This window comes from Pelecanus crispus, chromosome 6, assembly GCF_030463565.1.
Source record: "Pelecanus crispus isolate bPelCri1 chromosome 6, bPelCri1.pri, whole genome shotgun sequence".
NCBI classification, from domain to species: Eukaryota; Metazoa; Chordata; class Aves; order Pelecaniformes; family Pelecanidae; genus Pelecanus; species Pelecanus crispus.
This window is the reverse complement of record NC_134648.1, coordinates 44714294-44785980: the sequence shown is the minus strand read 5'-3', so window position 1 is coordinate 44785980 and position 71687 is coordinate 44714294. Positions and strand designations below refer to the sequence as shown.

At 45.0% G+C, this 71687-nt stretch overlaps 1 protein-coding gene across 1 annotated transcript; it reads left to right on the top strand.

Moving 5' to 3' along the window:
- The first annotated feature begins 18645 nt into the window (after positions 1 to 18645).
- On the top strand, positions 18646 to 47662 carry EGLN3 (egl-9 family hypoxia inducible factor 3). Its single transcript, XM_075712927.1, has 5 exons — positions 18646 to 19002; positions 43329 to 43448; positions 45344 to 45480; positions 46165 to 46238; positions 47625 to 47662. The coding sequence occupies exons 1-5, from the start codon at positions 18646 to 18648 to the stop codon at positions 47660 to 47662; spliced, it is 726 nt and encodes a 241-aa protein (XP_075569042.1).
- The last annotated feature ends 24025 nt before the right edge of the window (positions 47663 to 71687 follow it).

The following is a 71687-nucleotide window of genomic DNA, read 5'->3' as shown; positions in this document are numbered from 1 at the left end:
ATTCTGGTGAGTTTACCAAGGTTGGGTAAAAGAAAGCAGGTGGAGATATGGGTTTATATCTTCTGCTGATGTTACACTATTTGTTGATAAACTTATTTCATTATTGGAATCTGGCACACGTCATAGAAGACTGTATTTGAGTAATCTTTTTTCTTTATTATTGATTTAACTGTCTTTTGCCCTGGTTGCATAAATACAGATAAAAAGAATTATTTTTATGTTCTGTTTCCCAGTGGTGGCCAGCTATTTCCAGTGACCGTAATTACTTTTTAAAAAGTCTAGCAGACTGTACAACTCTGGTTTTACTTCACAGTCTTTCTAGGCATAGCTGTAGCCATTAACAGCAGATTTCAGCTCTTGTATTCTAAAGGCACAGAATTCTGGCCAAACTCATCAGTCACTTCAGTGATGTGGGAATATGACCAAAAGGCAATTTCTTATCCATTGAAAATAAGTCAGGAGATTAAAAAGGGTTGAACAAAGGCAGAGAGCCATTAACATGGGTTGGAAAGTAAATTCTAGATATAGCAATTTATAAAACTAAATTAAAGTGGGTCATCTTTGATTTTATGGAACTACAGTGATCTAGATCCTTTGCACCTTTTGATTTATATAAGCCAGTTTACATAAGCTGGCTCCTTTGAAGATGTGGGAATTAAATTTATACGTAAGATCTGTTTTTTCTGAAGAATCCAATGAATGTACTTTTCCTTAAAGCCAGTGGTCCTTTTTAACACTGCTCCTTCTTCTGGTGACAGCTGATATTTTAGTGATTGGAGAATTAGAAATTAAAATCTGAGTTAATGCCTTTTTCTTTCTTACCCAAGCTACTGTTCTGCTAAACAAATTGTTCTGCACTTTCCAGGGTCCTGCCTCCAGGGTCCAATGCAGGGCAGCCAAAAATGGAACTTGCATACCCTAACTGTACTTAGGCTCATTTTCCAGAAAAGAAACCGAGTCTGATCTCTGAATTTAACCTCACATCTAAACAATACAACATACTGAAGCCATTAGCTCTTTAGCGCTAAACTTAGCGATGAGGAATTCCCCAGATGATTTTTGCATTCCAGGGCTGCTACCACACAAGATTCATGTGAGGGATGTGAGGAAGATTCAAGATGCTTAACAAACATACATATATGTATATATATAAAATTACATTATTCCCCAAACTGCCTGGTGAACTAACTTTCTCTTCTAACATCACTAATTAGGTCTTGAAAAATTCTGTGGTGTTACAGATGTTACTGCAGAGGAAACCACACTGGCAAGCAAGGAGGAAATAGTAACAGAACATTTGTTAATGTAACAGAATAGACGGCTTAACCTTTTTAGTGTTAGAACAGGGTCTGATGTTTTACATTAAATGTTTTCATCTGTTTCAAGGTGTTAGTACGTTTCCCCTGGAAAGAGGTTTGCCAGAGACTGGCTGGACATTTCACATAGGCTCCATTTCATTCTGTCCCCAGGGCCAAATGCCACCATATCAAAAGGTGGATCTTTGATTAACGGAAGGACACCAGATCACAGATTCTTTGGAGTGATCTGGCTTCAGATTCTACTGATAAAACTCAGAGCAAAGTCTAGCTCCACAGACCAGAGGGAAAAAAACCATCTGTGATACAAGTAAAAAACGGTCATGCAATATCATTTTCAAAAATATATGCAAGCAACGCTGGTGGCTACCACAAGTTTGTTTCATCGCTTCATGACCCACTCAGTCTTGTCTGTTGTCAGAATCACAGAGCCACAGAATGGCTGAGGTTGGAAGGGACCTCTGGAGGTCATCTGGTCCAAATCTCTGTTCAAGCAGGGCCACCTAGGGCAGGTTGCCTGGGACCATGTCCAGACGGGTTTTGAATATCTCCATGGATGGAGACTCTACAACCTCTCTGGGCAACCTGTGCCAGTGCTCAGTCACCCTCACAGTAAAAATGTGTTTCCTGATGTTCAGATGGACCTCCCTCATGCTTCAGTTTGTGCTCATTGCCTCTGGTCCTGTCACTGGGCACCACTGAAAAGAGCCTGGCTCTGTCCTTTTTGCACCCTCCCTTCAGGTATTTGTATACATTGATGAGATCCCCCGAGCCTTCTCTTCTTCAGGATAAACAGCCCCAGCTCTCTCAGCCTTTCCTCATAGGAGAGATGCTCCAGTCCCTTCATCATCTTCGTGACCCTTCATTGGACTGTCTCTGGTATGTCCATGTCTCTCTTGTACTGGGGAGCCCAAAACTAGATGCAGTACTCCAGATGTGACCTCATCATTGCTGAGTAGAGGGGAAGGATCACCTCCCATTGCCTTTCTCTTCTGTTTTCTTCCTTAAACTAGGATCAAGGGCATTGTATTTTCCAACATCTTTACCCCAATTTGGTAAAAGATATTTACTCTTATAAAGGAATAAAATAACCTTTTCTTGTCAAACTCCTGGGAAAAAAAAAAAGATTTAATAACTGTAGATTGACATCTGGAGCAGCCCATTGGAAGTATCTTCTCTGCCCACAGATGTAGCAGAAACCATAGAACTTTCACAGTGGTGCTTCATAGTTTAGTCCCTAGCTTGGGTTAAGACAGAGGACATTGGAAAGTTTCTAATGCTCATTTAAGTACTTCAAATGGTGGAAAAATTGTTTCTGCCTTTGGTAAGTTATTCCCCTTGCTGCACCCCTTCTTGCTAATCTGAAATTGAAGCTTTGGCTTCTAGCCATTGGATTGTTGTGTATGTTTGTATATCAAATTAAAGACTTTTCTCCCTGTGAAGTAATACAGTCTCCTCAGGCTTCCTGTAAAGCAGGTTTTCTGCCATTCCTATCATTCTCTTTAGGAAGCTTTCTTTTTTTTTTTTTTTTTTTAATTTTCTTTTGAAATATGGACACTGGGCTGTACTATTCCAGTCATAGTCTGTCTACTGTTGCATGTGGTGGCATCAGATATACCTGCATTAGCACAAGCCACATACTAATGCTTCTGTCTTTCCAAATCTACCCAGAAGTTAGCTAAAAATGCAAACTGCTGAGGCACAAGGTGGTTGATTTTGCTAATCCAAAAAATGTTATTGGTGGGGTGGCTGACTCTGATCCCCCTTGTCATGTCCCAGTTCTTCTCTCTGCGTGGCAGTGTGGAAGTGCACCATACATGGATAACCAACGTCCTCGATCCTACTTGCTGCAGCCGTGCCTCATGAGAAACGTCAGCGGTGTGACCATGCTGTGCATCAGGGTGCTGCGAGCAGCCGGGGCTTCCCTGGAGGAGGCAGAGCAGGGCCTCCCAGACAGAACCATCCCACTGCCCCCAGCCAGGGTCCAGAGCAGGCTGCTGAGCACTGGGGACAGGGATATGGCCAGGCTGAGATGTCAGCCTGCAGACCGGGGCCAGGATCAGGCCCAATGAGGGGAGCCAGGGTTAGACACAGCCCTGGGATGGTCAAGCTCAGGTGGAAGGCAAATGGCAGAGGCTTGACTCAAAGCATCTCCCATGGGAAGAGGGGTCAGTGCTTGCTGAGGCTCCCAGCAGCCTCTCCCCACAGCCACCAAAGGGACCCTGAACCCCGCAGCCAGACCTCCGGGAGCAGGGATGCTCTTGGGGCCCTGGCAGCATACCAGCTCTCATCATAATAGTGGGAGCTGAGGTTCAAACACTGACTTTTGCTTTGTTTAATGTATTAATTTGTTTGGCTGTCTCATTCCTGAGCCTATCATCACCTGCATGGATGAGGACTGACTAATTAAGCCCTTTCCCATTGTTAGGTCAGGATATACCCCGCTGCAATGGGAAGGATGCTGGAAGTGCCTATGCCCAAGGGTGGAGAACATGTGTGAGAGGAATCAAGTGCCACTGCCTGTGATCGCTGTGTTTGCAGGGCAGACATACAGTTTGGTGAATCTGGTTGTTACATTGGCCAGCAATGAAGCTAAAACTGCAGGGCATGCCATGTCCTTGGAGCTGTGGATTTTCAGCGAGAAAACGTACAGGGAGACTATAGTCCCCATATGCACTCATTTCAAGTTCCTAATTGATTGTGGGTGCTATTTTTTGTCATCCTCACCCTCCTGCCAGGGAGATAACTGGGAGCTAGTAACTCCCATGTTGTAGCAGGTGACTGTGAATGCCTCAGTGCCATCAGCTTGAGAATAGCATTCAAGCAATTCAGGAAACATTTGGCAAAGCTGTTAGTAAGGATTTCTCCCTTCCCCAGTCACCTAGTTGATATTCATGATGTTAATCAAGATACTAACTGTCCCAGCCTGTCTCTTCTTTTCTAGGCTAATGAAATGCAGTGGTCTCTTCCTGCTAAAGGAGGCGACGAGTGGCAGGTAGTCACAGAAGGTGTGGAGTAGGTCTGTGGAAAGCTGGCAGGCAAGTGGAAGTGTCTCATGCTATGGTTTAAGCTCACAAGAAAACTATACTAGACTACCTCTCCTATTTAGTTTTTGGTACATAAAATCTGTGAAGTTCACTTTTAGCATGTGGGTGTACTGCCATTTTGGGTGAGGATGGAAAATGCAGTACTAACTGCATTGAGAGTAGGTGATAGTGATATAATATTTCCTTGTCCAACTGGTTGTAAGGCTGCACCCTGGTGCTTATCTCTGCTGTCTCTATCGTTCATCTCCTGTCTGTTGTTATGGTTATCACTTACAATAAAAGGACATTGATTTACAAAACACTTGAACTTTATTAGCAAGGAATTGTTGTGGGATGGTGAAGTCAACTGAGAGCTCCATAGGAGGAAGAGGCATCTTGATGGAGTGTGATGTATGTATGGGCTAGGGGCAACGACTTGCATGCCTTCAGCACTGTAGCTCGGGGGCTGTATTTCCTCTGGTTGCCAGCTGTTCCCTACTGTTTTTTCCAGTACTTCTGTCTTTTGTTTCATTGTCTGGATTGCATCCAGCTGCATGTCTTTCAGTACTTCTTTGCCATTGCCAGGACAGCCATATTATATTAGAGCAGAAGTCCAGTGACTTAACATCCTCCCTGTGGCAGCAGTAGATGCTTGAGGAAAGTCCATAATAATAAGACACTTCTGGAGCGATGCTTTCCCAGGTATACCATCCTAAGTTGCCACAGTTAACACTGTAGGATTTCCTTCTTCTCTAGGTGTTTTGTGGGCCTCTGGACATAAGCTCACAAAATACACACTCACCGCTCTTTTTTTTTTCTCTGTGGTTCAAACATTGACCAGAAATTTTGCAGAGGAGTAGAAAGATATTGCAGAAGTTTGCTCCTTGAGGTCATAGGTGAACTGAAAAAACAAAGAACAAATTAATTGTTCCTAGTCCTTTTACTTCCCCACTTAAAAACATATATTTAAACCATAATTAAAGTCTTGAAGCAAACAGTCCATTTAAGGCCTTGGGTGCTGAGTATTTTTTTTCCCTACTGTGCAAGATCAGCATCTTGTAAAACTTCTCCTGGGAATATTGAAGTAAAAGGATAGGGAAGGGTAAGCAGAGGAAGTGTTTAATGAAGGATGTTAAGCTATTCCAGACATAATCCTTGAGGGAATATCTTTCAAGAGGAATCCCTAAGTGGCAGGAGGCAAGCTGGGAAAATATGCACCAGTATCTTTTACAGCCTTCTGAGAAGGGCTGTTGGAACAATACAAGAGTGTTTTCCTTTCTTGCCACATTTGGTTTCTTCCTCTGTGCTGTGCTGGCAAAGTGTTAAGCAGCCTGTAAAATACTGCTTTTAAATACATGAATGTTAACAGGTTTCTATGACTGTAAGCCATGGGACTGAGTGTGGCTACCTCCAGTGAGTTTTTATAGGCTTGTGCCAAGCGACCTCTCTGGCTCCCTCCCCTCCTCTGTCTCTCCAGTGGTGGCTCATCACGGCATGGCTGCACTGGGAGATCAGAGGGGACCCTCAGTGGTCATGGCAAGCTCCTTAGAGCACCATAACATTACAATGTAGATGTTGCTGCTGCTTCCCATCCTCTAAATAAATACGGCCATTATACATTCTTCTTCTATCACACGGCAAGACAGGCAGAGCATAACCTGAAACCTGCATGGCACAGTCCACTACTCAAGTCTGTGTCTGAACAAAAAAGGTGGGTTTCTGATACACATACAAGGCAAGTTTACATATCTGTGACTGAGCTTGTAGTGGAGGACAAAAAAAAAAGAAAAAACCTGTTCTAGTTCAAAACCACATATATTAGCTGGGAAATGATGTAATTTAATTTCTGTAAGCTATCTTAGACGTCTTTTCCCTTAGCTGCTTATTATGTGTGTATCACATTTCATACCACACATTCATTCATGTAACATAATCAATGAATGTGTTTTGTGTGCATCTATCATATAATTTACTCCTCTACTTTTCTATATGATGGCATTGCAGTAAATTAGTTTTGTCATACAAATACTGTGTAATACACTTCATATGGTTTAAATATGTTTCATTAATCAATTAATTGATTCAATCAGCCTATGTTTTTGGCAATAATAAAGGTGCCTTTTGGGGTTATGTGAGGGTAGAGGAGGCCACTCACTGAAAATTATTGAACTGTTTTAAAAGAGGATTCTAGTGAGTTTGAGGAATCTTATGATCCATTTTCAGGAAACTGTTTTGGTTTTTTGTGGGTTTTTGTCGTGGTTTAACCCCAGCCAGTAATGAAGCACCACTCAGCTGCTTGCTCACTCCCCCTGCCCCGGTGGGATGGGGGAGAGAATCAGAAGAGTAAGAGTGAGAAAAACTCCTGGGTGGAGATAAGAACAGTTTAATAATTGAAATAAAATCAAGTAAAATAGTAGTAGTAGTAATAATAACAATATAATAATAATAGTAATAATAATATACAAAGCAAGTGATGCACAATGCAATTACTCACCACCCACTGACTGATACCCAGACAGTTCCCGAGCAGCAATTGCTGCCCCCCAGCCAACTCCCCCAAGCTTATATACTGAGCATGACGTCTTATGGTATGGAATAGCCCTTTGGTCAGTTTGGATCAACTATTCTGGCTGTGCGCCCTCCCAGCTTCTTGTGCACCTGGCAGAGCATGGGAAGCTGAAAAGTCCTTGACTAGCATAAGCAGTACTTAGCAACAACTAAAACATCAGTGTGTTATCAACATTCTTCTCCTACTAAATCCAAAACACAGCACTATGCCAGCTACTAGGAAGAAAATTTAACTCTATCCCAGCCAAAACTAGGACAGGGTTGGGTTTTTTGGTTTTTTTTTAGATAGTGGAGAATTGGAAGAAAAGCTTGTCAGAGAGGAAATGGAAGATGATTTGGAAGCATGTGAATGAACTGGAGAAAAGACAGGATCCCCACATTTTCACTCATACCTGTCTTCATGGCTCAGAACATAGTGGACAGAGACGCTCGCTCAAAATTTAAGTACTGTAAACATTACATTGAATTCAAGGTTATTGTTCAGGAATTTGACAGAGATTAGTGTATCAAATGTTTAGCTGAGTTTCCTTTCTTGTGGAGCAGTAAAAGTTCAGGCATCTGGGTAAGATTTTGGGCTCTGTCTCTGTGTTAGGGTTGGACCTGGACCAATGCTGGGCTTTGAGACAATTCTTTGTACTTGTTCTTTGCCTCTCTGTCCAAGACAGTCCATGGCTTCTTCTCTGCACCTTACTGACCATGTAGTTAGTGTTCATTGACAGGGAATAGAAGTGGGAGTGTAGCAGCTTGTAATATAAAAAGCTTTTTAAGTTCGTTGGGACTTTGAATTATGGACAGCAGCGTTCAAAAAGTTTACCAGACACCTGACTGTTGAATGTGAGAAGACCTGCATTCCAGATGGCTGTATCAGCGTAAGTCACCATTACCACTGTTCTGATGTGGCCCACTGGGAAGAGTTTGCACTACTAGAAAGGAGTATGCCAAATTATCAGCAGGATGTGTCAGTGCCAGGTAGATATGGGCATGGTGCACACATGTCTCTACTAGAGCAAAGTAAATTCTCAAGCCATAATTCCTGTGCTTAAACCAACACTTCTGTCATGATTGCATCGCTTTCTCAGCTATGACCCTGTGTGCTGGTTTTGGCTGGGACAGAGTTAATTTTCTACATAGTAGCTAGTATGGGGCTATGTTTTGGGTTTGTGCTGGAAACAGCGTTGATAACACAGGGATGCTTTCTTTACTGCTGAGCAGTGCTTACACAGAGTCAGGGCCTTTTCTGCTCCTCACACCACCCCACCAGCAAGGAGGCTGGGGGTGCACAAGAAGTTGGGAGGAGACACAGCCGGGACAGCTGACCCCAACTGACCAAAGGGATATTCCATACCATACAGCGTCATGCTCAGCATATAAAGCTGGTGAAAGAAGAAGGAAGGGGGGGACATTTGAACTTATGGCTTTTGTCTTCCTAAGTAACTGTTATGCGTGATGGAGCCCTGCTTTCCTGGAGATGGCTGAACGCCTGCCTGCTGATGGGAAGTAGCGAATGAATTCCTTGTTTTGCTTTGCTTGTGTGCGCGGCTTAGCTTTACTTATTGAACTGTCTTTATCTCAACCCACGAGTTTTCTCACTTTTTCTCTTCCGATTCCCTCCCCCATCCCACCTGGCGGGGAGTGAGTGAGCGGCTGGGTGGGGTTTAGTTGCTGGCTGGGGTTAAACCATGACACCCTGCAAAGCAAACTTATTTTCCCTGACCTTTAAGGCCTTTTGAAAACCACTGTGGATCCCAAAGCACAAAATAATATATAGTTTAGCTATTATACATCTAAATATACATGCACACAGAGACCCCAATCTTATCTATGTTCTTTGCTTCGTGGTGCATAAGTTTACTTTCATCTGCACTAAAATGTGTGTTGTTGATATGAGACAGGTTAATGGGATGATCCGCTTTTCGCTGTAAAATCAACCTATCCTTATCATCAATGCTGTAAGTACTCCTGGTCACATATTTAATAATACACATACACTCAAACAGCTTGTTGCTGAAATAGCAGCTTACTTATAAGATGATCTTTAAAGTATTGATTTATCTTTTCTGTCTTTCATGGAAAAGGCATGGGCGTTTTTAACAGAAATGCTGAGAAAACAATGAACATGAATCAATTCACTCTGTGACCAATATATTATAATATATTGAGATTCTGGCCTCTAGAAAAGCAATAACTCTGCCAGAAGAAATATGCATGTTTTTCCTTGTGGAGACTTTACTGAGGTCACCTGCAAGACTTCAATGGGCTTTTCATCAGGCAGTTTGTTCTTACATTTAAAAGGCAGAGTAGCTCCTGGGATATAACATGGCCTTAAGATAGACTCCTGGGCCCCCAGGATAGACTCATACACAGACCAAGCCTAAAAAAATCAGTGTAATCAACCTCTCAAATTACAACGCAATGTGGCACAGATCTCTTCAGGTGATTCCTCACCCCCAAGCCAGAAGGCATAATCATGTAATAATTCCTAGTTAAGTGAGGGTGTGGTCATTTGCAAAAATCTTTGTTTGCAAAACATAAACAAGTTTTTCTTCCTTAGGGAAGAGAGAAAAGGAACAATTTTAAGGCTGTTTTTTTTCTTATGCAGGTCATAACATCAGACCATTCAGAGCACAGCAGTGCAGATGAAAGCCCAGATGAAGTTTCCATTCACCACCACACAATGGGGAGACAAGCTTAGTCACGGGTGTTCTCCGAGTGTTTTTCTCTTCCTTCCATACATCCAGAAAAAAAAAAAGATATTTTTCTCTGAAAATTGCTAAAGAATGAATCATGTAGAGGCTCACTCACCGTAGTCATAAAGCCTTGAACATGTGCTTAGCTGCTCCAATCTCTGGGTATGGCAATTACTTGGTATCTGCTTAAATTATCTTAAGTCAAGGTAAGTCTTCACTGAAGATATTAGCTGCTCCCATCTGGTTTGGGCACCCACATTCCCAGAAGTGGTGTTGCTGTGATCTCCAGGCTTGATCTCCCCTGAGGTTGCTATTGAACTTCCACTGGGTTTTTGGCAGTAAATAGCTACTCTACCCTCTGACTTGTAAAGACGACAATGAAGGAACTGCAAAGTGGGATTGATCTGTTTATTAAGTAAGAATGACATTTTGAACTGAGCCTAATTACTGCAATTTCTGTGCAGGAAAGGCAGCTCAAAAGATCTCTCATAGAAAAAAGTTTATGTTGTGGGACAAAAATGTCCCTCTTCAAAAGCAGATTATGGTCACCATGTCTAGGGGTTTTATTTGGACATACCAGCATCCTGACGTGCTAACATTTCATAGTCAAGCAGACAGTGAAAGAAAGAATACCAGGTCTGTATGGACAGATGATGGAAAACATGAATTAAAGTCAATTAATCCATTGTGAGAATGAATTAGGAGTAACTGGAACCTTGCTTTAGCCACAAGATGAGTTGTAGGAGCATTGGCTTGTCTACCAAATGAATGTTTCAAAAGTACAGGAATGAAATAATAAATAAAATCAGCATTTAAAATAAATGGTGACCTCTTTTGGTTATAATATTTTGCATTCTTTTTTGCTTTTATAACAAATTAGGCAAGACAGTCATTCCACAAGGTCTTTCTCCATTAAAAAACCCTTGTCTAGCAGTTAAATCACTGCATTGTGCCTGCAACACACAGATTCCTTTTCAGTTTTCCCACGGGACATTGTAAACCACAATAAAAAAATAATTTCAGCTCTTATGAGAAAAGATATTGACAGTATTTTTTTCCACAATACTTTTAATCCCCTTAAGAGTCTGCTTTTTCTACACACTACATGAAGTCCTGGATTTTCTTTTATTCACGTGTCTTCTGAAAGGTTCACTGGGGAAAGATACTACTGGATAGGTGGAAACAGCAAAGTATGTTTGAAAAGGCAGATTTTAATTAAAAGTGGTGGGGGTTTTTTGCTGAGGTGCATGTGGTTTGTGAAAGGTGACATTGTTTGGCCAGCAAAGAGAGTGGGAACCCTGTGTCCGAGATGGTAAAGCCATGTCCACCCTATCCAAACACCAGGACAAGGACTTTGAGGTTTAAGAGGAATAGTGTAGCAATTGCCCAACGTGAGCTGAAAGCTGTGCAAGTGTGATTGATAGCTACTGTGAATTCTGCTGTTAACTTTTAAGTTATGATAATCACCTAATAACATTGATTTTTTGTTGCTATGGTGTGGCTGGATAGCTTGCTATCAGCTCTTGAGGCAGAAAAAGATTAAAAGAAGAAAAGAATTGCTTATCAGAAAATCGAATGTGTGAAGAAGAGGTAGCCTCCAACAAGATTCTCAGAAATGCATGAGTGTCAAGATCTTAATTAAACTTTATTTACAAAAACCAGCAAGTCATATTTTAAATTGAACAAAGCATATGTCCTGCCATGAGGGTGTTTGGAACTGTTTACAGGACAAACTGACTGCAGTTTTGTTTTAAGCTTGGCACTGCAACTATTTATATGTGTAAATTATTAATTTTATAACTTGATAGGAACATGTATTTTACATTTTATGCAGCCAAAGTAATACTCAGACAGTACTTGCTCAGAATAACACCTGGCAAACATCTTACAAAACAGATGAATTTTATTAGAAGCATTAATTTAAGAAAGGCAAACAAATCTTTGATATAAGTTTTATTAGCAAGCCATTCAAAGGAGAATTTAGGGAACAGTACTTTCATGGTTTTGCATTAGGAGGAAAAATTGTTTTAATTAGAAACGGTAAGTGATCAATTCTGCATGCTATGATTAGGAGGACAGCTCCAGTACTTATATACACAATAAGATGTCCAAGTCCATGAACATCAGACTCAGAATATAGAAAAAGTTTACGTTTGTATTCGTTTTGTATCACAGAAATCCAAATCCAAAATGCTTTATTGTGATCTTTATGCAAAAATGTCAACTCTATTTTTAATAAAACAATAAAAAATAGCAAAGTATATGCCATATTTTCATTAACATAACAAAAAAAAATCTTTATGATACAGATAAGCGTGTAGGTAGGCAGAAGTACCACATTATTTATGGCCTGGCTATACACAACATGTATAATCAGTACTTGTTAAATTTTCTTTTTTGACAGTATAATTATATTGGTACAACTACCAGTGTGGATATAATTACAGCAATATGAATGCACCTTATATTTTACAGGACTTATTCTCCTTACAATGCAAAAAAAGGTCTATATACTAGTATAAAGCACTTTTGTAGGTACATAAATGCACCACTACTTGTAGGATAGAAAAGAAGGGGCAGAAATACACTGCTTTAATTATCTGAAGTAGTCTAGAGGAAGACATTTTGACTTCTCACTCAGGCAGTTTAAAAAAAATCTTGTTTTCTGCTTGTTTGTTTAACTTGGATCATACTTTATTCTAAAGACAAAGCGGAGGACCATAATTCTTGAGAGATAAGGCTTGAGAGTTAAAATGTGTAAACACTGAGCCCCTCAAAAAGTTTCCAGTAGTAGGTACGGACTTCCTAAATAAAAAGGCAAGGAGATGAAATAAGATAAAGCAGTATCACCACTCACCCATACTGAAGACAATGTTTTTTAGCTATATCGATCAGAAAGATGTAAGAAGAACCAGAATTCTGATTTTCTTCCCTTATAAGGTCTTGTGCTATTCTCTGTTTCAGCAACTTAAAAAAAACCCAAACCAAAAAAACCCAGAAAAAAACCCCAGCAACAAACCAACCCAGACAACTCTACTATCTTACTGGCATTTCAGCAGGACAGTAACTGCTGAAAGCCAACTGTAATTTTCACTGCCAGCTAGAGATCTCCTAGAAATGAAGTTTGCTTGTACTGACAATTGCACAGTGGAGGCTTTAAATATAAAATCCAGATAATAAAGTATTGCTCATTCATTGACTAATAGAACTGGAAAAGTGGAAAGTCTGATCCCTAAAACTGTCAATCCCCAAAGATCCTGTTTTGGTTTTATTTTGTTTGGGGTTTTTTTATTGACAAAGGGGATTTTTGTTTACATCATATACTTATTTCTTGTTTTCCTTGGAAGCTGTGGGAGAACTAGAAGTGTGAAAACTCAACAACTGCAAACCAGCAAGAAAGATATTTTAAACATTGTATTTCTGGCTTTCTTCATCTATATTGATGTTAAATGACCACTTAATGTCTTTGAGAAAGAAAAGACATGGAAAAGATTTCGAAGCCTGGTCCTTTCAGTAGAAATCTCTTTAATGTTGAAAACTTTGATTTCTGGTCTGTCAAAATTTATGTTTCTGAGCGCTCTCTGACTCAAAATCCTTGGCAATGCAGCTAACTCAGCTATGGCTCCAGTCTTCTGATCAGTGGATTATTACTTTCCTGGACAGATTCTCTATTTTATTACAATGCACCATTTTGGGCAGACTTATTTCTCTGTCATTGAGATTTACTGTTTAATCCTAGAAACCCTGAGATATACTTGGTAGCAAAGGATGTGGTTTCTGGGGAGGAGTATCTATTTTAAAAGGAAATCAGTTTTAAGCTAGATGTAGTTCTCAATTTAGTACTCCAAATCAAAAAGGTAAGATAAACCTCTCTAAAACATCGAGAGTTTTATATATATATATATGTCTGTCCAACTGATTCCTAAAAAGATGTTAATGATTTAAAAATCATTGAATCTTTGTTTTACAACAATATTATACTACCGAAGTTTACTGCTTCACCTTGTTTGCACTATTTACTTAGCACATTGAACTTCTCTATTTATATATAATGAAAGTCTTAATAGTCGCCTTTTTTTCCTCATAGCCACACTTACTTCCAAGTTTTTGATAGTATGATAGTTGTTAGCCATAAAATTAAATTTCAAGTGCTATATTGTCAGACCATCGTGCATTAGTTGCATTCATTATGCAACTTTGACTGCTCCGCTTGCAGTCTGCTCTCTTGCTAGCTCCCTGCAGGACAGTTTTGAACACCCCACGGCTCTTCAAATGGCTGACAGCATGCCACAAACATCCATTCCTCCAGAAGAGATGCCCAACAGGTCAGTAAAAGCTGCAAGTTTAAGGTTTGGCATATCTCAGGGACTGCTGGAACAAGATAGGGGCACTTAATCCCATCAGGAAGCTGGGAATCTCACTTCCCAAAGGGCCATTTTTACACCTAGAAAGCTTTAGAAAAACTTTGAGAAAACACTCAATTGTCGCTGATGCTCGCTGAGCTCCCTTAGTGCTAACAACATTTATAACATTGTTTTTTCCCCAAGACTAGGATTTAGAAGATACTTACTGGTGCATCAGTTAATGCGTGTTAACAGCCTACTACAAGCAAGGCAAGCTGTAGCAGATGCTAAGCTGAGTCAAAGCCGACCCTGAAGTTTTATCACGTTAACTAACTTTGAACCCTAGTGCAGGCCAGATGACTGTGACAGCGAAGGAAAGGTACCAGCGAGGGCTGAGCTATTGAACCTCCAGCCCTGCCCAAAGGGCTCAGTCCCGATGGTTCCCATCCTTCCGGAGGGTCTCACGGGACCTGACCTGAGAAAATTCAACTCTCCGACCTGGCAGGCAACGACTCTTTCTTTACGGTTTTGCTCGGGATCGCTTTTCTGCCACCTTAGCAAACGGGATCAGCCGTGGAGGAGTCCAAAATGTGCCAAAGCGAGTGTAGAAAGGGGGCGTGAGGGAAAAGCCGCTGACTAAGTTGCTAGATCAGCTCAAGCCGTGACACGTACCTTTGCCCTCACACCTGCTTTTAGTATGACATAATATTAAGGGTGCTGACAAAGGACCTCCGGCAAGTCTTGCTGTTGTAGTTGGAGAAGACATCACCCCAAAACATGGCTGCTTTGCCGCTCTACCAGGAGCTGCTGCCTGCACAGCAGGCAGAGGAACGGCGCAGGTGCTGATGCCTCAGCTGCTTCCGTGTAAACCTAAGCCCCCAGGGAAGGTGGGTTTAGGGCTCTGGACTTTGCACTTTTGACGTGGCTGAGGCAAAAACACACGTTCCCTCTGTCAGCCCCGCGGAGGAGAGGTCGAAACCTCCGGCAGAGGGGTGGGAAGGGCAGGTGGGGCTCGTGAGCTCTTAAGCAGCCATGGCAAGATTTGCTAGTGGTGCTGTGTCATCCCCGTACAAACACTGCCTGCCCCTCGGCAAGAGGGGTTGGTACAGCCATACCGACACCGTCAGAAAACTTCCTTCTGTAGGCAGGGCTTCAATTAGCCTCCAACTAGCTTGTGAGATGTCAGCTCTTCATCACATTGTGAGATACTAAAAATACTATTTTTCGGTTCTCACTGATAAAAAGAATACTCTTCCCTTCTTCCCTTTTTCTCTCTGGGGCCTTTGCAATTCAGCTCTTGGCACTGAAGCGGCCTGGCTTACTGAAGGGAAGAATCTGAAAACAAAACTCAAAACGTTTAAAACTCTGCTCTGAAAAGTGTGAAGCAGTTCATCTGTAAACTCTGCCGTCAAAAAAAAATACATTAGCATGTAACAAGTCATCTGGGCTTTACTGACACTTAGCAATTGCTCTTGTCCTCTAAAACAAACCTCCTTAAAATCATCCTGCCAGCATGATAATGTCCTGTTTTAGTCTACTGAACTCTCTTATGTACCATAGAGGCAACAGATACACAGGACTCTAGAGTTCTAAAAATCATGTTCTAGAATGGAAAATAAGACAATATAGGATTAATTTTAGGAGGGAAAATAAAAGTTTCTGTAGTGTAAGGATAAACAGAGCTTTACATGGCAGAGGGATAGCTCATATAATTGAGTGATGTAGGATTTTTAATTAAAATGTGGTGACGCCTTTCATGCCTGTGATACACAGCACTGTAAACAAACTTTGTGCATGTCCGAAGGTGCAGGTGACATTGTGAGTTGCCTTACTTCACACCTCCATGCCTTTATTCCTGACCTGTGCAACACTCTTATATTGTACGTGCTACCATAGCTTTGCCTGGACAGCTGTGGAGTGGTCACAAGAAATGCTCGGGAAGCTTCAACGTCTGGTCCTGCCCCAGCTCTGCTATTCCTCTGGGTGGTCCTTGTGCAGGATAGTATATATGGAGAACCACTTTGCCTCTTGTATGGGCCAGCTGATGACTTCGCTTGGGAGTTACTGCCATCGCAGCCCAGCATTCCTCCACTCAACTTTGGTACCCCTAAGGGGAATGAGAGAGCTCTTGCAGAGTGGGCTAGGCAAGAATTTGCCCTTCCTTGCTGATGATGAAGGTGTGTGATAGAGATTGTGATTGCTTAGGTTACAAACTCATTCCAGTATAATAATACGGAGACTATTGCTGGGTGCAACCTGTATGCATGGGGAAAGAGTTTCTTAACCTAAGCAATCACAATCTCTATCACACACCTGCATCACCATCATGCTTCCCACAAAAGTCAGGGGCAAACCGATGAAGTAAAATAGCACCAGTAAATAAAAATAAATAAAATCACTGCTCTTGGGGCTTGTTTATCCTGGTGTTTTATCTTCACGTGGAAAAGCAATGCTTCAAGGGAACAAGCACATTGTCCACCAGAAAACCTGATTTGCCAAGAAAGGGCAGAGGATGCCCTCCTGAGGAAGACATGACTTATCGATGCTTGTGCAAGAAAAATATTTACAACTATGTCAACATCACTCTGCAAGTGGGGCTGTGGACTCAGATTTCTGAGACACATCTCTGCCTCTCTAAGGTGGCTTTTTCTGATGCAGATCTGCCTAACTCATAATTTCAAACTCTCGAAAGGAGAAGAATAAAGCTGTAATGACCAACTTCAGCTACAGCCAGAAGACAGCCCTCTCAGCCCCTGACTTGTCAAAGTGGCAGCATTACACTTGATAAAAAGGCTACATGTTCAGGGTCTACATGTACTTGATTCTGGCACAGGACCGTGCGCACGCCTGTACATGGGAACAAGAAAGAGGGGGAGGAAATCCAGGAAAAATCAAAGGATTTTGGCACATCAGCCTTTTACATGACAAAAATGTGTGAAGAGTACCACAGTGCAGCAATTGTATTTCCTAATGTTTCCAAATTTCATAACATTGACATTTTGCAGTTGAATTAATCTTGCATCCCTTGCTGATTGGTATAGCTGCTCTTAGCTTACCACGCCTGACTGATTTTTTCAGATAAGCATGAAGGGATTAATAAGATTCAGAATTGTATCTTATTATTTATAACCCCACTTTAGTGTGAAGTGTGTACCTAAATCAAACAAAGTCTTTTGACAGTCCGTGTCTCACCACATATGAATTTATCTGATGTGAAAGTATTGCTCGGCTCTCGACAGAGCTGTCGGGGAGTAACTTTAGAGGAGCAGACCTGTGCTCGGTCTTAGGCGCTGGCGGGTCGATACTGTTGGATTCGGGGAGAGCAAACGTGGGGTACGTGGCGCGCTCCTGCATGTGTCGGGGCCCGGAGTCTGCAGCTCAAGCAGCATCAGCAACAGGGACTCTGCTTGTAGCCCCGGCAGGATTCGCGACTCCAAGGGGAGGAAAACAGCCAGCGTGGATTTTGCCTTTTTTGGGGGTGAGATGTGCCGGGTGCCAGCTGAAAGGCACGCAACCCCCGTGCCCCGACCCGCCGCTGTGCCGCGGGCAGCGTCTCCCCGTAACGTGCCGTGGCTGTAAGTTCTGCGTTCTGTGGAGGCTGTGTGTATTTGTTTCGCAAATCGCGGGCGCGTTGTGCGTTGCGAGCGGAGCTGCGGAGTTATTGGCTTTTTGCTTTTCGTGAGGCGTCTTTAATTGCACGCACGCTGTTCGGTCGCGGGCAGGCCGAAGAGCGGCGGCGGGATCGCATTTCGTGGCAGGGGTAGATAATTAAGGGAAGCGCTATTTTATTATGTAAACTTTAAAAAAAATAGCGCGTTTGCTGCTCGCCCAGAAAAGCTGTACCTGCCGCCTAATGAAATGCTTCCTTCTGCTGCTGAACCTGCCACCGCGGGGGGCGGGTGTGGGAGGCGGCGGGGGAACTCCGGGGGGGCGCGGACATTTGCAAACCTCACTGGGACTCGTCCGAGAGCCCCGGAGCCCCGGGCCGGCGGAGCGGGGCGAGGCGGGGTGCCGGTGCCCCCCGGCCCGGCTGCGGGGCGGCTCGGCGGGGGCGGGGGGCGGGGGGGGGGGCAGCGCCGCCGACATGCGAGGGGAGAATTCCTCAATGGCGCTGGCCACGCCCACTCCCCGGGGAGGCGGGGCTTGCGAGCCCGCGGGCCCCGCCCTCCGCGCGCACGTGCGGCAGCCCCCGCCGCCCGTTCCCCGCGGGCCGGCCACGCCCCGCGGCAGCCGATTGGCTGGCGTAGGCCGTGGCGGGCGGGGTGAGCCGCGCCGCGCGCTGCCGCGCCGCGCCGGGGCGGGCTCCACCCACGTGCGGCGGTGCCGCGCGAGCGGGCGGCGGGGCGAGCACACATCCCGCACGTAGCCGGCGTCTTCATCAGCCGGGGCCGCCCGCCGCCGCGGCCCGTCCGACGGCGGGGGTTGCCGGGCGCCTTTCCCGGGGGGGGTCCCGCACGCTGCTCGGGCGGCGGCAGCGCGGGGTTCCGGCGGCACCGCCGCCGCCGCCGCCCCCGCAGCGCCGGCCGGCGGAGCGCGGCGCAGCCCAGCCCGCCGCGGCCAAAGTTTTGCCTGGGTTCGGTTCCCCTGGCCCCGCGGCGCGGCGGAGCCCCTGCCCGGCTCGGCCTGGAGCCGGCGGCGGCCCGGCGGGCATCGCCTCCCGACGCGGGCGCCGGCAGGGCAGCGGCGCGCCCGTCCCCGCAGCGCCATGCCGCTGGGGCACATCATGAGGCTCGACCTGGAGAGGATCGCCCTGGAGTACGTCGTGCCCTGCCTGCACGACATCGGCTTCTGCTACCTGGACAACTTCCTGGGGGAGGTGGTGGGGGACTGCGTGCTGGAGCGGGTGAAGCGGATGCACCGCGACGGCGAGCTGGCCGACGGGCAGCTGGCCGGCCCCAGCCGCGGCGTCGCCAAGCGGCACCTCCGCGGCGACCAGATCAAGTGGATCGGGGGCACGGAGGAGGGCTGCGAGGCCATCAACTTCCTCCTGACGCTGATCGACCGCCTGGTGATGTACTGCGGGAGCCGGCTCGGCAAGTACTACGTGAAGGAGCGATCCAAGGTAAGGGGCCGCGGGGGCCCTGGCGCCGGCTCCCGGCCGGACCGACCCGCCTCGCAGCTCCCCGTGGGACCTGGCGGGAAGTTTCCGCGGGCTCCCCCCCGCCGCGTCGCGTCCTCGCTGTCCGTCCGCGGCTCCGGCGGCCCCGCCGGGGCTGTCCCCTCAGCGCCGCCCGCTCCGGGCCGCCGCTGGCCAGCCCTTGCCGCCCGCCGGAGGCCCCGCCGCAAAGGCGGCCGCGGCAGCGGGGCTGCCCGCCGCGGGCCCCTCGCCCCGCCGCTGCCGGCAGCGCTCCGGGGCGGCTCACCGCCGTGCCCCGCGCTGGCTCCTGGCCCTTGCCTGTACCCCCGTGTGCCGCCGCGGGTCGGGTCGCAGCCGACCGGGGGGCTGGAGGCGGCACCGCGATCCCGGCGGGGGGGGCCGGGGCCCGGCGGCGCCCCGCGGCCGCCTGCTGCTCGCCCCAGCTGCCGAGAGCGGGGGCCGCCGGCGCCGGGCGTACCCCGCCAAAAAAGCCTAGCCTTGACCGTGACTTTCCTCTGGAGGATCGTTTCAGGTGGAGGGAAAGCTCCCCGTCCCCTCCCCGCGCACGTAGACGGCTCGGATCCGGTTATTTGGTTGTTTGCGCCCGTGTGATAGCGTTATCCAAAGTAGTTTCGATGGGCCAACCCATGCCCGCGTCCAGCAGCTCCAGAGGTTATCGTTACTGCACTGGCTATGTGGCGCAAAATAAGGGATGCTCTGTTTGAGCACAGCAAACTTTTTTTTTTTTTTTTGGAAGAGGAGGGTTATTTTTTTTCTAGGCTTTCTTGCTCAGAAATGGAGAGGACACTTGTGTTGTAGGACACTTGTAGGTTCCTTTCCCAATGAAGTTTATTTGCACCTGCAATGTCATTACTTCAGTTTGGGATAACTTGGCTTTTCTTTCCTTGTCTGTGTTGCTGTGGCAAAGTGGACTGGCTTGGAACTAAGTTTGCTTCATTGTCCTGAATGATGAAAACTTCCCCCTTTCTTTATTTCTGACTTGAATGCCATAATATATAGCACATTTTCAAAACAACCCCTTCTTTTAGAGATATGCCAGAAATAGAAATGATGAAACTTCTAAAAAATCACAAAAGCGAAAAGTTAGGCACTTCTCTTGCTCCTAAATTGCCCTGAACTAAGGGGACCTGTGAGTTGTGCTGAGATTTTTTTTTTTTCCCTTACAGAAAATGAAGAAAACAGTATGGTGATGTTTACCAGTTGCTTGGGAACACCTTAAAACCTGTGCATGCACCCCCACACACACTTCCACACAGTGGTGGGAATAATAAAAGGTTGAAACATTACTTCTGTGCTTAGCTCCACTGAACTACTGAGTTCAGTTCAGTTAAAGCTTGGGTAGATTTGCTTTAAAATGTGAGTAGACTGGATTTCGCTTATTCCTGGTGAGATCCTGGTGTTAGGAGGTATAAACAACCGTTCTGCTTTGGCATGCCTTTGAGATCATCCTAGTTCTTTCTTTGGGTGATGTCTGTTTTCCCGATGACTACTCAAAGTGCATTGCTGGCCTCCTGGAGGGGGAAGACCAGGGGCTTATGTTAAAGTTGGATTGGAGTGAGAGGAGGTGGTCCAGCATTTGTACAAGATACTTTGACAAAGAGTCAACTGGATACCTAAAGGCTGTTGGCACTGGCTGGGGAGAAGGGTCTTTTGGGGAGTGACCTTGGGTTGTAGAGGTGATTTTAAAACTGAGTTGTGGTGTTCTTGCAGTCATTTTTGTACAAATAGTAATAACAGATGGGGCAGAACTTGTTTTATAAATAGATACCAAGGTACTTGCTATAAAGAGAGGCTTTTGGCCCTCGTGCTTTAGTGTGGAAGGTGTCGGATTCCAAACGGTGCCTGGAAGTGCTACACAACAGTCCAGGTCTGAAAGGGGCTCAATATAGTTTGTAAAACTAAATGCAGAGGAATTTCCATCAGAATTAATAGTAACCAATCCCCTTATTATACTAATAAGTACCATGGATATGTGAGGCCGTGGAATAGCAGCTGCTATCTGTAACTGAGATGTGGGACGCCTTCAGCAGGAAGATTATTCCTGTGACTAACCAACTGTATTGCGTTTGCGTGGCTAGGTTTTGGCAGTGGGGTGGGCTACACAGGTGGCTTCCGTGAGAAGCTGCTAGAGGCTTCCCCTATGCCGGACAAAGCCAATGCCAGCTGGCTCCAAGATGGACCCGCCACTGGCCAAGGCGGTGACGGTGGTAGCACCTCTGGGATAACGTATTTAAGGAGGGGGAAGAAACCTGTGCAACTGCAGCCAAAGAGATGAGTGAGACTATGTGAGAGGAACAACCCTGCAGACACCAAGGTCAGTGAAGCAGGAGGGGAGGAGGTGCTCCAGGCACGGGAGCAGAGATTCCCCTGCAGCCCGTGGTGCAGCCCATGGTGAGGCAGGCTGTGCCCCTGCACCCATGGAGGTCCATGAGGAGCAGATATCCACCTGCAGCCCGGGGAGGACCCCACGCCAGAGCAGGTGGATGCCCAAAGGAGGCTGTGACCCTGTGGGAAGCCCACGCTGGAGCAGGCTCCTGGCAGGACCTGTGGGGAGAGGAGTCCACGCTGGAGCAGGTTTGCTGGCAGGGCTTGTGACCCTGTGGAAGGGACCCACGCTGGGGCAGTCTGCTCCTGAAGGACTGCATCCCGTGGGAGGGACCCATGTTGGAGCAGGGGAGGAGTGTGAGGAGTCTTCCTCCTGAGGAGCAAGGAGCGGCAGAGACAATGTGTGATGAACCGATTGCAAACCCCATTTCCCGTCCCCCTGCGCTGCTGGTGGGGAGGAGGTAGAGAAATCAAGAGTCCAGTTAAACTTGGGAAGAAGGGAGGGGTGGGGAGAAGGTGTTTTAAGATTTAGTTTTTACTTTCTCATTACCCTACTCTGATTTGATTGGTAATAAATTAAATTAATTTCCCCCAAGTCGAGTCTGTTTTGCCTGTGACAGTAATCAGTGAATGATCTCTCCCTGCCCTTATCTGGACCCACGAGCTTTTCATTGTATTTTCTCTCCCCTGTCCAGCTGAGGAGGGGAGCGATAGAGTGTCTTTGGTGGGCATCTGGCATCCAGCCAGGCTCAACCCACCGCACCAACTGACTACTGCAGTGCACGCAGGTTCCCACGTCGCCTATAGGCATTTCCCTTCCACCATTAAACCTGCCCATTTTGCTTATCTTCTAAAGTCTTGTGAATGCATACACAAAAATCCCACATTTAAATTTAGTGTATTTTTATTTTATCTGCTAGATTGTACACATAAGTGGATGCCCAGAAAACTTCCATGGCTTAACATTTGGAGGGGCGTGCGGTGTTTCTGAGCAACTGAACCAGAACTTCTTAGCTGTACATGTGCTATTACAACTTATTGTTTTGGGATATAGGTATTAGATGGGGCTAAGAGTCCAAAGCAATTTGTTTAAAGTGTGAGCCTTTGGCTACATGGTAGCTTCTCTTGTCATGGAAATGAATCGATGTAATATCAGCCTCATCACTGTTTAGAGGTTTATACTTTTAAAACAATAGTTTGACTTTAATCTTCAGCCTAAGTATTGGAAGAGAGGGAGAGGTTTGCTTAGTAAATGAACTTCTGTCAGCTTACTGTCTGCTTAGTGTGATGTGCTTCATGTTTTGGGGTTTTTTTTGTAGCTACACAAACATAAGAAGACAAGAATGTCTTTTGTCCAATAAAGGAAGCTTTCCTTGTAGCTACATGAGAGAAATAAGTCAGGATTTTGCCGTTTCCAAATTACCTCCAACAGCATTACAAGAGAGTTAAAATTGCATCAAAGAGAATGTATGGAAGTAAAATTTTACAAGGGTGCTGGATACTCTTGAGAGCTGTTGGTTGATGTTTGAGGGCTGATAATGAAATGTAACCTTTCATCTTTGCAGACCAGTGACCCAAATCTATCTCTGGAATGTCATATTTAAAAATATTAGCGGACATGGTTAAATGATCAAAATAACCAGATAACATTCTTCTACAGGACTCTTCTGACCCAATGCATTGCTTGTTGGCTTCTGCATTCTCTTCAACCAGACTTTCCATTTACTAGTAAAATAATACCACGGTTCCCTTTTTGTAGTAGGTAAATAGCTAAGGATCTCACCAAGGCATCGTTGACCCAGGTTGAGTCCTCTCCTCAGTGTGAGAAAATTCACATCCTTATGCAGAGGGATGCTCTGGCCTGAGGACAGAGGTCAGTCTGGTTTTGAAGACCTGTCTTCACTCTGCTGGAGCTTTGATGCTTGGTGGAGAAAAGCTGGCAGGTGGTTTGGTCTGGGAGGCGAGGCCACAATTTGGTCTCCATGGTCAGTCACCTGGAGTGCCCCCGGGTCAGATGGTGCTCTGGGGCCTGTGGGTGAAAGGATGATGCGCTGCAACTTCTGACTCCTCAGGTCCCAAAGTCGCTTCTTGGGGTTAATTGGGGTTTGCCATGGCTTGAGGGGATGGTGGGGATGATGCTGTCTTGTCCTGGTTTTGGCTGGATTAGAGCTAGTTTTTTTCCTAGTAGCAAGCATAGCGCTGTGTTTTGGATTTAGTATGAGAAGAATGTTGACAACACACTGATGTTTTAGTTGTTGCTAAGTACTGCTTATGCTAGTCAAGGACTTTTCAGCTTCCCATGCTCTGCCAGGTGCACAAGAAACTGGGAGGGCGCACAGCCAGAATAGTTGATCCAAACTGGCCAAAGGGCTGTTCCATACCATATGATGTCATGCTCAGTATATAAACTGGGGGGGGTTGGCCGGGGAGCAGCGATCGCTGCTCGGGAACTGTCTGGGTATCAGTTGGTGGGTGGTAAGCAATTGCATTGTGCATCACTTGCTTTGTATATTATTATTATTATTACTATATTGCTATTATTATCATTACTATTTTACTTTATTTCAACTATTAAACTGTTCTTATCTCAACCCAGGAGTGTTTCTCACTCTCACTCCTCTGATTCTCTCCCACATCCCACTGGGGCAGGGGGAGTGGGCGAGCGGCTGCGTGGTGCTTAGTTGCTGGCTGGGGCTAAACCACGACATATCTGTAAAAGGTTTGAGCCCACTTGCAAATGAATATTGCTCAGGTGCAGAGGTGGCACAGGGGCCTGCCATGTATTGTAAAATTTTCCAGGGGCAATTACAAAATTTTGTAGGCAATGAAATGTCTGCCCTGTAGAAGAATAATCCCTGTATTATAACTAAATCAAAGCAACAACATTAAAAAAACCTCCCCAAAACAAGGCAGGAAAATACTCCAGAAGAGAAGCCATTTGAGAAATTTCTCCTTTAAGACATAAGACAGGAATTTTTTTTAAAGTTAGAAGCTGCAGATGTGCCAGGTGCTGTGGATTTTGGGGTATCCATCCCTTTGGCAGCCTCAGATGCTGCAGAGCTTGGGGAGCTCTGGGCCCTGGAAGTCTCTCCTGCAGGGAGGCAGAGGACGGGGGCTGGCAGGAGCCGGGCTGGCGGGAGCCGGGCTGGCTGGCTGGTGTGCAAAAATGCAAAAGCTGCGTTCGCAGTGGGATTCCGGGGTAGCTCATCTGCTGCTGAGAAGCTATGGCTATTCCGCCTTTCGCGTTTTACCTCCTACTGTAGAAGGGCGGCTCTCCCCGTGGCCAGGCAGGGTCCCAGAGTGATGCCGTCGGTGCCTGCTGCCCTGGGCCACCTCGGCTGAGTCAGTGCTTGACATCCTGCCAGTGGGCTGTTTGCCCTCATGGGCGAGGGGTTGAAGGTACTTTGAACTGGCACGGCTGCACTCTGTGCGGACTCTGCACCCGTTCCTGACAGGAGCGTGTCCTGCTGTAAGGCACCGGTACCCTCTCACATGCCATCATGGATTGAAATCCGTGGCGGGGCTGCCTTTGGGGACCTTGAGCTCATCTTGCACCTTGCTGGACACTGGTGAGCCCCGCTGGTTAGAAAAAAAGGCAAGAAGTCATAATCCTAAAAGCTAACCTTTGTTGAAGGAAGCCCGTGACTGATGGTTTTTAGCTCAGAACCCAACTGCTCACATTCAGTGTCAAGTATATGGCCTGAAGTGTAAACAAAAAAAAGTGTTTTAAATATGAGATTAGTTAATTTAGAAGTCCCTGTGGGGTGTGGACCCTCTTGAAAACTTGCTTCAAAATCTCTGTGTGGGCCTTTCACTTTTTTTTCTGGGATGTTTTCTGCATCCTCCACCTGTAGCCATGGCACCTCCCTGCTCAACCCACCTTGGGTGGGCCCTCTGACTGCAACAGGAGAAGCAGGTCTTTTGTGGTGGCACTTCATGGCTAGTGAATGTTTGCTGAAAACCAGAGTGGGTCCTTCTGCCTACCACATGATGGGGTGTTCTTAGGTAGGTTTTGAAACACGGTCTGTCTAGCAGGTTGTCACCAAGATTTCTGTTCCTGAGGATTGAAGAAATGCATGAAATATTACAAGCTTGCGTTGAGTGGTTTTACCACTCAAAGCCTTTGACAGTCTCCCATAATATTCTCCTTGGGAAGCTGGCAGCTCATGGCTTGGATGGGCATAGTCTTCGCTGGGTAAAAGACTGGTTGGGTGGCCGAGCCCAGAGAGTTGTGGTGAATGGAGTTAAGTCCAGTTGGCGGCTGGTCACAAGCGGTGTTCCCCAGGGCTCAGTTTTGGGGCCAGCCTTGTTTAATATCTTTATCGATGATCTGGATGAGGGGATGGAGTGCACCCTCAGTAAGTTTGCAGACAACACCATGTTGGGTGGGAGTGTCGATCTGCTGGAGGGTAGGATGGCCCTGCAGAGGGACCTGGACAGGCTGGATCGATGGGCCGAGGCCAACTGTGTGAGGTTTAACAAGGCCAAGTGCCGGGTCCTGTGCTTCGGGCACAACAACCCCATGCAACGCTACAGGCTTGGGGAAGAGTGGCTGGAAAGCTGCCTGGCCAAAAAGGACCTGGGGGTGTTGGTAGACAGCCGGCTGAACATGAGCCAGCAGTGTGCCCAGGTGGCCAAGAAGGCCAACAGCATCCTGGCTTGTATCAGGAACAGTTTGGCCAGCAGGAGCAGGGAGGTGATTGTCCCCCTGTACTCGGCACTGGTGAGGCCGCACCTGGAATCCTGTGTCCAGTTTTGGGCCCCTCAATACAAGAAAGACATGGAGGTGCTGGAGCGTGTCCAGAGAAGGGCAGCAAAGCTGGTGAAGGGTCTGGAGCACAGGCCTTATGAGGAGCGGCTGAGGGAACTGGGGTGGTTTAGTCTGGAGAAGAGGAGGCTGAGGGGAGACCTTATCGCTCTCTACAACTCCCTGAAAGGAGGTTGTAGCGAGGTGGGTGTTGGTCTCTTCTCCCATGTAGTTAGCGATAGGACGAGAGGAAATGGGCTCAAGCTGCACCAGGGGAGGTTTAGGCTGGATATTAGGAAAAATTTCTTCACGGAAAGGGTAGTCAAGCATTGGAAGAGGCTGCCCAGAGAGGTGGTGGAGTCACCATCCCTGGAAGCGTTCAAAAAATGGGTAGATGTGGCACTTCGGGACATGGTTTAGTCTAGTCTACCCTTGATTGGTTTAGTGTGGACTTGGTAGTGTAGGTTAATGGTTGGACTGGATGATCTTAAAGGTCTTTTCCAACCTAAACGATTCTATGATTCTATTCTACCAAATCCCTCATAACTCAGGTAATGAGCTGAGATATTTTTGCATTTATGCATGAGGAAAGAAAAGTTCTGTTCTATAGCATTCAAATTCTATCCTTTGCAATTAAAACAGAGTGAAATACTGCATTTTCTGATTTGAGGTATGGATGTAAGGAGCGGGAACCAGAAAACTGGCTATAGAGCTGAAGAGCAATACTGCCTATAGAAATATACTGGTTTATTATATGTTACAAAGGATTTTTGATATTTGCGTAGCAGCATGCCTTGCAATTAATTTACAATGGGAGGTCTGATGAATACCGCCATCCAGAAGAAATATGCATAATTTCTCTTTCTTTTAATCAAATGCACATGTTCTGGCATAATGGGTAAGTTCAAATCTGTTCTTCTGGCTGGCTGCCGGCAGAGTCCAGAGCCACTGGAACTGTAAATACAACAGACAAGTCATTTTGTGATATCAGACTGAGGAATTCGGCATTGGCACAGGTCCTAGAGTGGTTGCTTTGGCTCGGTGTCAAAGCTGATGTTTATATCTGTGTTTGTCAAGCAAGATTAGTTAGCCTGGTTAATTATACACAGGAATGTATAATTTTTACTTGACAATCAGAGCATTAAATGAGTATAAACCTGGGCATATTAGCTCTTGTTTTTCTTCATCAAATTATTCTCAATGACTTTTTGAAACTTTGAAAAGATACTTCTCTGAAAGAGGCACTCTGCGAATCTTTCAGATTGCTTCTTAGCAGGGACAGGGTATTGGAGAAACAGGTCAATGTTTTATAGACAGCGATGTACATATCTGTAAGTGGGTTCAGAAGCATGGGTAGCCTCTATGGAATGGTGTTTTGAGCTCATACTTGAGTATTGAAGTTACAAGCAGCTTGAATTCGGTACCTGTTAGGTATCATCACTCTTAAGAACCTGACTGTAGTGTACTGGTAGACTTATTCCATGGTAGGCAGTGGAAAAAAAAGTGCCATCTTCAGCATGCGTTACACCAGAGCCTTTGGCAGCCAGGTGGCTGCTGTTGGTCCTCCTTTCCCTCTCTTGTGGAGAAGTCTGTAACCACCCAGAGGTCTTTCTTAAACTGCGTTAGGAACCTGTCTGTGTGCTGTAGTTGTAGTCAGAGGAACGCAGAAGGAGGCTAATCCCGCACTAAAGGGAAAAAAAAGTCTGAGCTCTGAGGCAATGTGAAGAGCAGAGTGGTCTGTTTATCCTGAGCTTGTGCACGTGTTTGTGGCACCAGGGCAAGTTACTTGATGTTTTTTATGTTGTCTGTAGTTTTGCGGTCGGGCAGTGCTTAATGAGTCTTATTAGACTCTGGAGTTACACAATGATGGCAAAGCAGTGAGGTTTTCCACAACCTGTCCGATGCTGGTAGAACATTTTCTTAGTGCCTTCTCCATTCCACTGGTAGCAGTCCTTTCCAGTACCACTGTATCAGCTCTTAAAGCCAGGCACCGGCAGTGGTAACCCTGCTGGGTGCCTGCCAATATCCCTGTTGCTTGCAAGCCCTAAGTAAATACGTGCCTCTCTGTTTGTTTTTGTATGAGGACTCATTGCTCATTAAATGCCGATGTAAACCTTCCACAGCTGTGTGGGGAGGGACATGTAATACAGGTGGCATTAATGCCTCTGGGTATGGGGAGTGTTTGTCCTTTGGACTGGTGGGGGTGTGTATGGCATTGCAAGGCACAGTATCCTTGGGAGACCTACTGGGGAAAATGGCAAGATTCGGAGTTCAGTGCCCCCTCCTGCTGAGCTGGCATTTTGGGAGGGAGGGGCGCTGGTCCTTGCTATTAATATTTGTACACAGCCTTTTCCCAAGGTAATTATTACTGAATAAGTCAGTTTATTACAGCTCACTGCTAATAACAGTATATGTTTAAATGGAGATGCATTGATGCTCATAACACTGATGCAGGGCAGCATGTACACAGCATGTACACAACAAGTGAACTTGTTTCTTTGCATTAAGCATTCCAGCTGTCTGTTAATCCCAGTGTCTTTATCTGATTTCACAGTAAACTCTTCTTTCTGTGAGTTCCAAACTTATCTGTATGGTGGCTCAATGTAATACAGCCTTACCCTGCATGTTGCTTCCTGAGCAATTTGCTTGATGTAGTATGTGGAAGTGTCTTCTCCCTCCTCTTTCTCCTATGATGCACAGATTCCCCCCCCGCCCTGGGGGTGCAGTGGTGGGGATGTTCAACAGTGTCTGTACTCCCTCAGCAATTCCTTTCCATATGTGGAAGGGGTGGGACAGAGGGAGAAGATAAAACCACGATGACCCAAACATGAATGAATTTTTAATCAGATGAAATCTTGATGTTTGCTGAACAGGCTGGACACACTTGGAAGAGATCAATACTTTTATCAAATGTTTCAAGATGACTCTTACAAAGTCAAAGTACTTTTTTTTTTTGCTTTTTTTTTGAGTATTCACTTTTTAAAAGTTTTCCTCCTGCTTCTGTTTCAATTGAATTGCCTTTTCCCATTGTGTAATAGGTCAGGGGCAAGTGGTCCTTTGGCACCAGCAGGCTGCGTAGTGCTCATCCATCTTGCAGTGGATGGCTTGTGAGAATGAGGAGGTCAGGAAGGGAAGCCTGCGAGTAAGTGTTGTTGGTTTTAGATTTATGGAGAAGGAGGATGTGTGCATACCAACTCGAGGGAATTTGAAGCCCTGGATTGGATTTATCATGACTGTAATCCTTCTGTCACAAAGCCGAAGACTGAAACAACGTTGTTAGAAAGCTGCCAGCAACACAAGACTCCCTAAGCTTCCATGAAAAGGTTTTATTGGATTAGTAGAGGAGCTCTCGGGTAGAGGTGTTTTGGGAACTGCTGCTAGTACTTGTGCCTAGAGCAGCTGACGACCCCTGTGGTGGGCTCCAGGGTGAATAACTGATGCATTGGCACAGAACATGGGGGGGCTTGACAAAAGATTTTGATTGATGCGTAACGTTACATAGCAATTTGTTTTAGACCTTCTATTGCTTTGAAAAGAGATGACAGGGAGTTGGTCAGAAAAGCAAGAAGAAGGCCTGTCTAGCTGTTCAGGTGGTAAAGCGGAGGAAGAAAATGGATGAAGGAGGCTCATGCCAAGTAGACTACCTATCTCCTACTGTTTAAACTATTCACAGGCATGTCGTCCTGTCAGCACACCGCTCCTGACTGTTCCTGCGAGTGATTTGGGGAGAGCTGTAAGCCCCGTTTCCCCTCCATCACTCACTTGCACATACGCATCTACTATCTCTCAGTGACAGAAAGGAGCTTTTCCCTTCAGTAATTTTTCTCTTGTCATTGTGTTTTGATAAGATTAGTAGACAAAGAAACTTAGTGCCACCATGCAAAGCACTTAATGGAAAGCAGTTGATTAAACAAGCTACTTGTTGTTCTGATTTTTCACAAATAAAGTAATGCAAGAGATTTTGCTGACCGTAATGGTTCCATGGAAGCTTACTAATATTCATGCCACCAGCCATCCAGTTTAAAATGAATAGCATAAATTGCAGGAGTCCAGCATAGCACACTATCTACCCAGACTTGGAAGCAGTTTGTCCAAAGCTTTGTCAGCTGGAAATGGCAGGGTAGCTGCGTCTTTTGCCAAACATCAGGGAATTGCATTCTACTTTGTAGCAAAAAGATAACCATTTTGAGTCTTGTATATATCTAGCTCATATGAATCCTTTGGTCACAATAGACTTTTCTGTGCTTGCTTTTTGGACCTGAGAATCTAAACAAGAAATATGTTTGCATTTTTCTTGTCTGTAAGTCATAATAATAATAATTAATCATTGCTTATGTCTTCTTGCACTGTAATTTTTTATAAAAATTGATAAGGCAAATTTTTAAAAGTTTTGGCTCCAGTTCAGCAATTCACTTAAGTACTTTTTTTTTTTTTGAAGACACTTTGAAATCAATGGGACTGAAGCACATCCTTTGGTGCTTGGCTTAGGCTATGCTAGAATATGTTTAGAAAACTTCAGGAAAAGTTGCAGTGATTTCTTTTGCTGTCCCTGTTCTTCATCTACATCTTGTCTTAGATTTGAAATACGGGCCATCTTTTACATGATGTCTTGGGAGGGAGCAAGGAGCCTTACTTGATGGAGGTTATAGATAGCATTTACGATTTTTATCTGACCTTTGCAATTGACTGTCTTGTGGCAAACCTGTCTTATACCATTAACAGTAGCAGTTATTCCAGTAATGCATACAGGGGGATAGGTGCTAGTCAGTGCAGGCTCTGGAACGCCATCCTGAATGGGAAAAGCCTGGGGTGCAAGGCACTGTTGGACAGCAGGCTCTGAGGCGGTGGATGCTGGCATGGAGCCTCCTGGCTGCCCTGAGGATCCAGGGAGTGACGAAAGTCTCTTGCACACAATCCCTCGCTGGACCATGTGGGTAGGAAAAAAAATGTGCAGAACCAGGGGAATTTGGGAGAGGCGATATTAAAAAAAAAAAAAGAGGGGGGCCAAGTGTCAATTAGTCCTCAACTTGCCTGTTCCTAGGTTGTTAACAGTCTTAGGGTGTTGTGCTTGCTGCTACCATATGGAATCTGGTAGAAGTGGTTTGAGAAGTAGAAAATGGAGAAGCTTCACTGTAAATGCTGTAACATGTCCAGCTGTTAAGGCATATAAACCATGGCATATGATTAGATGTGCACAAACAAAACAGGGTCCCCCAGGATGTATCGATAACTCTGTTCTTTACAGTATTCACCAATGTTTCCGCTTCCCTAAATTAACTTGTCCTCCGTCTTCCGTTGTCTGTGGAGCATGTGCGTGGTGTCTCTGAAGCAGGCCAACAGGAAGGGTCACTGCCTGGTTAACTGTTTTACAGACTTCCTCTTCACGGAGAAGCAATGAGAGGATTTGCAAATGCCGGTCCTCATTGCCAAATTTACTATAATTCAGCATTTGATGGTGGTCAAAGGCTGAAGTGTCAGGGCTGTGCATTTTACCATCATATTTCTCAGTGCATAACTTGATGTCTAACTGGTCACCTAAAGGCTCAGTGCCAGTCTAACACTCACAGTGATCGTTTCTTGGCAAGGATGAAAATGTAGTTGACTTGTTTTTTGTTTGTTTCTTTACACTTATCTAAGATGTCTGCAACTGAAACAAATACAAATTTTTTTCTTTCTTAGTTTACTTTTGTCTTTTGCTGGTGCTTGGTTCAAAGCCTGTTTCACTGCTTACCATCTGTAGAAGCTATTGCTGCTAATTATGAGCTGTATTAGTACAATGTCTTGGCTGGAGTTAGGAAAGGCACTGGCTGTGTCAGTGGTGACCACAGCTATGGGCAGACATAGTACCTACTTCACCCCCACATCAGAATATTTGTATGTATCCCCCTAGCTCTGACTTGCCACCACGTACCCGTACTGCCTTCCCCCTCTGCGTTTCCCGCTGCAGAGGAGCACTTGCACCCCACGCCTCTAGCAAAGCCAACTGCAGCCCCTCACCAAGGGGTTCCTTACCCCTACTCTTACCACAGCCTGTCATGCCTGTGCAGCCACCATCTCTCATCTCCATCCCAGGGAACAGGAGGGACGGGGACGAGGGCTGCTTCCTTTGGCTGCCCAACCCGCTGGCATCCTGGGAGAGGAGGCCCATCCAACCTCCCGCGTGGCTCACCCCCGGCCGCCCCTGCGGTGGCTCCGAGTACATTGCTGCTTGTGTCACGCTGGCTGCCAGAGAGGAAAGGTTTTGGAGAGGAAGAGGAAAAAGGAGGGAACAGAGCCAGAAAGACCACTCCAGGCTTTCTGCATCCTCAGGAAACATCCGGAACCCACACCAGACCACCTCCCTGCTCAACAGTTGCTGTGCTTCCTGCAAAAACTACCTTAAATGCCGAAGAACATTATTACTTTAAGACCCAGTCCTGAACTGGGTCTTGAGAAGCCTCCCAAGGGCTGTTGCTTCAGTGAGTTGCAGCGGGAATGGCTGGGTAAGGCTCCAGCGGGGAGCGCAGTGAAGCAGAGCAGCCGGCGCGAACGGGGCCGGAGGGGGAGCTGGGGAGGACGGACACCCTTCGGGCATGGCTGTGTCCCCTGCAGGGCCACTGCCCCGGCCGCCCGTCAAAGCCCGTGGCGGTGGCCGTGACACAGCCAAGCTGTAGGGTCGGTCTCTTCTGTCAGGTGGTGGCAGCGTAAATCCGTGGGAGAGTCTTGACCAGTGGAAAAAGAAGTGGGAATTCAGCAGCCCACATTCAAATCTGGAGTCTGATGTTGCCTCGCAGCTGGGTTTAGGACCAGGCTTCCTTGTCTATGAGCTGAGAATAGCTTTAAGCTTTTGTGAATAGCTTTAAGATGTGGAAATGTAAGGCTGGAGCTCAATTTATTGCGTGCGTGCGTGTCTGGGTTTACGCATGCTTTCTTTGTTCAGAGTTGCCTGGTTTCTGTCTACACGCATCTTACAGGTGCAAGTACCAACTCTGTAGATGGATTGGAGGGCAGGCACTACAACATGCAGAAGGATTTATTTATTTTTTTTTTTACTAATACATTTTTATTGCCTAGCCTTAGAACAGGTGTATAGCCATATTATTACAAAATTGCTGCGAATCTGTATAACTTGTTTCCCTTCCTGTGTGGAAGGGTGCTGCGTCATTGTGTACACATTCATCCCCCTTAATTGCACCCACGCTAGAGATATTGCACCGTTGTAATGTACACGTGTAGTCAGAGCAGTACGACTTTATGTGCAGGCAAAGCCTTAGAGGTAAAGACTACGCGCGTTGTTTAAGCGTAGCAGAAATTATTTCTGATGGTAATTTATTAGAGGTTAATTTTAATGAGTTTTATCCATAAATATTCATGTACAAAAAATCCTATGCTGGAATAAACGTACTGTTAGCTAGGCAAGGTCCTCTGAAAAGGTGGTGGGGGAGCAAAAGATGGGTGGGGGGGTGAGTGAGATGGCTTCTTTACGAAGTTAACATAGGAGATAACTGGTCTCATCAATTAGCCTTAATTTGGTGCTACTGCTGTGATAAAGTACACTTGAGAACCGTTCCTCTCTCTGTTAATGTAGTGCAGTAATGTCTCAGCAGCCTCAGAAGCCCAGACGGCTCTGACAGTTTTGAGAGGACCCTTGAGGCATATTTGGGGTACCCGCCAAGTGTGACGGTCCAAGTCTAAACCCTGCTCCCTCTCTGGCAGCGGAGAGACGCTTTCACTCAGCCAAAGGGGATGAAGAAAAACATCTCCCCGGTGTGGCGCTGCCTCTGCAGTGGCGGGAGCGTGCGAGGCCATGAGAGGTGTCCCGGGCGGTGGCAGTGAGAGCGTCTGTGCCCCGAGCCGGGGCCTCCCCGTCCCCTTGGCACATCCGCTTTGAGGTGGTGGCTCGTCACCTCCTCTGCCTGTGGGTGCCCCGGGGTGCCCCCCATCAGCCTCCGAAGCAAAACGCTCATGGGAAGCGTTAGGGGTGCTGCCTACCGTGTGTGAGCTGATAAAGGTCTTGTGGGCAGCGTTGCTCGCTCACCCTAGGCCCATGGGCTAAAAATAAATGAATAATAGTAAAAAAAAAAAGGGATGTTGGCCAGCTCGGGCAACTCTGACACCAGCAAAACACAGCTTGCCTGTGTTGTGGCCGTCTTTCCTGACCTTTATTAACGCACCCACAAGAGCAGCAAAATACATAGAGTTCTTTAAATGTTGCAGGGAAAAAAAAAAGTGGTGTAATCCTCTGGGTGATTAGTAGCAGAATTGAAACGGTCTTAAGTGCTGACAAAGGATGAAAGGCTAGAATATTTAAGGAACTATGAAATTATCTTTCTACCACAGAGATAAGGATATTCCGCAGAGGATGTCTGTGCTGGTTACCATGCCTTTATTCCCCGCTGAGAACATGAACATCCAGGGAGGGTCCTTACAGATTTCCTTAATGAGCCTGCACTTACTTACGAATTTGCTTTTCTGCGGGGGTGGCACTTGTCACCGTGTCCCCCGGGGCTCATTACAGGGGACGCTTTTCTCTCTGTTGCTTGCTTGCGATGCTGTCTTGTTAGTGCAGCTCATCCAGGTTTGGTTCTTGGGGGAGAGGAGGGGACTGAAATAGTTTGCTGGGTGATGAAAGAGGGCTTCAAGAACAGGCAAAAATAATCTGAAATTTAATTAAACAGAATGTTTGTTGGTTTTTTTTTTTCTTAAAGTGTGGGAAGTAAGCACGCGTGTGTGTGCAGCAGGAGGGGGACCAGTAAGAACCAGAACAGAGAAGCGCCTTGAGTGTGTGTATGCTGCAAGCGTGGGTTTCCCCCTCTTTCCTCCACCGCCTCTGTGAAGCGTGCGCTGGAGCAAAGTTTGCGTTTGATCGCCGATCGCCTCACGCTCCGCACGTAGCGCTGTCGTTAAGCCATCATCTCGCTGGCCTGAAGCCAGGGCTCGCCGGCGCAGGGGCGGGCGCTCTTTCTAAACTGAAACAGCCTTTATTGATACAGTGATGCGCTGCGCATGTTTACAGCGGCTAATTGGAGACTTAATCTGAATATCCTTGACTGAACTAAGTCACTGGCAATAGCCTTTTAAATTCCAGGTCCTGCCGCGATGGTATGCCTGCTCTTCGCAGCATGCTAGTGGAAACTGTATTGTCTCTGTGTACGTGCGAGTAACATTGCAGCCTAAAACGTAGTTTTAGGTCAGAGGAGGATGTAAAATAAAACTCTTATCTGCTTTTGCCATTGCAGAATACAGGAGAAGAGCACTGGGGAACTGGAGGAAAGCGTTAACTGACATACGTGCAGAAACATGTAGATTAATTAAAGATACAAGAAGGGAGGTTAATCCTTTTAATGATTAGAAGAGACAGACATGCTCACTGCAAGGACAGTTGTGGTCCTATGGCAATTTTAGATTTCTTTCCTTAAACAGTATTCTGTTTTTTCCTGGCCATGCCAAGAGGCTGAACAGAGAATTTGGGTGGTGGTCTGAAAGCAAGAGGTGTTATTTTACTTTGCCTTTTTTTTTTTTAAAGCCATGTAGACAGCATACAAAGGAAGACGAATGCCTGGGACACTCAGGAAACCACAAGTCTCAGAAGAAGCCTGGAGAACTCACTTGGTTAGGTCCTTTTGTAGTTTCCTGAATTGCCTCTTCACTTTGGGACCCCAGGAACTATCCAGCAACGGGGACAGCTCAACAGAACTCACTGCTGTCTCCAAGGCTTTGTTCACAAATGCTCCCTATTCTCTTGGCAGTGATGGACAGCTGCCATGAACATGAGGCACGGCTGTTCCATACCTTCCCACTTCACAGCGGCATTGCCTTGGCAGCCAGCTTGAACTTGAAGAGCATCCAGATTTATCTCTAAGTGGGTGTTCTGCTAAGAAAAGAAATAAAAAATAGTCACAAGCCAAAGCTGTCCTTCACATTAATAGGACTCTTCAGGCCATGAAGAACTAAATTTTGTTGCCAATCATTAGAAAAGCTTCCTAAGCCCCATCATAGATTCATTTAATAGGGAGCTCATTTTTAGATCAGAGATTGATGCTGCTTTAGCTTTACAGACAGATTCCATAAGATTTGAAAGCTTATTAGGGGCTCCTTGAGCTACCACTAGATAGCATGCCAGTCATCAACAGTTGTGTGGCATGGAGATAATCCATGAACAGAGCTTTCATGGGTAATTCTTTGTTTCTACCCTTAGTTCCAGAAGAATTTTAGTAAGCAGGAACAGTTTTCCATCTTACGGTAATTAGAATAATATCAGGTAATAGTAGCCTTTTGTTTGGTAAGCAAAGATAAACCAGTATCTTTGCATCTTTTGTCCTGCAGATGAGAACAATAGTCTCTCCCATAATTCCCACTTTCAGGCTGTTCCTCAAAAAAAAAAAAAAAAATCTCCAAAATGTGCCTCAATGCACCTGGAAGCAATAATCAAACTAAAATGGTGCATATGAAAGACCAAAATAGAATAAAAAGTGTGAAATGAACTTTCCAGTTCTTGGAAGATCTGAATCTGAGGACCAAGGTCACATACATGCAGGGAGAAGCAAGTACCAGACCACCTGGCTAAAATGCTATGCATGGAAACAGGATTTTTGTACAGTTATCAGTACTTGCCTGGCAGGAAGGTACTATTAACAAACAAACAAAAAAGAGGTGGTGATGGTAAAAACAACATTGTGCTCCTGAGATGAGAAATTTTGAGAATGGATGCATTTTCACTTCTGTGGCTGGCCATAGAAATGTTGTCGTTTTTCCCCTTGAATTTTCAGGGTTGCTGATATAATACCAGAGCAAGGAGCAAAAGTAGCTGCGATCGTGTCAATCTGCCCAAGATATAGTGCTCCAGAGATGAGTCACCTACCAGTACAGGGTCCTATCAACCTTTTGTATCTTGGTTGCCATGCCTCGTTTGGCCCTTCAGTAGACGCTTGTCACCAAGGTGACATCCAAGGTACCTTTGTCATGTAGGACTACTTCTGCAAGCTAATGAGGGACAGCAAACTGTGCTTGTAGTTGAGTTTGTGGAGTTTGATCTGCTTTGTGTTTCATGAAAGATGGTCACTGCCCCAGCATTTTGATTGTTATTTCTGTTGGCTTTTTGCTTTTTAGATGTCTTCCATATGGCTTCGGTTTAGGCCTCTGTATGAAGATGAAAGTTGAAGTGAAAAGGTGCAGGTGTCTTGCCCTGCCAAATTCTAGCCCTTTCCCCAGTGTTTCTTAATTTCTAAAAATAGGCTCCTTCCTCACACAACCTTTCCCCACTCTTGCCCCCATCCCTGAGCAAGAAGCTGATCAAAGAGAGGAGGCTAGGTTTAGCTCCATAAATCCAACAACTGTTTGACTGAAGACTGATAATCAAGCTATGGGTGAGGAAACGAGGTACTGGTTTTTCATGCAATACTGCCACTGAAGCCCATTTCATGTTTTGCATGACTGAATGACAGAAGCGAGCAGGGTTTCACCCCCCTTGGAATTGGTGATTCCCTTTCCAACAGGCATAAAACTAATGTGTCTGATTTTTTTTTTAACAAAATTTTCTTCCCTGTGCTCCCTCCCATCTCTATGGAGTATTAAATTTTCCCAGTTCATGCTTCAGTATAGCAGTTGAGTGTTTTAACTTTCATAAATTCAAACAAGCTAATATTTAATCATGTTCATGAATATTTTATACTTAACCATTATAAGCTGCACAGTAGAAAACACTTGGGCACAATTGGGTGCAACAAGAAAGTACTTAAGAAACACCCCATTGTGCCTGTGTGTCAGACAAGCCTCAACTGAGAATCTCTTGTCTTTGATCACGAAATGTCAGACTACTCATGTTCTTTTAATGTAGAGCATGCTGTGTGCCTTTCCCTTTCTGGCTGTACAGACTGTGCGCGTCTACAGACTAAAATCAGGTTGAGTACAATATGCACTCAGACCTAAGTCAATCAGGTGAATCCTGGTAGTCCTCATTTCCTAAAGTCTGGTCAAATGATTTTTTGTTTGTGCTTGAGTTCAGGACTGAGAACCACATATTGGACTGAAATTTGGGAAACTTGGAAGTGTGCATACAAATAAAAGTGTATCTGAAAACTGCAGTGGCTATAGTACCATTAATTTTTATTAATACCTTGGTTTTCCAGACAACCATCATAGTGATATTGTAGATCAGTATTGCTTTGTGTCTATATACCACCTTTCAACTAACTTACTTTACAAGTAATTTCTGAATTTAACTATTTGATGTACAAGCTGTATGTAAAGATGATCTACACTAGGGATCAAAAGTAGCAGCTGTTCTACAATATAGAGGACAAAGCTGGTACAGAAAATGGAAAAGCGTATTGTGGAGTCTTTAGCTTAATCTGCAAGGGTGGTTGGTGTTGGCAGGATAGAGTTACGCAGGCCAGAATTTTCTCTGCTGGTTGCAAAGGTCGTACTAGTCCTCAGAGGAAAATATGGGATCAGTATAGGGTTACAATACCACCTATACAGTCTGCACTAGGAGTACACTGGGGGCCCCCGGCTTGGTGCTAGCAGGCACGGAGAGCATCTCCTGCTGACCTGCTGTCACCACGGCTTCCTATTAAGCAGCGTTCGTTTCCACTTATGAGCGTCTTTTAGCGGAGGTATTCTCTGAAGCATTTTGTTCCAAGTATCAGTCCACTCCAGCGCTGCTTATTTTATGAAATGTAGCAGAATGATGCCTCACAGCATGGTCCTGGCTATCAGCTAAGAGAATTTCTTTTTCCCCTTGCTAGAAGCACTGGGAGGCAGGCAAAAATCCTCTCTGTGGACCTCTTGTTTTTTATCTGCCTCCAAACTTTGCTGGTGTCTTGCAGTTTGACTTGCAGATTTCTCTGGCTGACTTGAGTGTAATACTTAAACTGGATGATGAATAACTTAGTTTTGCAAGCTTCTGTGCAACGCGGAGTTTACTGATGATTCCTGTCTCCTTACTAAAGCTGGTAATTACTGCTTGTTTAACTGGTCGTTGATTTGCACTCTCTTGGGAAGCCTAACATCTCTGAAAATGACAGTGCAGAAACTGCAGTCTTGACGCTTTGCTTTTCATTTTCCAAGTTTTGTAGGCTTTAATTTATGACTGTTGACTAGACCGCCGGAGTATTGGTCTTCAAACTATGGGGTGTGTGTGTGCATGTGCAACTGCAAAGGCATGCGTCTGTATATCAAGAGTTTTTAACTGTTCAGCTGTTGTTTAAGACAACAACTTGTCTATTTTAACTTAAAGTAAGAGGGGGGAGGGTTTGCTGAAATTTGCTCTGAGTGCTTACACTGGGAAGTTAAGCCAACTAGCAGCCATTGTAATAGATTGTATTGAAAAAAAAAAAATAGGTACATTCGTGCTTATTACTGCCTGCTATAGTTAGTTTAGGTTTGGAGTTGGTTAATGAAGGGAGATACTTCCAAAAAGAGAGTGTGCTTTTCAGGATACGATAGCCGAAAAAGTATAGGAAACATTTTTTACTGACAGTCCACTTGCTCACCTGGTAAATGGTTTGATTATTATGATCCAGCCTCCGGCTTTTATAGCTAGCCCATGCACTAAACTGACAAATACCAGTGTTCACCAATTACCTAAATTAAGTCTGGGTCATGCATCTCATCTCCTGTTTCTTGTTTGCTTTGAATGAATCCAAAAGTAGTGCTAACAGCTGGAATCCCTGCTGAGGACAGCTTGATCTGCTCTGGAGCTGCTCCAGCCAGTGCTCTGATAAAGCTTGATATCATTTCAACAGGCTCTAGGAGGACCAGAATGATTTCCCTTCATTGTTTAAGGTTTCATTCAAATATTCACCATGCCAGGAAAAAGGATATTTCACTTCTGCTTTTCTCCCTTCATTGCTGCTACTAGAAGACTTTTTTTTTCCTCTTTTCTTAAAGTTAAGATAGAGTGTGGCCAGTGCTTTTGGATTCTGTGGGAATTGTTCTACTTCTTCATCCCCAGGGTCTCTGTGCATTGCGGTTGCAAAAGGTGCACTCTGTAAATAAATAATGCATCAATGTCTCGGAGTCAAAGCACATGTTCTGCTAAGAGAACATATTATATGGGGGAGGCCGGGGAAAACTCTGGCCTTCTGCCCAGATTTCGGTAGTAAGTAAAGGACCTAAATCCCTTTGAGGATCTGGCCTGCAGTCTGTTATTCTTCAGCAGCTTTTTGGTTATGGCATTAAAAAATAGTAGTAATATTGGATTGATTTTTAGGCAGTTCGGTGGTCTTGGAGTAACGTCTGCTCTCCAGAGAGAGACTTCCTCAAGGCCTCCATAATTTTGTGTTGTACATTGACTTAAAAACGCGGTGTTATCAGTCAACAAAGTTTTATTCCCACCATGCATCATCCCTCTGGTACGATTAGCAGAGCTCTGCTGAGCTAGGCCTTGTGCCGGCGGTGTAGGTGCGCATCCCCTCGGCAGCAGCTGTACTTGCTGTAGAGACGAGACCCGAGACCCCTGCTCCCCCAGCGCTCCCGGCACAGCCCTCCTCCCTGCCCGTCTGCTGGCATCGCTGGCCCCTCTCCTCTGCTCTCTCAGCTCCCGAGGTCACGTTTCCCAGCATACGAGGATCAAGTTTATCAAAGGGTTACTATTTTAATTTTCCACCTAATCCAGCTCGCTGTGCATGGGATGGGTGAAGGGTGCACCCATATGAGTTGCTGTGCTAGCAGCTGGGATGGGGGGATGTACGAGGCGGGTTATCCTCCCCAGCGAGGGTACAGCTCCCTTGGACCATTTCTACATTGCAATTACAGCTGGCTTGTGGCTTCCACCAGGCTTGTGCCCCTAAGCCAGGCTTGTTTCCAGTGCTAGGCTGTTATCAGGCTGATAGTGAAATGTAAGTTCAGCTGCGGAGCTGTTTGTAACAGCAGAATGACAACAGCGCAGACAGGACCTACAGCAAGGCATCTAGGTAACTGCCAGGCACGATGGCAGAGGGCTTATTACTGGGAATAAAGGTACTCGCTCTTGTTCGCATCATCTCCCACCCTGGTGGGCCACCAGCCCCAAAGCACCTGTGGCCTGAGGTGTTGGGGTGAGAAGTGGGCTCTGGTGACTTACCGCTGCCTCCAGGTACCATTTGCTGGTGCTTGTGGGGAGGAAGGAAAGTCCATTCATACGTGACTTGATGCAGCGCAGTATTTTTGCAGCTGTATGTGCACGCCCATCCTAACTGGCCAACTGCTGTGAACAGACTTTTGTTCATGGTAGCAGAGGGTCAAAGAGATCCGTTGCACTGGCTGGCAGTAACTTCTGTGCCAGTGTTTGCTGGCACAGTAGAATAACCTTTGTGATTAAAGCAGCATATTGAAGTGCTATACTGTAGCTGGTCATGTGTCCCATGAGGACAGCATGCCTTTAGCATGTGCTAGGAAGCAGAAAACAAGACCTATGGGCTTCCTAGATAAACATTTCAATTGCTCTTGGTAAAGCCTATATGGTCAACCTTCAATGCTATCAACTGTGCTTGGCAGATTATTAGGGTCAGGTCATGCAAATGTTGCACAATCACATCCTCGTTCTGTGGGATAGGCATGTACAATACTCTTGTATCCAGAGTTCAAATGTTACGGTTTGGATGGATGGAAAATTAGATGGATAAAAAACTGGTTGGATGGTTGGGCTTGGAAGGGGGGTAGTTAAATCTGTCATATTATGCCTAGAGGCTGGTAACAAATGGAGCACAGGGGTCTGTTATGGGACCTGACCTGTTAACCACCTTTGTCAGTAACCCAAAGCAGATGGCAGAGTGCACTCTTATCAAGTGTGGAGATGGCACCAAACTGAGGGGGACCAGTGGATGCACTTGGGGCAGGGCTGCCACCTAAAGGGATCCAGATGGGCTAGAGAAACAGGCCAATGGCAACTTCTATGGAACTAAACATTGGGCAAATGTGAAGTCCTGCCCCTGGGAAGGCAGAGCCCCTTGCAGCAGTACAGGCTGGGGACTGCCAGGCTGTGGAGGAGCTCTGTTCCCCAGGGGAGCCTGGGGACCCCAATGGTCTTGGTGGGCAGTGAGCAGAGTATGAGCCTGCAGCGTGCTCCCTGCACAAGAGCATGGAGGGCAATATTCACAGCAGCACAGCCAGTAGATTGAGGGGAGGGATTATCGCCCTATTCTCAGCCCTGGGGAGACCACATCTGGATACTGTGTCCAGTTTTCCAACTGAACTTAGCCCATAATCTCCCATCACTCTTGCTGCTAATACTGGCAAGCAATGAAAGAGATGTCAGTGGAGTGGGAACATGACTTCTATTGCCACAGCTTTAGTGGAGTAAACTCCATGGAAGGTGACTGGTATCACTACCAAGTAGTCCCAATAGTGAAGAAGTGGCTCCGAGACCAAGATCTGGTAGCCTGCCAGCAGTCTCACCTGCTTTTCCAGGCATCCTGCTTAGTCTGCTAATGGTGTCAGCTCAAGTTTAATACGTTTTTGCTGTAAAAACTCTTTTAAGACCCGTCGACTCTTGTGTGGATTGGAGTAATTCATGTTAAGCTTATCTCATCATTCAGGGTGAAATTTAAACAAACCATGAATTAAGCGATTCTATCAGCAAGTCCGGGAGATGATCAAAGAGAGAAGTATGCTTCTGAAAGCTGGTTAGTTCTGTGACTCAGTCCATGAAAGCAAACATGCACTGCCCTGTGCAAACACAGCACAAAGGAGTTGCATATTTTTGCAGACTTTGCTCTATGGACTTTTACCCACACCTCCTGGGGACCCTCACTTTCTGTTGGACCATAGGGACATATATAACAGGGACTGGAAGATATGAATAGAGGAGGATGGTGGTAGTAAGGCATGATATCCTGGGATCACTGTCTACTTTCATTATGACTGGCAAATCAGTTTTGCAATGACTGCTTATCTTTAGAAACCAAGCAAACTGTAGCTGAAGCTGCCTCAAAGTCATGTACCTTGTAGAGAACACTAAGCTTGTACCATACAGACCAATGTTTTAGTTTAATTAATTTTTTTCCTCCTACTTTAGTGTATATATTGTGAAATATGAAGGGTATTTATTTCCAGTTTGGAATTTCACGTTGGCTGACTCATCCAGTGAAAGAAGCTTGTGCAGAGATACCTTCCAGTGGTGGCTGCTGTAGGTTTTGGATTGATCATCTGAAAAATACTGAGACAAACTGGTAGTGGGAGGATGCCTAGCAAAGGAAAACTGAAGGTGGGCATCTTGTAGAATTTATTTTTTTTTTAATAATCTTTATCTTTCATTCAGGCTATGGTTGCTTGCTATCCTGGAAATGGAACTGGGTATGTTCGTCATGTGGACAATCCAAATGGTGACGGGCGCTGCATCACCTGTATTTATTACCTGAATAAGAACTGGGACTCCAAGGTGAGTAAGCCATGGGGTTGAGGCAGAAGGAAAAACTACTTCAGAAACAGAGCTTTGGCACTGTCTGTTGCTTCTGTGAACTCTGAGCTTTTGAACAGCTGGTGCATTCTTCATATCTACATTTATTTTCTTAGTGTTTATGGCAACCCTTTGGAAGTAAGAATCTGAACTGTTTCCTTATCATTCTCTCCCGTCCCACACACTGTTTTGTTGCTGTAGAATAAAGCTTCTAAGCACAGGGCTGCTGGCTCTTACACTTTGTTTAGAGGAAAGAGCAATGAAGCATCAGAAAGAAAAACATAATCCACTAAGGAATAAGTGGATTCTGGGAGCAGAATAAAATGACAGCCCAAATTTGGGACTTCAGTGTTCTTGATACTGTTCCTTCAGGCTAACCTGCAGAAGATCAGGCAGTTGCCTTTGTGGTTTTCTTCCTTATGAAGTGATGGAGCTTAGTAAGAGGAACGAGCACATGGCTTGGTTTGTCCTCCCCATCTTTGACTGCACCAGCGGGTCTCTTGACAGGACAGTGCTCTTGTTTTTGCCTGTATTACTGTAAGGCAATACAGTCAGCCTTGAATTTGCCATACCTTTAAGTTAGAAACAAAATAAGGGTTTGTAAAGTTGTAAGACATCTCTTTACACTTCTGTTGTCATAGTGCAGCACAAACCATTCATGTGGATTATCTGTTGAAAATTGTCCAATGTTTTTTATCTCTCTAACCTGTCTTGGCCATGCTAGGTGGAGGCTTTTTAAACATATGTAAATACTATGAACCCTCAAACATGGGTTCAGATTTAGAGGCAATGCCACTAAAAAATGCACTGTTGGAGAAAAACACATTCCTTTACGGAGAGTATGACAGTGAACATCTCAATGTAATAAAATGAAGGACGCGATGTGGGAGGAAATGCAAATATCCAATTTATTTTGTGCACTGCACTCTTACTCTAAATAGTGAGGAAGCACCCAAGTGGACACTGAGAAAGCTAACTGAAATCCAGGACACTGGTGGAGAGTATTACGTAGGTGTGATGGTAATTTTATGCAAACGTATGCTGGAGGACATGCAATATAACCATGCTGGCCTTTGAAAGCAACCATGTTGCTTTAAACCTGACCTAATAGTTTCCTACTGAGATTTGCATGCCACGTGGAGGTACTAAGTCAGGTCAGCGCTGGGCTGACAGCATCTTCCCTGCACTCTGTGGTGCAGCATAAAAGCCTCCAAAGAGCCCTCAACAGCAACAGGGGGGAGGCAGAGTTCATCTGCATCTTTTGAAGTTTCTGCAGTGTGTGCAGTTCAGCAGACTTTTTCCCTGAAACTGGTGGCACCTGGAAAGAGAGAAATGATGTGGAAGAGAAACCAGGCTATGTCATAAGCAGGGAAAAGACTGGCTGGGAGATCTAATACCATTATGAGAAGTTTATTACAAATGCAACAATAGACTTAACTTTTACACCCTGGGAAGGGTGAACTCCTATACGGTCAGGTGCAGGCTCTGAAATACCATGAGCAGTATCTACCAATTGCTGGGAGGAGAGTCTGATCTCAGACTGGTCAGGTGGAGCACCCTTAGCTGCCTTGTGGTAGTCACTGGTTCCAGAGATGTGAGCGGGAGCTCAGAAGTTTCCCAGTGTTTGTTACAGAGCCAGTGTTGTCTTTATCTTGATTCATTTACTTTAGCCAGATGTTTATGCTGAAACATTACAAACTGTTTGAGAAAATCAAGGTGGCCAAGAGATTCAGTGTATGGTTTTCCAGTGTTGTCATGTAGCTGTCTTGGTTATCATTAGATGTTTATTCCCCATTTGGGTGCTGAGGAGGGAGAAATAAGTCATTGTTCACATGAATGTGTGGGTGTTTATATGTGTTTATATGTATTTCTTTCAGCTGCACGGTGGAATTCTTCGGATATTCCCAGAAGGAAAGTCCTATGTAGCAGACGTTGAGCCGATTTTTGACCGATTACTTTTTTTTTGGTCAGATAGAAGGAACCCACATGAAGTCCAGCCTTCTTATGCAACCAGGTAAGTAGCATATTTGGTACTGATATTTGGCCAGGAAAAAGCAAAGCATCTCTTCTACCAATATTTGTATCTAAAATTATGGCCATCGTGTTTGTTTAAATACACATGCATAAAAAAATTGAGTGGGTTTTCTGGTTTTGAGTCATTAGGAATTCTCTCATCAAATGAGGAAGAACAGGCTTGAATGATAAGATTCCTTCTGTGATGGAAAAAAAAGCCCATGTACCATTGACAGGAGAAATCTTCCAAGCCAGGCACAGCTGTTTAGCTGGGAGATGCTGGGTTATATTTTTACCCTCGTAACACTACAGGGATTCTTGGGGCTACCATCTGTCAACAGGCTACGAAAAGCTGATGTGATGCAGGGCAACCCCCAAGCTGCCTACAGGCATCCCAGAACAGAAAAACATGCAAAGGTCTTTAAGCTACTTTTGCCATCTGTTACCAGGGGCTGTGCACTCTTTTGTGCCTCCAAGCAGAAATTCACACCTATATTTCTATCTTACTTGATAAAATATACATTTAAAATGCTGTCTATATTTGTCTATAAAGATGTGCCGTTTGCATCCTCTTTTTTATCTACTAATCCAGTTTTGGTTTTTGCTTTCTCTATGAGCATAAAACTGCAGGGCTCTACCTTGATAGGAAAAGTTGAAACAAACACAAGATTTCTTTCTTTTATAGGTATGCCATGACTGTGTGGTATTTTGATGCTGAAGAAAGAGCAGAAGCTAAAAAAAAGTTCAGGAACTTAACTGGTATGATTCTTTTATAAGTGTTCACCAGAAAGAATTTAATGCATTTTGATATTTCCAAAGTTAAAGACAGATCGGGAATAACTCTGTAGCTAGATGGGTACAACATTCATTTTTAGAAAGCTTTTTCATCTGTAATCACTAGTTGTGTATTTTATGTGGAGTGGAGAAGGTGACAGAAGAAGATTCAGGTCTGGCCTCAGTATCCCTGATGAGTGTGATGGGGAACACGGGAGAGGTGGTTACTGATTTCTCTCCCAAATGGCTGCTGAGATTTTGTCCCAGCCCAGGTGGCTGCTTCTGTCACTGGGAGTCTCTAAGCTCTTCTTTTGTTATTTGGGAAGTATATTTTGTCTCCTCCGAACTTTGTTTAGCACAAAGTCACAAGACTTATGCAAACAGTTTCATAATCGTGTTCTCTAAATGTTCTGGCCAAGTAGGGCCTGTCTTCTATTTTAATGAAGGGCAGTTGGGACCTGCAGCAGTGCAAAAGGGATTTGTCTTTAATTTACAAGTAATTTCTGAGTGAGGATATTCATAATGACCTTGGAATGAGCTGGAACCTTGGATTATGAGCTGGAAAGAAACTAAGTTTAGAAATGTAAGTGCATCTTTTGGCAGGCAGTTGCTAGAGTAGCTGTGATCATGGTGCACTTCAAGAGCTACATACATTCAGCTGGGTCTCACAGAGAGCTTAAAAGTCAGCCCAGAGACATTTCTGCAGAAGCCTGGGAAGAGGTGACCCCAACTTTCCTAACGGCAGCCACACTGCCTGCTACTGTTGTAATGGCATACAAGTAATGGACTAAGTTGTCCAGATGTGCTCCAGCACCCTACCTGGGGCCATGCTCAACTGTTTGCTCTTTGGAGCAGTTTAAGACCTGGTCTTCAGGAGCTGCCTCAGGCAGTTCCTCAAAATATAGTGTGGAGAGCATTTGTCTTTTTTAAAATGTGTGCTGTGCAGCAGGGGACCAGCAAAGTCATAATTAGTCGAATGCTTTTCAGAACAGACTGTCATCTATGTAGCTGGTATGCAAAGCAAACGCTGGCTTCACCCTTGAAGTGGATCATGAGCAAGGGGCCAAGAGAGGGGAGAAAAGTATGACAGATCTGGAGTCTGGAAGTTTATTGGGCTACTTAAATACTGCATGAGTCGTCTTTAGTTTCAACAGGGCAAATGTACAAAACCTTGCTATGACTATCCCATTAACATGCTATGGATTCATACAGCATTTCAGTCCATGCAGTGAATTCATATCATGAGTCTGAAATGGAAAGTGCTGTCCATTGAAAAACAAACCAACTTTATTCTGTTCGAGTTTTCAGATGTATACTGCCAGAAACCTCTGGCTTAACTGCCTCTCCTTTTTTTCATTTTTTTTGATGTAGATGCAAGGAAGAGAGAAGCACCTCTTAATGAAGACTAGTCAACTGTTCCTAAACTCTTTGTGAGGAAGTAAGATCCCAAAGATGACTTCCATTTCCAGCGAACAAGGGCAAATTGTTATGCAGAAGAATGCACTGGTTGTGTCTAGCATGTGCATCTTATATTGATGGTACTTAAGGCAACCTCCTGTCATGCCTGCATCTGGCAGAAGGAACACTTGTTTTCTATTTGCCTTTTGCTGGAAAAAGTAACCAGGGTTAAAAAAAAAAAAGAGTATCACTAAGCCTAGTGGTAGTGGCTCAGCCAACTGGCTTTTGATCACTCTTGTAACCAAGATAACGATCATTGGAACTTGTGGTAAAAACCCAAGTCTTATTTGCACTTTATGGGGGGAGAAAAAAAAAATCTAGCTCAATGGGAAGGGGCTTTACAAGTTTAAAATCTGTGGCAGACTGCTAATGGCCAAGGAGAGATACTGGGAATGTGAAATTAAACTGGATTTTTGTAGAATGTCATCTTACGGTCTGTCCCGCATAGGCCTGTTGATGTACTGTTCATCACTTTGCTGCATAGAACGTTGGCTCAGCTTTTTGATAGCACAACTTTCCAAACAGTTTTTTGTCTACACAGTCATCGCATTTCCTGGATTTTGTTTGCTTTTCAAAAGTCAAGTTCTAGCTGTGCAGTTGCGCTGCCTTTTCTGTCCCAGGACTGAGGGGGAAGTAGTTAGTGCATCTGTCCACAACTTTGTAAAACAGTTTCCTTTCTGTTCTGAGCGGGACGGGTTGTACGGTTTCTGTTTTCACCGTCTGGTAAGACAGCTTTTTTCTCCCAAAAGTTTGGTAAACTTGGAAGGCTGACGGCACACAATGCATTGGTACTAAAGGCCAATGATATGTAGAGTTAAGTGTTATTTTCATGACTTCTCCATCTACTGTGTTTTGTATGACACAGATAAGAATCTGAAAGGAAAAGATATGTCTGGCAGTCTGACAAATGTATGATAAATAATGGGTAACTTAGACTTGATTTCTATGCTGCTTATCCCTAGCTAACACACTTGTTTAACTTTTCATGCATATGTAATTTGAATGAAACAATGATTATATTTCAATTGATCTGTTATGCCAGGTAACTACTGCTGTGCTCAAGCCATGAGATCAGTTATTCAAATGGCAAAGCACATATTTTTTTTTCTCCATTACTTTTGTAAACTTAGACTCAATGAGTAACTGGTGAGCTATCTCCAATCTGCCTAAGCTTCTACAACCAGCACTTACTATGCAGTTCAGAATAGCTCTTAATGAAGCTGAGAGCTGGCGGTGGATCTATTTATCACTCACACTAATTGTTCTCAACCTAATACACTCACTTGCATTCATTTTTGTCTCATGTTGTCAGTGTGTATGTCAGACCCTACTAAATGTTCTGAACAGATGTCCTCTTCAGTGTCCCATATTTTCCCGTGCCACCGGCCCGCAGTGGCGAAGGCGGTCTGTCTGAGCCGCCAGCCCCTGCACCAGTTCACCGGGCTGTGCCAGGCTGTCGTGCTAGTCATGGGTCTGCGGGCCAGCTCTGTCGCACTTGAGCTAGGGAATGAAAAGGCGGTGTGCAATGGCAACTATTAAATGTCAGTGACAGAAGGGTAACAGCTGCACAGGACGGAAAAGAAATAACTTTCATGACATAAAAAATGGTAATAGAAATGGAGTATGTTTTTAAGCAGTTCTGTCTCTTAAAAAAAAAAAGAAAACAAAAAAAAGAAAAAAGCTGGGCATCCCTCAGCCTGTCCTGAATTCTGAATGTAAATGCAGTAGTGCTAAGAAGCCCCTCATTCTCTCTGGCTTCTCCCAGCGATCCAGCTATGGTCTTATGGGCTGGACTTTGTTCAGCCTGACCACTGTGCACCTTAAGAGAGGAATATGAGGAAACATGCGTGACAAATATTCTTATAATTCAAGACTAGAAAAAGACAAATAATCTGATAAATGTTCTTTAATGTTAAGAAAAACATTATTCCACTACAGTTGCTTCTAAGTAGCACAGCATAGACTTGAAGGAAACTTAATGATAACTTGAAATTCTCATTCTGCAAAGTTCATGTCGGACGAGGAAGAGTTAGGACTCTTCCCTGAGAGTGAGAGGTAACCCTTTGAAAGATGGGAGGTGTAGAAAAAGGGGGGCCACAGGATTATTATTTAAAAAGGGTGGGGGGGGGAGATGCAGACCCAATCTGTTGTATTGCTATGCAAAGTTGATAATGGCATGTAAATTTGAAACTCCTACATGATTGTAAAGGGGGCAAAGACAGCTAAACCAGAGCAAAGTTAAGTCTTGATTTGCATTTTAAAACTAACCTTAAAAAAAAAAAGTGCACTAGAAAGAGATGTTAGTACACATCTCACTGGAGCCTAGAACAGTGGAAGAACGATGGGGTGGGAGGGGAAAGGCTTTGTATAAAGGTTGAAAAAGAAAGGTACTTCACTTACCACTATTGTTACCACCTGGCTTCAGCAGTGGTCAGCAACACACATGCAGTGGATGGAGTGTGGAGCAGTATAGATGCATTTAATGTAAATAAAGTACATATTTTCATTTTTAGCCAATATCTTCCTGATCTAGATAGGAGAGAGCAATTATTCTGTGGCAGAAAGCATTGTCTTTTTCTTTATTAGCACATAATTAAGTATAAAAAAGTTAGGGCACAAGATTTTGAAACCAATTCTTCCGTCCTCTGTTCCAGAGCTTTAGCCCATTTCCAGATCAGTGGGATGATCTCCTTGAAGATGCTGTAGTTTAATTGGAGGGTTGGGGGGGGTGGGTGTTGGTCATATAGGAGTCCACAGGCTTGATGTTTTCTACACAGATTTCTCTTGCCTGTCTCTGGAATTGTTGCAGACTGCCCTGCAAGAATGAAATTGTCTGAAGAACTGTGGGGGAAGCAGGCTACTGCAGTAGGGAGGGCATTTCAAGGAGATTCTTTCCTTTCCTCGTGTTTTGTCTTCATGGCAAACTGTTTGAAACATCTGTGGTTAAACAGCACTTGTCACCCAGTTGTAAAAATGAGTGTTTTCTCTAAGGCATTTAATTTTTAGTCGTCCAAAAGGTTTGTTGGGTTTTTTCAACCTTTAGGTAATGTGCCTTCATCATTCATATCTGTGAAGATGTTAGATGCCACATGTGAGTGTCATGCAATTTTTTTGGTGGCTCTTAAAGAAATATGGCTGCCTTTCCAAATACAATTGCATTGGAAAAATATGCAGAGCCACCAAGCCACAATTTGCAACAGGTGGTTTTTATTGTGCAGGGAGGAAAAGGCCAGGAGACAGTACTGAAAATCAAGATACTATTTTTATTCTTAAACCTGTATCCGTTGGCCTTTTGAGCAAAGTAGCCTCTAATAAATCTTATTTTCTCTAGATTACTTCTGGTTCTGTGAGGAACGGCCTCTGCAAAGTAGTGTCTAAAAAGATCCACTCTTTTTCCTTCTCTCTTTAAACAGTTTTAGTCCTTTCCTATTGCATTTTTAAAAATGTTGGAATATATTATATATATTTGTTGTTGCAAAATAGCTGGCTCTAACATCACTTGCATCTAGAAGAAAATGTATTGATTTGCAGGCAAATAACTAATTCTACTTTGACTGTGATGTACTCCCAGCAGATATCTGAGAGTGAGTTATGACTACATCTTCTCTTGTCAGGTTGTATGCTGGTCAACAATGCTGGCACTTTGCATTGGATTGATATAGAAACCCCTAGTAGTGTTTTACCATACATCACATTTTGTGTTCCTGTTACTGTTAAAAAAAAAGAAAAAAATGTGGCAGGAGTCAATAAACACTGGGTCATGTTAAATGTTGTCCTGTGCAAATCTTTTCAGCCTTGTGTCTTACCATGGCCAGAGTTGCGGCGGGTGGGCGCAGTGCCACGCAGCTGGATGAAGGGTGGTGGCACTGCACAGAGGTGACGCTGAAATCCACAGCTGCCGCTGTCCTCTGCTGTCGGGGACAGCTCTGTTTGTTGCCATCAGCTTGACATGTTTCCTTGGGCACTTCCTGCTATTTTGAAGTTATTTACCTTGCTAGTGACCCTCTTCTTGAAATGCCTATTTGTTTTCACACTCCTGTTGAACCAGATAACATTCTCACGATTCAATTGTAGTCTGATAAGTTTTATTTTTAACAGTGTTCACATCCTCCCCCTGCTACTTTTCCAGCCCGAGTCCCACAGTTTTCTCCTGCAGCTGTGGGGGAGGCTTCTCCCCACTCCCACTAACATTGCAGTTGAATGAAAGCCAGGACATTTTCACTCGTCTGTTAAAGTGCTGTGAACCTTTTTTGATTCATTTGCAATATTGTGAATAGTGGGAATTTCCCCCCCTATGTAAAAGGTGCTTTTGACCGTGGAGGGCTTGGATTTGACTTTTTTGGTTCAAGAGGGGAGAGGATTCTAGATAATTTGCCATTTCTTTAAGCGTTTCTTTTACACAGAGGAGTGCTTAGAGCATGTGGAGAAGACCTAAGGAAAGCAGAGGAGTTTTTCTTCTGAGCATGCTCCTCACTGAATAAGGGTTTGTAGGGACAGCTTGAGAAGAAGCTGGCCATTGGCCATCCAGCTGCCAAGGACTTGTCTTTTCTCTGAACTCTGACTAAACTTTCTCTAAGCAAATATGCTTGCAGTAGTTGTTATCTTATAGCTATTTAGGGGTCTCTTTCCTCCCCCACCTACCCAAAGGGATATGGCTAAATATACTTTCACTGACAATTCCCATGACTCTTGAGAATGCATCTGATATCGGAGGTTGCACTGAAAATTACAAAGTAGCATGACAGTGGAAGAGAGGTTAGTAAAAATTGATTCCCCTTTCCCACATAATTTTGTCTCTGTGGAATAGTTCTACTTGAGAGAGGTGGTAAAACTCCCATCCTCTTTCACAAAGTGTAGATAGAATTTTTTTTTTTAATCGGTCTTGTGGAAAGAGGGGATCACTTCATCTGCATGTGTGCTTATTTTAAATAATGCTGGAGATGCTAAATAAAGTAAAATACGCTAAGGCAGTCAACAGCAATTCTCATGTGGTGGCAAGCTCAGTCAGTGCCAGTGTGCAGGTCTGCTCCTTTGCTGCACACCCACAGCGGTAAATCTTCCTGTTAGAGGGGAGGCAGTTTGTGCTGCCCTATCTTAGCTAACATGCTGGAGACTGATTTAGTCAGAGTGTGCCTGCCTAGTCCCAAGGTTTTGGGAAAGTGTTAATCTGGCTGGCTCCTAAGTCTCCTGTATGGGTGGTTGGTGAGAAGCATGGAAACAAAGACCCTGTAGTCCAAGCTAACAGAGAAGATCACTTGTAATTACATACAGCTGTTCTTAATTCCTTTAATTTTGACATTTTTCTCAGCTTGTACCTGTTGTGTCTTGTGCTAAAATGCCTCAGCGTAGCAAAATCAGGATGGAGGTTTAAACTAGAGCATTTACGGGGAAAGAGTCCTCCAAATAGCAGAGCCAGTGCTCTGGGTTTCTGTGTCTGAGTGTGTCCCTTTTTTCCCCAGCTGTGTCAGGCTGATTAATAAAAAATACTATCTCCCCTTACAAGCCTTGCCTCTCTGATACAGCTGTTATTATTTAGTAACTTCCAGAACTGTGGACTTAGAACATTTTCCTGGTCCCTGATGCCCCATGATCTATGAAGCATTGCTGCTGCATGATCTTTCAAATACCATAACACTGTATGCAGCACAGAAGCTTTCTCAACTGAGAAATCATCATCCAATTTAGCAAAGCAGCAGCAGAAGAGATGGCATTACTCAGAAAAGGTGGGAAAAGCTATTTGAAGCCCCCTTTGCCCTATAGGGCTGCTGGTGGTGCTGTGGCAAGCTGGTTTCGTTATGCTTGCTATTAACAGGACAGCAATAGGTGAGAGCAGACCTGGGCTAGCACAAGAATTGACCACAGGGCAAGGGTGTGGGCTCCAGAGCGTGCTGGACAAGTTTGCCCAGCACCCTGGGAACAGCGGCCACTGGCACGGAGCTGCCCTCTGCCAGCGTGTGCCGTGAGCGGGCACGTCATCCTGCCAGTGGGGAAGAGCCCAGGGATCACCTGGGGAGCCTGATGCAGAAAGCTGGGAGTGAGAGCCCAAGCATTTACACATGTAGGGGTTACAGCATGGAGCAACAACCACCCTCTGCAGGCTTCGCCTTTGCTACTGGCGGAGGGGATTGAATTCACAGCTCCTGTCAGGACACTGGGCAGAGTGAGTAGAGACATCCTCCGTCCAGGCTTCTCTTTCAGACCAGAGCATTATGTAGGTAGGTATGGGAGCTGTGTGAGGGATGAGCCAGCAGCACAGCAGTAAACACCCTGCCCTGGGAAGTAATGAATCTCCATTTTGGAGCAGCACCTGTGTAAGAACTGCAGATTGAGCTGGAATTGTGCAAAAAGGGGAGATTTCGCTCCATCTTCAGCATCAGTGGTGGCCTGGCTGAGGTGTTTGCATGTCTAGGCTGCTGGCAGATGTAGCATTCAGAAGTACCTGTCTCTCAGGTGTGGGTGTTCGGGAGGGAACTGCTCTGGGAACTGAGGGTGCAACTGTGGGTGCTGCAGCACCCAGTACTGTTATGCCTGCATCTTGTGAGCACTTAAAGATTCAAATCCCTCCAGTGCATGGAAGCAGTGGAAAAAGTTGTTTAAAAGAAAAATTAAAAAATGTAGGACGGTGGTGCAGATGGGAACTGGCAGGGGCCATTTCCCCTTCCACGGCAGCCCTTGTAGCTGGAGCCGGCAGGAGCAGGATGGCGTTTCCCTTCAGCACATGGGCAGTCATTCACACATCTCCCACCTCGCAGGAGAGTGCCCAAGCGCCTCGCTCAGCTGCGAGCACAGGCACATCCCGGACCCCACTATGTGGGGTGGCGATAGCATCACCAGTGCTGGTGAGCTTTACAGAAGATTGGGTGAGACAAAGGAAGACCCCTGGGGGTATCCATTGCTGTAGATGGACTTGCCACCCCTCACAGGGTTAAACCACCTGACCACCCAGTCCTTGCTGGCCACCCCTGTCTCTTCATGTCCCACTTTCCTATGACAAACAGCTGGTTTTGTCCCAATTTTTTTTTTTCTTCCTTTCTGCTGAGTGAGGCTGTCCCCACAGCTCTTCTGCCACCGCTGTGCCTGCTGCTCTGCCTGGGTCAGCCATAGCGAAAAACTCTGCTTTCAGGCTGGAGAAAAGCTGCTTTTGAAGCCAAGCCCCAGTTATCCCTGAGGAGAGCGCCCAGCAGCGAGCACACATGCCACCATGGGAGCCCCCGCAGAGGCCATCCGCCCCCCGCTCTTCAGGCTGGGTTGGCCCTTCCCCAGCAGAAGATGTCGAGCTATTAAAGTTTATGAAAGGTGACATTACTGTCACCGTTCCCTTGCACTTGCTGTAATATCAGTACAAGAAATCGGCTACATCTCTGCAGTGCTGTAGCAGAGACTCAGCAGCCACTGCGTGTGGGAAGATAAAAGCACCCAGTGCTCTGCCGCTCTCGTCCAGCACGTGTGTGTGTGTGTATGAGTGTGTGTGTTTCCCTGTGCAGCTAGAGGTAAGCCTGATTTCCAGGGGGAATTACTTTGAGAAAACTGAAAGTTGCTCCTCTGCTACCAAAAACAGTTGGTAAAATAACCCAGTTCTTTTTCCTAAAAGGACTGCAAAATGAAACCACGTAGTGCATCTTTCCAAAGCGGAATAATTTAGACCGCAGTAATTTTACCATCAAGCCTTTGTTATGGCTCAGCTAACCTCCCAGGTTCTTTCCTTCACTCCTGTTGCTGGAGAAAAGATATGTTGTGTTTTCCAGTGTACAGAAGGGACTCATTCCCTTTGCCAGGACTGACATAGGAAAGGATCTATAGTTAAAATATTTACTGTTCCTGAAAGGTGTGTCTTTGAAGTTGCCTTTTTTTTTTTTTTTCCCCTTAAGTAAACTGAAGGAGAGGCAGTTAGAAAAACACAGAAGAATAGCATCTGCTCATGGTATAACTAAAACTTAGTGGAGCCATTCTCACGAGGGACCAGGCTTAGGCTGATGTGCTGCACTTAAGTAAGCCACAGCAGTCTCCATGCTCAGTCTTCTGCCAGCTGTTTTGCACCATGGCATTACTGCATGTCAGGTGGGAGCATGCAAAGTGGGAAATAAAATCAGTGTTATCACACTCTTGCCGTCTCTGGATTTGTTTCACTCAGCTGCATCTCAACTCTCATCGAATGGCTCTGTGGGGCAAAGCTCAGCCCTGAGCTGTTTTACAGAAGGCTGCTTGTGATGAACTCGATAGCCTCCCCCCATCCCCCCCCCAAAAAAAAAAAAGAAAAAAAAGTCTCCAAAATCCTATTCCCAAATTGTTTAATGCCCTTACCTGGGACTCAAGGCCTTTGTCCACTTACGTGCCGCCACCCACCCCTCACCACCAGCTCCTGTTCTGGTGGGGATGAGCCCCTGTGCACCACCCTCACACCACCCTGATGAGGGGAATGGCCCAGGATGAGCTTCAGCAGCCTCAGGCAGTGTCCTGCATGACTGCAAGCAAGCGTCCCAGCTGCTCCGAGACCTCAGGGTCTGGAGGGGCCTTCTGAGCCTATGGCCAAGGTGTTGGCCAGTCCTAATGGCAGAGATAAGAAAGGACCATCGGTGTGCAAGCTTGAAAACAAATGTAAACAGTTTTGAAAGCCAGGAAGGCTGCATAACATTTCCATATTTAATCTGAAAGGAGAAAAAAAGAAAGATAAGAAAGGAAAAAAAAAAAAGAAAAAAAGAACAAGAAGAAAACGGAAAAGAAAAAGGAAAAGAAAAAACAGACTGACACTTCACATTTGGCTAAAACCTCAGGCTTGATCAACCTGCTGATCATGCTACTTCTAACCACATGCAAAGCACTCAAGAGGGCTTGGTATTTCCCTGTAGCGGTACTGTAAAGTCTCCTGATCACCCGTGGGAAACGCCTTGCCTTCCTCCTCAGTGACTGCTGATACCCCAATAAAGTGAAGAGAACAGTGCTATTTATTTTTTTTTCCTCAAAGGCAGAGAAAATAATTCACATTTTATGTTGGAAATATCTTTGTGTTTCGATATATGTTGTATTCATGTGAAATAAAAAAGAAACTAATCAAGGCTTGGTTTTTCTTATTGAATTTGAATTGAAAACACTTCCAGAAAAGTAAGAAAAGAGGATTTAATGGCATCTTTCTGGCAGGGAGAGAAACCGGAGCCTTAAAGCAAAAAGAGAATTAGAGCTCCCATGTTGCATTTAAGCACTCTGTCTTGGTAGCTAGTCCATACAGAGAGCAGAAAGTTATTATACAAAATGATTTTATGCAGTATACAAAGGGGATAAAGTAGCAATGTTATTTCAAACCCAATGCAGCAGCTGCCACTGCATTTTCTAAGACCCTTGGGTGCATAGCTGGGCCTGCACTGGGTTGCAGGTGGGTGGTCCATCCCCTGCAAAGGGAGGCCCACTAGGCAGTGGAGCCCAAATGATCTCAGGGGCTCAGTCAGATGTCAGCTGCTGGGCCCTGCTGAGACGTAGGCAGCGGGAGGCACTGGGAGAACCGCAGATCCAATGCCTAGTGTAAGTACTTAGAAAATAAGGGTTCTCATGGTGTTAGGTTAGGGGGCAATTGGCAGAGGGAGTTCAGGATCTCCTTGTGGATCTACCTATTTTAAGTGCCACCATTCTCTGACATGTACAGTGGAGCATATGGGATACTGCCAAGGTCACCAATTGCCCAGCAGGCTAGTCAGAAAAGTACCAGTAGGTGGAACTGGGCTGCAAAACATTCAGCTTCTCTACCCACGTAAGCAAAGTTTTAGTTTTCACTGATAAAAGATATCCCAACAAGGAAAAATCGGTCATAGGCACAGAAACTTGGATGCAACTTGCTCCACACGACCAAGAAGTTGGTTAGCTTCTTAAAAGGGACTGGGCATCTCCTACAGCACCCAGAGGTTGGCTGTGTCAGGGACACGGTGCTGATCCAAGCGGGCCAGGCAAGGTGGCTGTGCCTGGGAAAGGTCTGGTCAGAATGTAACCTCGGAGTGATGTTGTGGCGTGCAGCGACATCGGGTTGCTTTTATTTTACGAAACACTGTACTTCGTGCCAGCTTTGACGCTTGTCCCGCCTTTATAGCAGTTCAGTGGATGTCCTGTGTTCATCACTGTGAAGTAGCATCACCCCATGCTCCAAGCAAGGGAGAAAATGCCTGTTGTTAATAGGTACTAGGGGCTTCTCTTATAAGAAGAAAAAACGAAAGGAAGGAAAAAAAAAAACCCCACATCTGAACAGACATTTAATAGGTGAAGGAAGAGGCTTAACAGACTTAAGCTCGGCTGTCTTCAGAGAGTTTTCAAAAGCTCACTGCAAACACTTCTGTTTCAAAGCTTATGCTCCTTTATCTATGAGAAGCTAAACACTGGCTAATTCTTTAATTAGTTCCCAACAAGATGTTCTTCTCTGTAGCCAAGGCTTGCAACAGGATAATTATGTCTTTAGTTTAAAAACAAGTGTCAATACAGAAAGTTGTTTTGATTTCTCTTTCTTCAAATGTTTTATTTCCCCTTCTACTTAGCTCCTACTCTGTTGTTCCTCACCTGCAATATCTTTCCTTGATTTAGGAAAGGCTGATATTACTTTAGTTGTAGCTCCCTGCGCTGCAGTCCCAATGCATGGACACGACAGTGCTAGAGCCAACCCAGTGCTGTGATTTGTGGTGCAACCATATGAACGCAGTGCTTGGGTGTGAATCCCTCCCAGGGCTGGGGAGATGGATGACTCTGAGCTACCACCAGGTGAGCAGCTCAGCTTGTTAAACTGTGCTAACTAAAGAGCACATATGTGGCCCTGGGTGCCCAAGTGCTACACTGCATGCCAGAGACCTATATTTGGAACTTTCCAACCTCCTGCCTCCACCACAGTCGCCTACATTTGTTTTAGCAAAGTTCTCTGAGCACCAGCAGATCTCCTTCTAGTTAGTCAAAGGCTGCCTCAGTCTTGACAGTGCTGAGCAGACATGAACCTTCTGGGCCTGGGTCCCATGTGGACCATAGCAGGAGGGAGAGGAGCTGCCCCCTTGGCCCTTCTCTGGTCCCCGGCTGTCAGTGCACGGAGGCAGGGTGCCCAAGGTCTGGCACCAGGCTTACTCAAGGAGAGTCAAACTGGCTTCATTCACCCACCAGGAGAAGATCCTGAGTATGAGGCTACACAGCGTGCCCTTGTGGTGAGGGAGCGTGACCTTTCTGGTTAACCCACTGAAGCTGTTCCATTTCTGAGGGAATAAATACATCTTCATGGATTCAAGAGGAAATTTATCTGAACTGGAATATTGTTGCTCAGCTGACTTCTTCAAGAAAGATGTAGAAAAAAATGTTCTCCTATCAGTCCGCTGGAAAAAATGAGTATGATCAGAGACCTAGAAAACATGACCTGTGAGGACAAGCTAAAAGACCTGGGATTGTTTTTTTCCAGGGATAAGGAGAGTGGGGAGATGAATGAAGGAAGAAGTAAAAGCACACTAAGAGTCTTAAAATGCAGGAAAGGTTACTGCAAAGAATAAGGAAGTAGTTTATTCTCTATACCTGTGACGGATAACACACAAATAACGGGATAAAATTGCAGCAAGGAAGTTGCCAGTTAGCTATTTGGAAGAGCTTTCTTATGGCTGGGACACTGAACCACTGGAGTGCCTGAAGAAGTCACGGAGATGCCATTACCAGAGATGTGGATGGGGAAATGTCTGCCAGGAGTGATGTAGGTAGAAGTGATTTTTTTCTTGGAGCAGTAAGTAGGGACTGACCAGACTAGATGACATGTCCTGTGTCATGGTAATGTAAGTGTGATTGTTGGAGCGTAAGTGGTAGTGGTACTCCATGGAAGGGAAGAGGTTTGGGGTTGTCCTATTCCAGTGAACAGCTATGGGGACCACTAACACTCATTGGTGTGGGACTGGGCCAGGGCTGCCCTTCCTGAGGAGTGAAATTTAGCCTGACACTGCCGTGAGCAGTTGCCCTCCCCTGCCCTCTTCTTTCTGGCCCGATCCACTTGCAGGTACCCATGCTGCACGCACTGTGCAGCAGGTTGGGCACGGTGAGCACATACCCCAGGAGGACCCTGCAGCCTGGCACTACTCTGTGCTGAGCGACACCTCTCATCTGCCTGTGCATCAAAGAGCCGAACCCACGTTTTCCACAGCAACGAGGTATTGGTAGCTCCTTTAGTACCCGCTCCCTGTTGGATAGTTCATGCAGGTTACACTTATCCTATTATTTGATGCCCAAACTTTTTGATCTAGTGCCTAAGGCTGCGGATTCTCCTCTTATTTTTTCTGTCTCAAATTCAGGAATTGCAATTCTGAGCCTGAAGCCCCTTTGGATCTAATCTGAAGGTAGAGCCAAGAACTGATTTAGAGCAGGAAACACATCCTGCTTTCCCTCCTATCCAGAGCAGCCATGCAGCTGCTTGGGATCTCTGTTTTCTAGGAAATGTTGAGTTATAGATCATCTTCAGTCATTCATTACGAATGGAAATAATACTGGGGGGATAAAAAAGGGAATGATGAAGAAATATACAGTGGGGTATCAGAAGTTAGCCTTTTGGGAGCATATGGGGTTTTGAAGGCAGCAACCTCTGCTCCTTCCCCCAGTTTATGTCCTGATTAAAGAAAATGTGTGTATGTCTGTCTGAAGTCAGCATTTGCTACCGCCGTTGAACATTTTATCCCCTTTGCAAAGCTGTGTCGATTTCCAAGTATATTCTAAGTAATTCTCAGTTGAGTCATCAATTCTTTCAACACTTGAAAGAACTTGAGTTAACTAATGTGATCGTAAATTCAAGCACTTGGAATATCAGTACTATTGGAATATCTGCCTAGATGTGTTTATTATTAATATTAAATACCGTGGGTAGTTCTTGCAAACTTTTCTTTCACTTTTAAAACTGGCAGTCCATCAAAATTTTATATAAGGTTGGGACCTATAGTATTCTTGATGCTATAAATATGTTAATATCATAAACCAAACGTTTCCCCCCTTATTGTTAGTGTATTTCCTTTGCTTAGTCTCTGCGAATATGCCCAGGGAGCACATGAAAACTGTTGGAGTCTCAGCTTCCTTTCATTACCCTTGTCAGCAAATCATGGTCAGAAGATGTAGACGAGGCCATCTGGGTGGAGGTGGGGGCTTCTCCAGCCTCTGCAGATGGCATGTCCTCTCCAAGATGGCTCAGCACTTTGGAGGGGATGGACCCCACTGCTATCCCCTCCGGATGGAGCACCCGTGCCAGCATCACCCCGGGTGACAGGCAAAAAGGGCAAGGGAAAATATGGGAGACTTCTCCCCTGCAATCTTGAGTGTCAAACAGTGTCTCCATTTGCTGTGTTGGCTGCTGATCTCAAGGACTTTGTGCTATTAAATTTGCGCTCTGTCTCCTGAGAGGTGAGGAATAGGTAAATGCAGGTGCCTTCTGCATTGTCCCTGGTCTGCCTGAGGCTATGGCGGTCTGGGCTGGAGAGCACTGCTGCAGGCTATTGCAGCACGTGAACCCCACCTACGTTGTCTGTGCACTGCTTTGCTACCCAGAATCTGCCCATGGCTGTGAACAGAGACCCAGGAGCATCCCCATTCTCAGTACCACCCCTGGGCTGCTGCGTGACTTTGGGCTGCTTTTCCCAGAGCTATCCTGCCTGTCCCTTGATAGCCTTGGGGTGACGCATTGCTGCAGGGACATGTGGCAGAACAGGACACCACAAAGTGCATGTACAGGCCCAATGCCAGTGAGTTTGCACATCCTGCAATTCGGGAAATTATTGACATTAATGATGCTACTTCTCAGGTTTAGCAGCAGGGCCCAGAGTTGAGCAGGTGGGGACACTGAATGATCTTTGCTTGAAGAATGAGTCTTGCAGATCAAACTTAAACTGCAAGAAAGAGCCATGACATGGCTGTTGTCTGGGCACCATGCAAGACTGCAGCTTGAATGCCATTCGGATGTGTACCTGCAGTATTAAAACACACTTGCGACAGAGACCTTGTGCAGTCGTAGCCATCTAGACTGTCTTTCCAGAGCACCAACAAGCAGCTGGTCAGCACTTTCTTTCATGGTTCTGGTTGCACATTGGAAGAAATTGTTTGCTGCCAGCGTTTAAGATGAGATTGCTGTACAAGGCTGCTCAGTGATGTCGCTGTGGCATGTGAAAGTTTCCTATTAGAAATGTCTCAGGACCTAAAGCAACATGGTCTTGTAAACTATTTAGTATGACTCCTGGACAGAAAGTAGTAGCAAAGCCATTCAAAATTTTTATTTTTATTCTCTGCAGTAATTAAGTGCACATAACAGGGCCTACACTTGTCCTTTCAAGTCTCAGAAGAATGATTACGAGAAAGGTTCAATAAATCAAACATGGAAGTGTTGCCACCAAGTGGTACAAGCTGTGTTAGGCAATGGCTCATAATTTATAGATCACAGTGATGTATCTGAGATGCCCTGCTGTATTTATAAAAAGATTCTTTTTTGCTTTGTTTAGCTAGCTTTTTCTTTTTGTGATGCATTTTACTTCCTGTGGTGTTAAATTATCATACTAGCACCCATCTCCATGCAGTCACAGGGTGTATTACATGCTTCTTCTGGAGCTATAGGCAGTGGAGAGGTAAATTTGAGGGGTCTTTTGGGTGTGTGGGACTGTTCAGGCTGTCTTTGACACAGTCCCCTGTCTTGTTGGGATGTGGCATATCCCTCCCTCCGCAACCTCACGTGTGAGCGGAGAGAGCGGCCCTGCAGGGGAACGTGCCCCCAGGCCCTGGCAACCGGCTAAGGAAGATCCAGCCCACCCGTCATTTCCAGCGCAGCCCCTCCTGAGTGACTTTTACACTTTTGAAATCATCTGCAAATTTATATGGTTTTTAATGGCATTTACATGTGTGTTAAGGTGTGTTGGTTTTTCAGCCAAAGTACTAAGTACGTGGTACTTTAACTTCATTTTTCTTTACTGTGTAGGAGCTGAATAATGCCTTTAGCTACCCTGTTGTTTAGAAAGCCTGGATGTAAAAAAAAAAAAAAAAAAAAAAAAAAGAGGATTTTTGTGGAGGCAAGACCGAGGCTCTTCTTTGTTATTTATACTGTGAGGCACACAACATTATTCTTGAGAGGTGCTTCTGCCATGGGGAGAGGGCTCCCCAGAGCCGCTCGGGGCACAAGGCAGCAGCAGGCAAAGTGAGGGATGTAGAGACTTGTGCACGGGCACATGTGCGTGCGTGCACACACACACACACACACACACAGAGGTCCCACCTCTGGGCACGCGTGTTTAAATCCCAGCACATGCTGGGGGTGCGGAGGGTCTGCAGGTCTCTCACCCCTCCGCCTCCCATGCAGTGCGGCTGCCGGCACCAGCAAAGCTGGCAGCTGAACTGTCCTTGTCCTTTGGTGGCGGAAAGGTGCGGGTGGTGCAGGAACCTGGAGACCCGAAGGTCGCGGTGGGCCCCCACGTAGCGGTGGCAGCACAGTGGTGGGTTGGCCGCATGGATATGTTGAACACCTGGAATAGAAGCCCAACAGGAAAGATTTAGGTCAAAAAGATGCTTTTTCAAAGCTGACATCTTTTCTCAGCAGACATCGCTTCTTAGCTTTCTTTCAACAACCTCTCCTTTTCTCTCTGTCTTTGGATAATTGCCTTTTGTTTCTTATAGTGAAAGCCTGAAGTACTCCTCATTTTTTTTCTTTTTTTTTCTTTTTTTTTTCTTTTTTAACATTGTCAGTGTCGCCACCATTATCTTCAGACCAAGCAAATGATGGCAAAAGGCAGAAGCAGTCACCAAGCTCCTTTTATCCCAGGTTCAGTCTCTGTTAACTACAAATCACAGTAGAAGAGTTAAATTAATGCAACTGATCTCCTGAAAGGAACCACTAGAAGGGAATTGGCAAATGTATGTGTTAGTGAAACCTGACGGGAGAAAAGGTCTCCAAAAATCTTGCCGCGTAACTTCCAAAGCTCTTACAAGTGTGAGTGTGAATACATTTCAATTTTATTTTTTCACATTATAAAGAGAAAGAAAATAAATGTAAAGGGGGATGTTAACCTGAGTAACCTAGCTTTGTTACCCAGAGGGAAAAGATTATAATTAGGATATCAGATCTATTTAAAGTATGTCTTATCAGGAGCAGGGGAATTTGCCTGAAATGGCTTATGTTTTACTTCATTATACAGAGGAAGTTTAACTTGACCATTTATGAATAGCTAATTCTTTTCCAATATGATGACTACTCTTAGACATCATATTTATATACGATTCTTCCACTTCTTATTTTTACTACTCCTTCTTTAAGAAATAATTAACACAGATAAATCAAGCAGACAATTTGATATAATAAATTCACTAGCAGATGAAGTAATTATTTTGGAATTTATTATAGCAAAATTAGGTTTTCTTTATTTTCTGGTGAGGCTTTGCAGGTGGAAGAGGCCAAATCTTTATGACACAGTTGTTTGTATGTGGTTATATCTGTTGTATACCTGTCACACCTACATTTATAAGCAGAATATATACTTCCCCCCCCATTAAACTCTTTCTCTCACTGAAGAGATAGAAACATAAATAGAAAATGTCATAAACCATGTTAAAAATGAAACACAAAGGAGTTACCAGACAACCTTCTATGACTTCAACTAAAACTCTGTCCATCAACAAACAACAGTTTTAAGCAAGGTATTTGGCAACTATTTAGAACTATCTTATTTTTATTGAACCTTTAGAAGGGCCAGGAAGCTTTCTAGCTGTTTCTACTTTTGCTTATGGGCTTAACAGTGCCTACACTGAAGGTGTTAAATATCTGGTGAATACTGTGCTATAGCTCTTTGGCAAAATCAGAAACAAAACAAAGAAAAAAAAAACCCAAAAAACTCAACTATGTGTGGTTGAGCAGAATGTATACATTTTGGTGAGCAAAATGGTAGACCAAATGTTATAGGGCTATAGTGGGGTGAGGACAAATTTGGAGGCCATTGACCAAATGAAACTGGCCATGAGCAATAGACAACCCACTAGCAGCAAAGACACGTCCTGGTTATTTCCAAGGTGGTAGGTGCCAGGATCATCATCTTTGGAGATGCATCCCAGTCCTGCTGGACGCTGGAAGCAGATACGTGCAATCCATCAGGGACGAGGGGATGGAGGATTGCGTTTGCCATTGCTGACTTACACTGTGACTGAATTAGGTGAATAGTCTTCCAGTCTAACCTCTCCAGGTGTCTGGAGACTGGCACCTCCAGCGCACACCCCACGTCTTGCCTGGCTTGAATCACCTCCGGCGGTGCCAGCTGCTCCCACCGGCGAGGCCGTGTGGGCACACAGTGCGAGTGCCCGCCTGCATCGACCAGCCCAGCCCTGCGCTAATGCACGGCCCCAAGCCCTATTCTACCACTGCCTGTGGTTTGCTTGTTTTACAGAACTGCAAGTAAGGATTAAACCTTAGTAACGCCCTCTGAGGAGCAGCAAAGAGAAACAGTTTCTGGCCCTGAACGTTTCACTTTTTTTTATTTGTTTGCTTTGCAGCCATTTTTGAAGGAAGGGGAAAAACTATCGTGGGGCATTAAAGCTGAAATAATACCTAAATTCCCCTCTTTTTTGGTATGTTAGAAAAGGCTTAAGCATTTAAATAATTGAGCTATGTGGCTAATCTACTGTCAGCCCCTGAACTTTAAATTAGTCAAGAAAATATTAAAGGATTATAAAATAATTGTCATATTAGAATTACAGGGCATGAACATCAGCACGAAGAGCCGTTTCCGCGTGCTACTCATGCACGCTCAGTGAATACGTGTGCATTGGAGAACCCCCTTTCCGCACACCCGATTTTACTGCTGCGGCACCTTCCCCTGCCATGTCCCCGGGACAGCAGACAGTGGGAAAAGATGCAGTCGCACAGAGCTCCTGCTAGTTTTCAAAGTTATCTCAAGCACTTGTATTTGGAGGAAGAAACGACCAACATTTGTAAGTTCCTGAGCTTTCTGGCTTTTTTTTTTTTTTGCTTTAGGAAATGTCTCAGCTTGAAGTTACCTACCCAGAAACCTTTTTCTTACTTTCTCCACTATCTCTCTATGTCATGATCTAAGAAACATTTTTGAGGTTTGCTACTAATTAGCTGTGGCAGTGGCCTGCTTAATGGTGTCACGGGGCTGCTTCTCCAGCAACAGCTACCGGCGTGACCTGACCTTGCAATTTTCCAGATGCAACGTTTCCTCGGTTCGTGCAGAAAAAGCCCAGGAAAACAAAGCAGCACCTGCAAAGAACAGATATAACTGCAATGCACTGTAACCTTTCCGTACAGAGCTGCAAAACCCCTCCTTAAACACACGTAATGCTCCACCAGAAACCGAGGCGTTTTGGCTCGCAATTTGTCATTGCTGCTGTTGCTGTCTTTCCCCTCCCTGCACGCCTCCCTGCTCACCCGTGTCCGCGCCACACAGGGGTGGCGGGTGCCTGGGAAGGCCTGGGCCCTCGTTCAAGCACATTTCAGCTACTCATCTATCACAGCAAGAAGGGGCCTTGTAATGGACTCCAGGTGTATCCACCGCAGCAGGGTCAGGCTTTGAAACACTTGCGCTGTGGCGCGGGGAGTCGCTCAGAAGTGCTATTGATTTCAGTGGGATTGCTCCTCGGAATAACTGCTCTGCGAGGAATAGAGGTGTTTTGTCTTCCTTCGGGACAACATGAGTCAAGTCTTTTTCTGAAAAAGGAAAGTCTGGGTGCAGACCTACTTCGGCGCAATTGAGGAGTGGGGGCTGGAGGGGCCAGGGCAGCACTTTTTCCTCCTTGCCCCTTCCCCAAGGGGCCCCACAGTTGCACCAAATCTCTCTGGCTTGAACCAGGCGCTGTGGCCAAGGAGGCAGTGGAAGGATGGTGGTCGTGTAATGAAGATGTTGCTCCTCCCCACTCTCTGCCCAGCCTCTGGGGCAGTGGGGCCTGGGTGCCCAGTACCTCGTATGGTTCACGTATATAACCTTTTGTTTCGGCTCTGGGAGCCATTCATGGGTTGTAACCAGGACGTGGCACTCGCCTGTACGCGGGGACACGATGCATGTGCCAGCCCGACAAGGCATGCAATGGGAGACTGGGTCTATGCAGCACGTGGGGAGACAGGGCTCCTATATGGTGATAAATGATATGTAGATAAGATGATTAAACATAGGTTAAATGTAGACAAATTAGTATGTAGCTAAATTAGGAGAAATGGTTCCTCTGTTTAAAGAACAAATGCGTTGCAAAGGTGCTGGACTGGGCGGTGGAACAGGGCCCATTTACATTGCCTATGTATATGACTCGCTGTGTTTTTCCTCAGAGATAATTTTGATATTACAAAGTCTATAAATAGAGCATCCAGAGCAGAAAAGTACAGAAAGGAAGAGGAAACCTCTAATAAATTATATATCTTGAAAGGATCCAAGTAGAGGGAGGAAAAATGTACCCCCAACAACAGGAAAGTTTAAAAGAAGCTTGTACTGAATCTTATAAATTCACATGAGAAAAGGGGATTTTACTTCTCTCAGTGTGGGAAGACACATGGGTTTTGGTACTTTATAGTTAAGTGGGGAAAAGGTTGAGACTACTTCTGCTGTATTGTGATTAACAAATCATGCTGTTAAAATTGTATTAAATGAGACTCCTGCTTTCTTGCAGGATGTCACAGATTTCAGAGCAATTGCTTCTCATTCAGTTTGTCCAAAGGTTTGTCTACTGAGAAGCTGGCACTAAACTAAACAAAAAGTATTACTTAAGTTATAACAAAACACAGCAGTCTCATCCCAAATGCCTACTGCTGTGCGTCATAGACAAATCAGGGACGCCGGGTCCGATTTTCTGTGGGGCAACCTGGAGGATGTCTTAGATACCAGCATGATTTGGCTTGTGGTGAGTTGTTGTGGCCATCCGGACTCCCTGTGCATGATCCCAGAGACGGCAAACGCGCCCCGAGTGAGCAAAGTCTTTGGGCTGTCGCTTGCTGGGAACCTGGGGGTGTCTTGCAGAGAGCTCCCCACTGGCCCACCCAGCCCAAATAGTCCTCCCCAGGCAGCTGCTATTGGAAACGAGCCCTGGCACTACCCGATGGATTTGCACATGGGCTGCGAGAGAAAACTGCTTGCCCGGTGGTTTTGCTGGTGGACTGTGGAGAAAGGGACCTGAATTTGAATAGAAAGTGTGACAGCATGAAGATGAAATTGTGTTTTCCAGCCTCCAGCCCGGTGCTTCAAAACTCTCCTGCTTCCCTTTCTAGTAAACATGAAGAAAAAAAGACATGCAATATAAATCCACATGCACACAGAGCGAAGGATCATGCAGTTTTTACAGTCAAATTTGAAGATGAATTAGTTTTTGAGATACCGTCTGTTTAAGGATTCTGTTGTTAATAACCTAAATTTGACACACATTTTTTTCCCCCTTCAGTCACTACCTGCAAAGCCTCTCTGAAAATTATCTCTTATGAAGCTGTGTCATTAATGGCTTCCTGCGAGGTTTCTTTTGGAAGCAGCAGAAAGGTAAATAAAAATGAATTAATACAGCATTTTGGGTTTGTAGGCAAAATATGCAAATATCTTACTGACAAAGCCTTAGTAGCATTAAAGGCTTTCAGATCCTATCCTCAGAGGCTCTGCTTGTGGAATCAGAAGCCTTTAGGCAACCTTTAACTTAGTCTATGTGTAATACACACATGCACACACATATGCTCGCGCTCTTTCTCTCTCCCCACCCCCCGCATTGTCCTCTTGGACCAGTTCCCTCTGGTGCAGTTTTCGGCTTCACAGTTCATGAATTTTATTTTCAATCAATAAATAAACCTATTATCAAGTTTTGTATTCTCATCATATATTGTCATTTCTCATAAACCATTTCACTGTATGGGTCAGCTTCATTGAGCACGTGCCGCTCACCTTTATTTCTCAGCAGAGAGCTGTCAGGTATACAGATGGGATGCATATGAAGAGCTAATCAGATTTCAGTGCTAACTAATAATTATGCATAAGCCTGTGTAACAATTTGTTGTTGTTTTTTTTATTATTATTATTAAACTGTGTTGAGATAGTGATCAGCATTTTGGCACTCTTTGAGCCCCGGTCTTTGACATCTTCTTATAGTACAGAGCAGAAGATTGCCTTACAGGCCCCCAGACCCACCCATATCATAAAAAAAAAAATGTTATTTCTGATGTATAACACCACAGCTTTCATCACCCATTTTAGACAACTAAAGAAAAGCTTCTTGCATGCCTCCTACAGGGTTGTCAAGTTCCCACTGTGGCAAATTATAAAGAGAATAATTTTAAAAGCTAGTGACCCACCATGATGAACCCCTCCTAATTGCTCATGCAGATTTCTTTAGGCAGCATTAGTTTGGGCATGGTGTGAAAAGGCAGGCCGTCTTCATGGTGATCAGGTCCTTGGACAGTTACTGATTTGTGCCTTGAATTTTATCTGTCAGCCCAGAGTATTAAATGCTGGTGTCATATGCAGTTATCAAATGATAGTATTACAAGGTCAACAGACAAATAATATTCCAAAATGAAGCCTCCAAATTGCCTACTTTGCTAACCTTTGACAGTGTGTAATCTTGTACACAAATGAAAAAATGAGTCTATCAGTGACCGAAAAGGGTAGAAGCAAGTACAGGGTCAAGGAAGTTGGACATAAACGTTCCCAGTTAAGCACACTTTCATAAGCACAGGAAAATCCAACAGTACTTTGAACTTACCCTGATAACACCTCCACTATTTAGTCTTCACTACTATCATTACTATGGGATAGTAGATGTGATGTTACTACTACAGTACACCACCACTACTACTGATGCTAATACAACTACTACTGCTAATAGCAGCAGTGTCGTTACTAAATAGTATCACTACACATTTCTAGTTAATTAGAAGTGACTGTTTTCTTAGATCCATTTACTTACCACTGTCACTCCAATGTTTTTTCTTCTTTTGGACCTGGCCATAATAGCAGGGGAGAAGATATTTTGAGCCAAAGCATGAATGTCTCAAAGGAGGCATTTGGGATTTCCCACTTTGAAGAGGGATGTATGGACTCCATGGAGATACCTTTCCATCTGTGGCAGTGGCTCAGTTACAGAGAATCTCTATGAGGAAGGAAGGTTTGTGTTCATGGTATAAGAAAGGATCTAGGATACTGTAGTGACTTAATTTAGTTTGGAAAAAACCTCTTGTCTGTGTCAGAAGATGAATTTAAGGCATGGGAATAAATGCATAGCTAGGTGACAAAGTCTGTGCCTCATTGCAGCACCACGAAGCTAAAGTGGTGTGTATTTGAGACGATGCACACCTCAGCACCATGCCATTAAAGCGATTAAAGAATTTTTGAGCTTTGTATTCTTTTTCTTGAGTCTGATATTGAGCCACTGGGGAACTAAATATTTGTGAGGTTTGGGAAAATTGTTTTCATGGTGTGCTTTCTGGTCATATAAGTTTTAATATTCTAAGCGACTTGATTTTAATTTAGATGGCCCCAAGTGTCTTCAGAAATTCTGTGCTGTGCCCACACGCACCCGAGTCAGTATATCCCTGACACTGCCAGCCAGGAATGACAATCAGGAGGGACAGCGTGCAGAGCGTGATGGCTGACAGCGAGGCAGGCCTGCGCTGGAGTCCTGTGTCCCGTGCTGCCCTGCCCTGACTCTGCTGCACGCTGCTCGAGCTGTCTGGCTAGCGTGAGCCCCTGCTCATCGTGGGGAGCCAGTTCGGTTTCGGTGTATGGGGATGTTCAAGCCGTGAACCAAAGGCGGCAGATGCCCTGCAGACCCTCAATGCCGAAGTTAAAGGATATCTCCTATCTCAAATGTCAGTTCCCACCTCTCCTCACACAGATGCTTTCTCTGAAGTGCGCTGCTGATTCCTGTAAGTACAACTCACCTGCTGCAGGAGAACATGGAGCCAACATAATAATGAAAAGATACTTTTGATCCGTCACAAAACTTCACTATTTGCTTGCAAAAATATGCTGGATATCATAGGCAGAAACTTATAGTCATGACAAACAATTTTGCTGCTGGTTTTGTTTCACATTTTTTGTTCACTTTTTATTGTTCCTAATTTGTCTAAACCTTAACTTTACAAATTGCACACTTATAGGTCAGATTTCTTACTAGTGTCAGCAAGGTCACTGCTTCAGTGGGGTCTTGTGTTCTGAAGGGATGGTTACCATCATCTGATCTGTCACCCATGATCAGATTTGTTCAGAGAAATATCTATACAATTTCTTCTTGAAGGGTATGGTGTATAACGTGCTGGCTGATGGAACTTTCTAGGGTATATGCCTACCCAGCAGCTGATTCCTTAAAGATGTTTGGTAACTTGGATTCTATGTATAACTCTATATTATGCAGTGGATATTAAACCATATTTCTTTGACCGTGGGACTCTATATAGCTGTGATGTATCTTTATGCCAATGATAAGACTACACATTTTTGTTGCAGATACTAGCAATGTGATAACTCTACCAACTTGAACACTGCTTTGATTTGTTTTTTTTCTTTTCTGCTTTTTTATTTGCCTAAGAAATACATGATAGTTTTACTTCAGAACTCTTTCATCATAAAGCATGTGAGCAATCTTTTCTTCTGAACAGGGAAGACATGTTCCAACTATTTCTTTATACCCTTATAACCCTTATCTTTAAGTTACGCTTCTCTCTATTGACCTAGTGTTTTTGGAAGTTATTTTTCTGAGCGTGTCTGTACAGGCTGTTACAGGGTCAAGGCCTTGAAAGCAAGCCAAACTGATTTGGGGGCCCCTTTCCTTTGTTTCAGTGGATGTTTGCTAGAATATCTAAGTCCTGCAGCAGCACTTGACTGGGCTGAACTCTCCCGAACAGCATCTCTCCCACCATACATGGACCATCGCATTTCTGATTTGAAGGCACAAGGAAACTAAGCGTGTATATATAGGATATAAGCAATAAGCCTCCACAGGGTGTAGATTAGAAGGCTCCCCATGTGCATCTTGGGTGTGCTATGAGGCAGGAGAACAAAGGTT

Excerpts from the sequence above, each read along its gene's own strand:
- EGLN3 (XM_075712927.1), top strand. The coding sequence starts at position 18,646 with ATGCCGCTGGGGCACATCATGAGGCTCGACCTGGAGAGGATCGCCCTG. Across the intron at positions 19,003-43,328 it reads ACGTGAAGGAGCGATCCAAG|GCTATGGTTGCTTGCTATCC; the intron begins GTAAGGGGCCGC and ends TCTTTCATTCAG. Across the intron at positions 46,239-47,624 it reads AAAGTTCAGGAACTTAACTG|ATGCAAGGAAGAGAGAAGCA; the intron begins GTATGATTCTTT and ends TTTTTGATGTAG.